Raw genomic sequence first — 70,431 nt, forward strand, 5'->3', positions numbered from 1 at the left:
TTTTGCAATATATATGTGCACCAAATCATCACGTTTATACCTTCCACTAACACAGTGCTACATTTCAATCACAGATGAAGCTGGAAAAGAAACCCAACTTCAGATGAGCCTTGAATATTATGAATCAGCCTATCACAAGATGCTGGGGAGCAAGGTTTCAGGCAAAGGGAACAGTAAATGTAATTGCGTACTAACATATGCTTATGTGCATTCAGGAAGGTCTGGAAGAGAGTTTACCTAAATAGAAAGTCTTATTTCTATGACAGTGGATTTAGGGTTGCACTGCTTACCTTTTCCTGGGCAGCAAAGCACAATGCTTATCGTTGGATAAGCATTTATTGAACTTAGGTTTCTGACGGTCAGCTGGGGGTTTGCCGGTCTGGGTTCAGCTTGGCTAGGTGGCTCCCCTCCCCATGGCCATCATCTTCCTCATGTCCAGTGGCCCAGCCCAGCCCTGTTCTCATGGTGATGGCAGAGGTGCAGGAGTGAAAATTCAACTGCACAAGTGCCTTTCCTGTCTTCAGTCACTCCACATCCATGACTCAAAGCAAGTCTCTGGGCCACACCCAAGGTCAAGGTGTGAAGACATACACTCTATCCATGGGGATGTAGAGAAGGAGTAGACGTTTCTGAAGGATAATTTACTCTGAGTTTTACTTTTTTCTTTATTCTTTTCTGTGTTGTTTAAATTATTTTAATAATCAGTGTGTATCGTTTTAACATCAGGGGAAAAGAAGTAATAAAGCCATTCAATTTAAAACACAAGAGAAAAAGGACGCCTGGGTGGCTCAGTCGGTTGAGCGACCAACTCTTGATTTCGGCTCAGATCTTGATCTCCGGGTTGTGGGATTGAGCCCTGCTGGGCCTGGAGCTTGCTTGGGGTCTTGCTCCCCCTACCCCTCCCCACCTTGTGCGTGTTCTCTCTCTCTCTCTCAAAAAAAAAAATTAACAAAAATTTTAAAGAATAAGTAAGTAAAACAAAAGAGAACAGAGCTGTCCAACTATTTACTTATATTTATTACTGCCTAGTTTTTAAACCGTTAATTTTTTGGTGAAATTTATTATATGATTTTCTTAAGGCTGCCATAATGCATTGCAAGCCTCTGTCCTAGTTTCTGCCAGCTGCCTGCAACCCCTGGCATTCCCTGGCTTGTTAGCCACATTACTCCAATCTCTGCCTCTGTTTTCTCATTGCCCTCTCCTCTGTGTGTCTGTCTTCAATTCTGTCTGTCTCATCCCTCTCTCTGTCTTTCTTTTATAAAGAAACTTGTCATTGGATTTATGGCCCATTCAAATAATCCACAACGTTCTCCTCATTTCAAGAGTCTTAAATTAATTACAGCTGCGAAGTCCTTCCTCCCAACAAGGTAACATTCACAAGATCTGGATATTAGAACACAGACATATCTTTTGAGGGTCACCATTCAACCCGCTATACCTATCATACATACTAATGACTATATAAAATATACAAGACCTGTTTCAAGAAAAGAAGATGAACACTCACCATTTCACCTAGGAACTAAAACATTAAAACTTTAGAAATCCACTCTGTCCCTTTCCAATCGTATCCCTTGCCTCCCCTGAGAAATTATTTCCATTCTGAATTTTCTATTTTCTATTTATCATTCTCTTGCCCTTCTTTAGAGATTTCGTAGCATCAGAAATTTAAGCTTTACATGAACAGATTTCACTCGAACTGGCCTGTTCTTAGTCCTCTTCATGTTTCCAACACCTGCCTGGTAGATTACAATATTGTGTAGTGGTTAAGAGATCTAGCTCTGTGCACAGACGCACCTTGATTCCAGTCTTGGCTCTGCAACTTCTGAGTTGGTGACTGCAGCTTCTTCACTTGAAAGCTGTAAATAATAACACAATCTATCTCACAGAGCTGTTGCTAGAATTAAGCAAGGGTCATGCATGCAGATCACTTAGCATATTCTTGGCACATGGCATTCAATGATCATTAGCTATAATAATAAATACAACCATTATTATTTGCTGGCTTGTTACAAGATGCTATTTTCTTCCCTTCTGCTTCCATGTCCCTTTCCCCAAGTGGGTTCCTGAGCAGAAGGCCTTTGACCTAAATTCCTGGACACACTCAGAATGTAAGTTGCATTGAGTCAGATGTTGGACTGTTTGGTTGACTGCTATATCCACAACACCTGACACTGTGCCCGGCACATAGTAGGTGTTCTATTAATATACGCTTAATAAGTAAACTGCTTGTCTAAATTTTCTGTCCATTTCCTAATCTCATTCAAAATAGGCTCTCCTCTCAAGAGCATAGCTTTCCCTAACACTTTCTCCAATCAAGGTGACATATTTGACCATCTCCATTAAGACTCAAAGTCAGAAGGTAGGTCAATACTTCTTGCATCTGAACCACTTGACCTCCTGGAGCATAGACATAATTAGTGCTTTTAAACTCTCTCAGCTAAATTCCAACATTATGGGCATGCCAAGGTCAATCTGCATCAATTGCTTTTTCTCTTGAGTATGATTATATATTTCTGTATCTTCATATGCCTAGTTATTTTGGATTTTATCCTGGATTACTTGTCATCAAGTAATACATTGTAAAGACTCTGGATTCTGTAATGTTCTACTGAAGAATCTTAATTTGTTTTGTTCTGTTTTGTTCCAGGGAGCAGCTAACTTGGATGATTTCAAATCCAGAGCTCTGAAATCTCCTTTCAGTCTTTTAGACTTACCTGGCACTACATGGAGTTTCCCAGCACACGAGTACTTCAACAACAGGTTAGAAATTTGGACAGAGTTTATACAGAGATTTGGGGCTCCCCATTCTGGCTCTCACCTTTTGGAGACCCTATCATGGCTACCACCAGGGACTATAATCACCCTTTTTCTGTCCTCTGGTTCTACAACTCAGAAAACATACAAAGTTTCTGCTTGGGTTTCATCCATCCTCAAGGCAACTCCCTTCTGACCCCCATCAGTATCTTCCTGCATTGATCCACTCTCCAGTGATATCAGGGAATCAAGGTTTTTTTTTTAAACATTTTATTCGGGGTTGATAGCTGTTATTTTCAAGATGCTTGATCCAGGAGGAGCTACTCAACCATCACCAGAGACAGAAACACCCCAGAGCACTTCTAGAGTATGACCCCCCACACCTTCTTAAGAAAACCCTTCCTTTTTGGAGTCTCTCCTTCATCCCTGTCTTCTGTCAAACTTTCTCCCTCTCTCTCCTCCAAGACCTGCCCTGCTCCCGCAAGAAGGCATGCCACTGGGCATGAGCATGAGCTGTCCCAACAACCAGACAAAGAACCTTGACTTCTGCTCCTTGGCTTTCCCCTGACTCCATCTCAGCCACACTCGTGCTGCTTACCCTGATCCCTGCTGCCATCTGAAACCTGAACACAAACACTTCACTCTCTGGCCAAACCCCTTGTTCTGCTCACTCTCCACTTCACCGAGGTGACACTGCTTGGCCAGGTCTTTGGTCAATGTTCCAAAGAACGCAAACCCAACAGAAAGTCAAATATCCCTCCTATCGAGAGGCATGTTTTATTTTTATTTCTCTTTTCATATTTGGAATCTGCTGTGTTAGGCTTACAGGGAAGTTTTTCAAGAACCACAGGATTATCAGGAACAATTTTCTGGTGGCTCATAAAGAGAACAGGTGGGGCTTGGCAGTCCAGCGTGGTGGTTAAGAGCATGAAATCTAGAATCAGTAACACAAGGCCATGCCCAGGTTCTGCCCCGATCATCCATGGAGCCCAAAACAACTCACTTCCACCTCTTTGGGCCTTGCTTAACTCATCTGCAACTGGAGGTGGTAAACCCAGCCTCACAGGCTTGCTGTGAGGACTTCAGTAAGATCATGCCCATAAAAAGCTTCACACAGTAAGATCATAAGCTCACTGAATGCTACCATTACCAGCAGTATTAGCATTTAAATTTGAACCAAGAAGGCTTACCTAAGATTGTCACTTGGGAATGTTCTGAAACTAGTTAGAGGTGGTTGGTTTCCCAACTCTGTGAATGTACTAAATGTCACTGAACTGTCTGCATAAAAAAGGGTAATTTTTTAATAAGTATTTCTTTTCTTTTCTTTTTTTTTTAAAGATTTTATTTTATTTATGTGACAGAGACAGCCAGCGAGAGAGGGAACACAAGTAGGGAGAGTGGGAGAGGAAGAAGCAGGCTCCCAGCGGAGAAGCCTGATGTGGGGCTAGATCCCAGAACGCCAGGATCACTCCCTGAGCCGAAGGCAGACGCTTAACGGCTGCGCCACCCAGGCGCCCCTAATAAGTATTTCTTGATTTATTTTTTAAATTTTTTATTAAGTTCTGTTAGTCACCATACAGTACATCCTTAGTTTTTGATGTAATGTTCCATGATTCATTGTTTGCATATAACACGAGTGCTCCATGCAATATGTGCCCTCCTTAATACTCATCACTGGCCTATCCCAATCCCCCACCCCCCTCCCCTCTGAAGCCCTCAGTTTCTAGATTTATTTCTTGAAATTTATGTATTTATTTATTTAAACTGTACGCTCAACGTGGGGCTTGAACTCACAACCCCAAGATCAAGAGTTGCATGCTCTACTGACTGAGCCAGCCAAGTGCCCCTTCACTTCAATTAAAAAAAAAATTCTCATTTGGGAGAGGGTCATAGATTTCAGCCACACTTGTGGGCATGAGCCAGGTTTTTTAGAGGGTTTTCGGTCAGGCTAGGGGGTAGAGGACAGCAAGTTGATTGATGAGGTTGCCAGAGGGAGCAGGGGGTGTAGCAGTCACATGTCTGCTGCGTCCCCTCATCTCACATGTCCAAAACTGGCTTGTGAGGCTCTCTCTGCCCTGCCCTCCTCTCCTCCCCCACCTGTGAGCTTATCCTGCAAGACCCAGTTCAAACGACAGTCTCTAGGAAGCCCTCCCAATCCTCAGCCTCAACTACCAAATTATTGCCCATAATTTTAATGAATACTAACGGGATCATTGAGGACTTTAGTTTATTTGGGTCTGCTCTCCCTCTAGTCTAAGAAATCCCTTAAGCAGGGATTGTGCCTGGTTCCCAACGTGTCCAAAGTGGAACTCATTTTCTCCTTCCTCAGACCTGCTCCTGATCAGTGTCCCCAAACCAATACATGACACTGCCATCTACCCCCACACTGGGCTCCTCCCTCACCTTACCCCACACAGCCAACACATACACAAGTATGAACTGGTTCTTCTTTCTATATCTTCCTCCAATCCATGCCTCCTCTCCATGCTCATAGTCCTCTGTCCCCTGGAGCCTACAGAAGGCACTTCCGTATCTCTGGACCTCTAGTCTCATCTTCCCCAAAAATCTGAATAATCTCTCTGAACACAAATTTGGCCATTTTGTTTCCCTGCTTAAGATCTTTCTGGGGCTCCCCATCATCTTAGGACAGAGTCCACACTCCCCACCCAGTCCCACCAGGTCCAGCAGGTCTGACTGCTGCTGATGGCTACAGCCTCATCAGTGCCCACGGCCCAGTTCCTTTCACTCTAACAGCACCCGACTATGCCCCACTGCCTTGGCACTGGGATTTCTCTGCCCAGATTTCTCCCTCCCTGCTGTCCCCATCCTGCCTTGGAAAAATCCCTCCTTAGCCCTCTAGTGGCTCAGCCTGAACTTACAGGGTTGAAGCAGGGCTTTCTCTGGGCCCCTACAGACATCTGTGCCTCCTATCCGCACCCCCCACCCCCGACCCCTCTGCCTGTGTCTTCTCACACCAGCCCTGTGCATTCTGAGCTTCACTGACATGTGGCTGCTCCGTCTGCCTGTGGAGTGAGAGCTTCATGAGGGCAGCGCCCAGGGTCACCGCTGTGTCCTCAGCATCCCTCAGCACAGGCTGGGAAGGACTGGCAGGTTGACTGAGCACTGGCTGGATGACTGTCTTAAAGGTGCTGAGTGGCTTAGGGGGCTGGGGGACACTATGGGAGAGAATTTTCTGAGTGGATGTTTGAGTTGATCCAGTAGGAGTTGACCCACCTCCGAATGCTCTCAGGACACACCTATCCCATGCGGGGTGTTTTGGCCTCGTGTGACCCTTGTAAACCGAGGGATGCAATTCCCTGAAAAATAAGGGAAATACTTGTGTTTTTAAGAAGGGAAGTGGAGCTGGGCCAGGGTTGTGTTTGAAAGCAAACAGACAGGCACAAGCAGATCTCAGCCACATGTACACAGCGTGACCCACATGCCTACACAATATGCCCGAATGCACACACACAGTGTCCATCCACACACCCATACATGGTCACATACACGTGTTAATGCACAGTCAGACGTCAGGGTGGACACACAGACACTCACGTAGACGTCCTCCAACAGGCATGCTCCAAAGCATGTACTCGGCTGCCCGCTGACACACAGAGGCTGGTGTGCATTTGGGCACACTGGCCTGCACACACACACCCTGTCATGTGCTCCCACAGACGTACATGTCTAGACACAAATAGGTACGGACACCCACTTCTGCACATACAGACACTCCACAGACAGGTGTGTTCATAAATACACGTACCAACATGGACACACTGATACATACATGAGCTCAGACGTGCAGAGACCCCATGCACCTGCCCGGAATGACACACATATACAGATGTATAAATAAGAGGATATGCAACAGAGGCATCTAGGAGAACCCACTGCACACACTGGCATGAACAGAAAGATCCAGAAACACACAAGAGGGTTGAAGGACAGGCTGACTTGCAGGGAAGACAAAAATAAGACAGACAGACACAAGGGGAGAAACAGATGTTGGGCAAGGTGCTGTGCGGGGGCCATGCCTCCCCATCCCCAAGCAACCTGAGGGTTTACCCCTGATGCACCCTCCTCACACACTGCCTACTCCACCATCCCTGCAGAAGGCCACCTCCAAGGTCAATGTTCCATTCGCAGCTCCAGGGGGAAGGCTCAGCTGTGCCAAAGAAGGAAGGGCAGGCACGTTCCCACAAGGCTTCTTCTCCCTTCCTCCTTTCCCAAAGAAAACGTATTTGGTACTTTAGATCATAGAATGTATAATCCGGAAGTGGGTGTGGAGAACCCTTTACTCGTGTCCTTCTTCCTAAGGATTAAATAGGAACAGCTAATATTTGTTGCCACTTCATACCCATGAGCCAATGACTCCTTCCATAATAGGCTAAGAGGACAATTCTGTCATTGGCCCCTGGAGGATCAGAGAGGTGAGGTGACCTGTTCAAGGTCCCACAACAAAGAAGCGACAAAGAATTCCAATCCGTGCCTTAGTCTTGCTCTTAACTGCTATGCAGGCTGGTGGCTGGGTTTAGGGGACTGATACCTGGCAAGCTTGTGCTAATATTCTGGCTCTCCTTTTCCCCCTTTAAAACCAACGAACATTCCCAGCCAATGTGCAAAAACAAAATAAAACAAAACAAAAACCAACTAACAACTTTTCTATATCTGCTCTGTTCTCTGCTCTTTGTCCCCTCCCCCACAGAATTCCAGCTTAGAGGTCTAGAACACTTTGAGCAACATGCCAGTCCTGAGAGTGCCAACCTCACCCACTTGCACTTGTCCAAAGTTAGAGCTGGCATCTGAGCAGATGGGGGGAGGTTTCCAACCGTCAGATGCTGCCTTGTGCCCATCAGGACCCCTATATCAGGACCACGGAAGACCAATCCAGCACCCACATGGTGCTCATGTCAGAGCTGGCTGGGACCACCTTAGAGCTACAGGGTGCCACCCTTATGACCCCCTGAAGCCAGCCCTAGTGGCCACCGCAGCCTACTCTCAGACCCTCCTGGCAGCAGAGATGGCTCTGTGAGTGTTCTCCTGGCATCAAGTTCGGTGTCAACTTGCTGTCAGCTCCAGTGTCGAGTGGGGGCGAGCTGATACCAATGGCAGAAGTTGCTAGCGTACCTCTGTGTCCAACGCCAATGCCAATCCCAGACCACTTGCTAAACTTGGTCTCCACTTGGCCCTCAGTGTGGGCTAGGCCAGTCAGTGGAGGAAGGAGAGGACAGGGTTCAAATCCCAGCTCCCTACCTGCTACCTGGGTGACCTCGAGCAGTAGGGAGGCTTGCTCTTCTGAACAGCAGATGGAGGATGCTATGAACGGAGCCCCCCGGCTAGAAGGATCCCATGAGATCACATGTCCACACACTGGCTCTTCACAATTAGTGCTCACCAAAGGCCAGCGCCCTATTGTTAAGGAAGAAGGTCACTAAGGGAAGGACAGCAGGAAGGACACTATCTTTCCTCATTCCCACTTTCAGCCTCCAGGGCCTGGCTCTCTCCCCACTTGGGACTTTTCCCAAACCTCTCCCACCGTCGCTCCCTCTGTGTGCTGCCAGCAGCCCCGCTGAACCCGGAATCACCCCAAAGGGACCTCTCGTACCCTCCCACTCCACCTCCTGCCCTCAAGTGCTCCCTTTCCACTGGCGGGGAAACCCAGCCCCAGAAAGGGGGAGTAAGCATGCAGAGCGGGAGACACGGGAGCCCCTGCCCTCCCTCTGTTGTCTGGCCTCAGTATTCTCACGTACCAAGTGGGGAACATTAGTAGCACTACTACTAACAGCAACAATGGGAATGCTGAGCCTAGTGAGCTCCTCCAGAGATCTGGGTGGGAACGGTGAGGCTTTCTGTCAACGACACCCCTTGAGACAGTTGGGACTATTTGGCACCATATGGATGCTTGTCATTACCATTTCCAAGTCCTGCCCAGGCCCTCTGCCACAGAGACCACAAGTTACTCTTCTTCACTAAGAAAGGTTCCACTTAAACGTACCTCTGGACTTCTACCCCTTTCCCAACCACAGAAGGGCAGTGACACTGATGCTGACCTTGCGTTGAGGTCCCACTGGGGATTCTGGGCACCAGAGGTGACTCTGTGTTCAAAGCAATGGCGGGTCAAAGCCTGGGGCAGGTGCTGACTCTTGGATCCTGCTAGACTCCCGTATACTTCTGGGAATCGCCCATGACAGGCAGGGGTCCTCCCTCCCCCCAAGACTCTCAAATCAACTCTCCCTCCAGAGAGCTTTAACTGTACATCTGTCCTTGGCAAAAAATTCGAAAGCTATGGCCATACATGTTGTCCCATTCCAACACTCTTAAACCCAGATCTTTGGATTCTTTTCTCCCAAGACTCCCTAATCCATAATTGTTGGGCCACTTCTCACTCTGACCTCAAATCCAAAGCTCAGGACTCTGAATCCATATATTCCAAAATCTTAAGGTTCAGAATTTGTCTACTGCTTCACCCAAGTCTACAGACTCTGGTGGCCCTTCCTGAGGGGCTACATATTCTGTCTTGGGGCCCACTCTCTGTTACTCTCCCTGAGGTCCCCTCTTCCTGACTTGCTGACTTGTCCCAAGCTCAGCTGTGAGTCCGGGGATGGGGGTGGGGAGACACTATAGCTGAGAAGTGAAATGGCACAATTAACAAACAGAACCAAAGTCCACCCTTCACTCCCAGGTGGTATAAAGGCAAACCACCCCAGCCAGCACCATCTGACTGTCTCTCCCGGTGCCACCATGCTGACCTCAGGGCTGCTTCTGGTGGCTTTGCTCACCTGCCTGACAGTAATGGCCTTGATGTCTGTCTGGAGGCAGAGGAAGCTCTGGGAGAAGCTCCCTCCAGGACCCACCCAGTTGCCCTTCATTGGGAACTACCTGCAGCTGAACACACAGCAGATGTCTGATTTCTTCATGAAGGTGTCAGGACGTGGGATGGATGGAATGGGGTGGGGCTAGGGGCTTGCCTAATTGAGCTGGGACTTAGTGGCAGGGGATGGGGCAGGGTTGGACCAGAGTCTTAAGAAAGTGGAAATTTGCAGGTTGGGCAGCAGGGTCCTAGACAAGAAAGAGCAGGTCTTGGGATGTCCAGCTCCTTGAGTGTCAGAACCTAGGGAAATACACGCATAGGTGAGGGCTGGGCACAGGGCCAGTTCCCAGTGGGGGCCACAGCCTCTAAGCACTTCCACCTCCACCAGATCAGGGAGTGCTATAGCCCGGTGTTCACAGTCCACCTGGGGCCCCGGCGCATCGTGGTGCTGTGTGGACATGAGGCGGTGAAGGAGGCTCTGGTGGACCAGGCTGAGGAATTCAGCGGGCAAGGCAAACAGGCCACCTTCGACTGGCTCTTCAAAGGCTATGGTGAGGAGCTCCGGGTGGTGGCTTGTGGCCAGGGACACTTGATGGCCTCAGTTTCCCCACTGTTCTTCTCCTGACTTGCCGGCCCAAGGCTGTGGCCGAGTTCTACCCTTGCTTCCCTCTGTCTTGTCCCTGGTTATTGTGACCTCTCCCTGGTCTTCTCTAGCTTGACTCAGGGTGTCTGCGTCTCTATTCCCCCTGCTTCTCAGTCCATCTCCCTGTTCTCTCTCATGGATGCCTCTTCTTCCTCTGGGTCTGGGAGGAGCTCTTGGGATTTCTGCCTGTTACCCCGGTCCTCCATCCCCGCTTCCTTGCCTCTCTCCTGATTCTTTTCTTCCAACCCAGTCACTTCCCTCTTTCAGTATTTCTCTGACCCTCAGTTGTATCTCTCTCTGTCTCCCCCACCCCCATCCCATTCTTCTCTTACTCCTGCTCTCTGCACACCTCTGTCCCCGCCCCTCCCCGCCCCATCAGGGGTGACGTTCAGCAACAGGGAGCACGCCAAGCAACTCCGAAGCTTCTCCATCATCACCCTGCGGGATTTCGGAATGGGCAAGCGCGGCATTGAGGAGCGCATCCAGGACGCTGGCTTCCTCATCGAGGCCATTCGGGGCACAGGCAGTGAGCAGGCCTGGGAGTGAGCAAGGAAGAGGGGTACACCCACAGGGACCCGTGTTTTCTCCTCTAGGAAGGGGACTGGACTGGGGGAAGGATTCGGGTCTCTAAGCTCAGGGGTCTTGTGCTGGAAGTTTGGCTCCTCACTCCAGTGCCCTCCTCCAATTCTCAGGCAGGCATAAGACTGCCCAGTTGACGCTCCCCAAAATCCCTGTCTCTCCCCAACCCCATCCTGTTCCCCAGGTGCCTTCATCGATCCCACCTTCTTCCTGAGCCGAACAGTGTCCAATGTCATCAGCTCCATTGTCTTTGGGGACCGCTTTGACTATGAGGACAAAGAGTTCCTGTCACTGCTGCGTATGATGCTGGGAAGCTTCCAGTTCACAGCTACCTCTATGGGGCAGGTAACCCGTCCCAGTCTGGCCCTACAACACCCCTACCACAACCCACCCACTGCTCTCCCACACAGAGACAGGTGCCCCGAACTCCTGTCCTCCTCTAGTCGGGTACCCTCAAAACCAGCCCCCACTCTTGAACAACTGAACAGTTGCACCAGAACCCAAGACAGGTGCCCAGTACCCAGCTCCCAAAGACACTCGGATATCACAAGAGTAGCTCCTCACCAGAAGGAGAAGGAGAAGAAAGAGGAGGAGGGCGGAGGGGTAAAAGAAGAAAGCGACCAGAGCCTGCAGACAAGAAACACATCCTCATACTAGCTCTCTCACCTAGGCTGGTGTTTCCATCCCGACTTACCTTAATACCTAACAGTTGCTCCCTGTTAAGATATTCCATCCTTCCATCTGAATATCTTAACACCTGGACAAGTAACCACCTCAGCCAACCTTCCAAACACCCGAACACCAGGTGCTATAAAATCCAGCCCATCAAAGTCATTTGATATCTACACAGGTGTCCCACACTGGCCCATTAGAATAGCTAGGAAGTGCCACCTACTAGCTCAGTTAAATATCTGAACGTCAGGACACGTTCCAATAATGATCCCCTAAATGTGCAAACATATCTGGACAGACTGCTCCCCAAGCAGTGAAATAAGTATCCCCCAACCCAGCTCACTCAAACACCTATAGATGTGCCCCCTATTGGCCCATGTGAAAACCGAAACACATGAAGAGGAGTCTCCCCTCATTTTAACACCTGCACACCAGCCCCACTTAATACCTGAACACCTGAACAAAAGCCCCCAATTCAGATCCCCTAAATATCTGCGCAACTGTCTCAAACTTATGAGACCAAATGAATACTTAAACACCTACACCTGTGTCTCCCAATCAAACCCTGCCTGAATATCTGAACACCTAGATGCGTTCTCCAATCCAGCCACACTCAAATACCTGAAACCTGGATATGTGTCCCATCTCACCTACATTCTGGAACAGGGGCCCTCACACTTAACTCACCCGAAAACTTAGCTATTTCCTCTCATCAAGCTCCATATAAATCCTAAACACCTGGACAGATGCCTTTAACCCAGTGCCTTCCTTGTTCCGAGAAAGGTCCGGCTCCCATCAGAATGTCCCTACTAATGGGGCGCCTGGGTGGCTCAGTCGTTAAGCATCTGCCTTTGGCTCAGGGTGTGATCCTGGCGTTCTGGGATCAGCCCCACATCAGGCTCCTCTGCTGGGAGCCTGCTTCTTCTCCCACTCCCCCTGCTGTGTTCCCTCTCTCGCTGGCTGTCTCTCTCTCTCTGTCAAATAAATAAATAAAATCTTTTTTTTAAAAAAAAAAAAGAACCTCCCTGCTAACAACTATCCTTCCTGCCTTTCTTCTCTCCCCATCCTCAGCTCTATGAGATGTTCCATTCAGTGATGAAACACCTGCCAGGACCATAGCAACAGGCATTTAAGGAGCTGCAGGGTCTGGAGGGGCCAAGAAGGTGGAGCAGAACCAACGCACCCTGGACCCCAACTCCCCGAGGGGCTTCATCGATTCCTTCCTCATCCGCATGCAGGATGTACAACCCAGCAGCTAGTGCGGAGAGCTGCAAAGCCAGGCAGCCCCTCATAACATCCTCACAATCTCAAGAACATTAACGGTGGCTGATCCATCTGCCAGCACTTGCCATGGGCAGGACCTGTGTGGGAACCATGAAGCCACACTGCCCACTTGCTGTCTGTACCCCTCTCCTCATATTTCTACTGTAAAAAGTGACCCAGGGCTGATGAATAAAGGACAGGTAGGCAGCCGGGTAAAGAGTGTGGGAAGGGCGTGTGGGCAGAGCCAGCCGCCTGAAAAAAGCCCTGGCAGAACTAGGGTCTCTCTCCCCACCTCTGGTCTGGACCTAAGAGAGGTGGGTCCAAATGGAAGACCCCGGAAGGTCTCTGAGAGCCCTGAGGGGAGTGGGCCCGGCCTGAGGCCCTGTCTCCCTGCAGGAGCAGAACAACCCCAACACGGAGTTCTACATGAAGAACCTGGTGCTGACCACACTGAACCTCTTCTTTGCGGGCACCGAGACGGTCAGCACAACCCTGCGGTACGGGTTCCTGCTGCTCATGAAGCACCCAGATGTGGAGGGTAAGGCTGTGGGGGTGGGGCAGTGAGGTGGGGGCCACAGACCCTCACACTTCCTCTGAGCCCACTGCAATGTCCCCACCTTTCCTAGATCCTTGGAACCTCAGCCATACCCTGTTATCCAGATGCTAGGTGATATTCTCTGATAAGCACCAGCTGAGTTTCACTGGCTGTTAAAATACTGAAAATATCTGGACTGATGGGTAAATAGCTCCTGTGCTGAGTCAAATATATGTGAGACCACATAGAGTTGAGACCAGGTGAATAGGACGCTGCACCAACATGTTTATGGCCAAGGTCTGTTTGGAATGGTCTATGTCCACATCACACGTGGATGTACATATTTGGACTATCATCCCCGCCCTGAGACCCCTAGATGTCTAAACACTTTCCCCCTCCTCCCACAGCCAAGGTCCATGAGGAGATTGACCGAGTGATTGGCAAGAACCGTCAGCCCAAGTTCGAGGATCGGGCCAAGATGCCCTACACAGAGGCAGTGATCCACGAGATCCAAAGATTTGGAGACATAATCCCCATGGGCGTGGCCCGCAGAGTCACCAAAGACACCGGGTTTCGAGAGTTCCTCCTCCCCAAGGTACTTTCCAATCCTGCCTAGGGGGACCTCCAACCTGTTCCCTGTGACCCAGCACCCCATTCCCCTTAGAAGCTTCCGAGCCCCTGTCCCACTGCCTCAATCAAACACTTCCTCAACCACCATGACCCTTTAACCTTCCCACTCAGATTCTTGAATCCTGTATCTCCCCAGAGCTCTTGCTTCAGGGATTATGAACCCTATGGCCCTAAATGTCCTCTCTCAAAAGACATGAACTTCATCTCTAGACCTCCTCCCTCAAGGACACAAGTCTCACTTTCCCCAAAATCCCGCCTAGAGAGACACAAACCCAATGTCTTTAAAACTTCCTGTCTCTGGAAACATGAACCCCCATGCCCTCTCAACCTCCTGCCTTGGGAGACATGAACTGCACATGCCCCACACCTTCTGTCCTAAGACACACAGAACCTGTGTTCTTCAAACTTCCCTTTTCAGGAGACATAAACCTCATGTCTGCATAATTTCCTGTCTCAGAGACGTGAATTTCCTGTCACCCAAAGCTCCTCCCTAAGAGGACCCACACTCCCACACCTCCCATATCTCATCACCTGGGGCTCCCCAACTGTCCCTCTATCCTCCATGCACTTTCAGCATATTCTACCCCGACTCTGGCTTATCAAATACCCCCTCTCCTCCTCACCAGGGCACCGAAGTGTTCCCTATGCTAGGCTCCGTGCTGAGAGACCCCAAGTTCTTCTCCAACCCCCGAGGCTTCCACCCCCAACACTTCCTGGATGAGAATGGGCAGTTTAAGAAGAGTGATGCTTTTGTGCCCTTCTCCATTGGTAAGAGACCAGTCTGTGCCAAGCCACTGCTCCCACCAGCAGGATCTCCTTCATCCCAGTTCTCCTCTTCAAGGTGTAGCCTGGTGTCTTTCTCCAGCTTGGAAGTCCCTCTCATGATCTACCTTGGGACCCATCAGCTGCAACCCCCATAACTACTTGAGCTTAAGCTAAAGGATCAGGATGATCACACCTGTTTCAGAGATGGGGCAAATCAGAGCCCTTAGTGAGAGATCTGTCCAAAGTCACTTAAATTCTTTAGATTCCTCGCTTGGAGATGAGAGCCCCGCAGGCATATCTGAGTGTGTACTTGGAGGGAAGGGGCATCAAAATTTCCCATTGCTGCAGCTACCTCACCCCCATCCCATGCACAAGGGAAAATGATGCTCAGAGAAGATTAGAGACGTCTCTGAAAATCTCTCAGGCCACCATATTCCAGCCTCTCCTCTCCGGGAGAATGCAGTTGGAGGTGGATAGTGGGGCAAGGGGGCAGTGAGAGCAGGCCTCACCTCCAGCCCTCCCATTCTGTGTCTTCAGGAAAGCGGTACTGTTTTGGAGAAGGCCTGGCTAGAATGGAGCTCTTTCTCTTCCTCACCAACATCTTGCAGAACTTCCGCTTCAAGTCCCCGCAGCTGCCCAAAGACATCGACGTGTCCCCCAAGCTCGTGGGCTTTGCTACCATCCCACGAAATTACACCATGAGCTTCCAGCCTCGCTGAACAAGGGGTGAGGGAAGGCACAGCTGGTTGGGGGACAAAGCAGAGGGAGGGGGAGGGGCGTGGCTATGGGCAGGGGTAGGGTTTTGGAGGGCAGGGCTAGCAGGAAGGAGGTGGCTTAGGGAAATAGGAAGGGCAAAGAGGGTGGAAGAGGAAAGAAATGGGCTCTGTTCACCTTGGTAGAGATAGATCCTTCAGAAGTGGAATGAGAGGAAGGGAAATTACTTATTGAGTAAATATTTTCTGTCAGGCCCATGCTAAAAGTTAACACGTTCACCTCACTTAATGATCAGAAGCCTATGCAACAGAGAACAGAATTTATATACATTTTACAGGTGACAAATCCTAACTGATTCCCAAGGAATCTACCACAATGACAAAAAACCTCCTAATAAATGAATTTATCAAGGTCACTAAACATACTACAATTTTTGTGTTGTTTTTTCTATACACTAGCAATGAACCCTAGGAAATAAAAATTAAGAGCACAATGCCATTTATAGTCCTCACGAAAGTGAAATAGGTAACTATAAATCTAACAACACAGGCACAGAACTTGTATGCTGAAAGCTACAAACACTGTAGAAAGAAATAATTTTTAGATAGACAATCTAAATATCCATTGACAGATGAATGGATAAAGGAAATGTGACATGTACATACAATGGAATATCACTCAGTCATAAAAAGAAAGGAAATCCTGCCATATGTGACAACATGGATGAACCTTGAGGATTTTATGTCAAGTGAAATAAGCCAATCAGAGAAGAACAAACAGGGTATGAATCCACTTGTAGGATGGATCTAAAACAGCCAGACTCATAGAAGCAGAAAGTAGAACTGTGATTGCTAGGGTCTAGAGGAAGGGGGAGAAGGGGGGGTTGCTAGTCAATGGGTACAGTTTCCATTTTGGAAGCTGAGTAAGTTCTAGAAATCTGCAGCACGACATTGTGTCTGTACTTGACAACTGTATCAGGCACTTAATTTGTTAAGAGGGTAATTATCACGTTAAACGTTCTTTCCACACACACACACAAAAAAGAAAATGTATGAACTAAAAGATGGAAGGATTTACTGACACCCTAAAAGAGAGGGTTAAAAGTCACTTCAAAGTGATGAATAACAAGGCCTCTGGGGACGCCTGGGTGGCACAGCGGTTAAGCGTCTGCCTTCGGCTCAGGGCGTGATCCCGGCGTTGTGGGATCGAGTCCCACATCAGGCTCCACCGCTATGAGCCTGCTTCTTCCTCTCCCACTCCCCCTGCTTGTGTTCCCTCTCTCGCTGGCTGTCTCTATCTCTGTCAAATAAATAAATAAAATCTTTTTAAAAAAAAAACTTAAAAAAAGAAAACAAGGCCTCTGTGATTGCTCCGGTCAACGTTATACATGGAGTAGAGTTTAGTAAGACCGTAATGACTTTTATTTTATATATACTGAATTTAGGTGACAGTGTGTATACCAATGAAAACGATTCAGTTGAAAATATAAGAATTATGGCATAAAAGGCACCTGGGTGGCTTAGTTGGTTAAGCATCTGCCTTCGGCTCAGGTCGTGATTTCAGTGTCCTGGGATTGAGTCCCGCTTCAGGCTCCCTGCTCAGTGAGGAGTCTGCTTCTCCCTCTCCCTCTGCTGCTCCCCCTGCTTGTGCTCTCTCTTGCTCTCTATCTCAAATGAATCAATAAAATCTTTTTTAAAAAAAGAATTATGGCATAAAAATTAGTCTGGAACTGAAAGTCACATGCAGGGGCGCCTGGGTGGCACAGCGGTTAAGCATCTGCCTTCGGCTCAGGGCGTGATCCCGGCGTTATGGGATCGAGCCCCACATCAGGCTCCTCTGCTATGAGCCTGCTTCTTCCTCTCCCACTCCCCCTGCTTGTGTTCCCTCTTTCACTGGCTGTCTCTATCTCTGTCGAATAAATAAAAAAAATAAAATCTAAAAAAAAAAAAAATAAAGAAAGTCACATGCAAATAAATATTCTATTATTGTCTGTAGAAAGTACCTCCTTAGACCTTACTCAGCTCAAACGCCTCAGAAAAGAATGCTGGCAAGTGAAGCAAAATGTAATGAAGGGGGGACAGCCATCACAAGGATCATTTCTAGATGTTTAGAAATTTTTATTGAAGGCGTGGGAAGATTTTGGAGATTAGATATGGTGTACTTTGAATTCCTGAGAATATTAATGAGTACCAGACAGTCAGATCTTTCCAACTGTGATGTAATATTGTATGAAAAGGTTACTGGACTTGGGTCCTTGGACCCAGTGACAGTAGAAACCAGGCTGGACTCAAAATTTAAAAGCACAGGCAAAGCTTTATCGGGGCTTATGCTCCAGCACGAGGGAGGCAGAACAAAGGGAAGGATCCTCAGGCTGACTTTCCGAGGACAGGTCAGGGAGAGTTTTTTTAAAGAAACTTAGGTGGGAAAAGCATGACATCTAAGCATGTAGAATGGGGATTTATTAGTACCTGTTCACTGAAAGGTTATGCTTCTTCCCGCGTTGTCTAATCACCATGTTCAATCTCCACCCTCGGGGGCACCTGGGCGGCTTAGTTGATTAAGCGTCTGCCTTCAGCTCAGGTCATTGAGATCGAGCCCCGCATTGGGCTCTCTGCTCAGCGGGGAGTCTGCTTCTCCCTCTGCCTGCCAGTCTGCCTGCTTGTGTTCTCTCTCTGTCAAATCAATCAATCAATCAATCAATCAATCAATCTTAAAAAAAAAATCTCCACCCTTGGGGGCACCTGGGTGGCTTAGTAGGTTAAGCGTCCGACTCTTAGTTTCAACTCAGGTCATGGTCTCAGGGTCATGAGCTCCAGCCCTGCCTGCGTCTCCGCACTCAGTAAGGAGTCTGCTTGAGATTCTCTCTCTCCCTCTGCCTTTCCCCCCACTCACACTCTCTCTCTCAAATAAATAAATAAATCTTCAAAAAAAAAAAAAAACCTCTCCACCCTTGGCATGATTTTTAGTATTATAACGAGGGAAAATGTTGGTGAAACTTCGGGACTGGGGGTCCCTGTTGGTGCAGACTGGTTTGGTCTGGTCTTAGTAGTCAGCATTCCCTTTTCAGTAAGCATCCTCCCTCCCCATTCCTGCAAGACATGATAGTCAAGAAGCATAGAGTTTCAACCTTTTTTTTTTTTCTTATGGAGGTAGCTGTAGGGGCACCTGGCCGGCTCAGTTGTTGGAGCGTGCGACTCTTGATTTCAGGGGTTGTGAGTTCAAGTCCCATGTTGGGCATAGAGATTACTTAAAAAATAAAATCTTAAAAAAAAATGCTGGATTTTCATGGTCAGGTTGAGGGGACCCAAGTCCAGTCTCTGCTCTGTCGACAAAAGACCATATGTTTCTGAGGAGACACACAGGTTTGTTTGTTACCCAAATAAATTTGTTACCCAAAATAAATCAAGCCAGAGTTCCAAAAGAAGAAAAAGCAACAAGTTAAAAGAAGTTAAATGTTCTCCAACGTAATTCTACTAACTAGTACGGTGCCGAGCACTTACTAGTTGCAGGGTGATATTTTAAGTATTAACCATACCAATGGCAAGGCACTGACTAATGAGAATGAATAACATTCTTGTCTTTTCCTTTCCTTTTATTTTTTTTAAGATTTTATGTATTTATTTGAAATAGAGAGTGAGCTAGAGAGACAGCGAGCACATGATCAAGGGCAGAGGCAGAAGGAGAAGCAGCCTCTCCGCTGAGCAGGGAGCCGGAGGCGGAACTCGATCCCAGGACGCTGGGGTCATGACCTGAGCCAAAGCAGCCGCTTAAAGGACTGAGCCCCCCAGATGCCCCCTTTCATTTTCCTTTTCTATTGAGAAGCAGTGATTAAGATCACGGACACGGGTGCCCGGACAAATTGGGTTTTTAACTCCAGCCCTATCTCTCCCTGGCTATGTGACCCTGGAAGTGATTCAGTCCCTCTGTGCCTCATTTCCCCAGTCTCCAAGGAGAGATGATATCTCAGGATCTAGTTCATGAGTCTCTTTTGGGACATAAATGAGTGAGTATATGTTTCAAGCATTTAAAGATTTATTTATGTATTAGACAGAGAGAGACAGCCAGAGAGAGAGGGAACACAAGCAGGGGGAGTGGGAGAGGAAGAAGCAGGCTCATAGCAGAGGAGCCTGATGTGGGGCTCGATCCCATAACGCCGGGATCCCGCCCTGAGCCCAAGGCAGACGCTTAATTACTGAGCCACTCAGGCGCCCCTGTTTCAAGCATTTAGAATCCTAGGGGCCAGGTGATTCGTTATGGGTAACAGGTTAGCTCTTATTCTCTTTCTCTTGTGTCCATTTTTCGCTTTCTGTCTCTCGCTTTCCACGTGCCTTTCTCTGTCCATCCCTCTATTAGCCTCCTGTTCTCTCTCTGTCCAGAGTATCTTGTAGGTTTTTCCACCTTGGTTCTTCTTTCTCTGTCCTTCCTCTTTAGTCCTTCACAGTCCTTACCCCCAAGCCTGCCTCCAGGGACTCAGAGTCTACACTGTGGCTTCCCCGATGTGAGAGCAGGAGTTCCAGCTCTGTGTTTATCCTCCTTGCAGCCAGAACCGGCAGAGGTGACCTCACTCTCTTTCGCCACGAACCATCGAGCCATCCACCTCCCTTAAACTCGGGCCGACTGTGTCGTGTTCATTTCCAAGATAACATTACTAGGAAACGAAACAAAAGCTCCAGAGAAAGTGGAGACACACAGGCAAGTTTCAGGGTCTGTAAGTGGCTAAAACATAAGGCTTCTCCTCCTTGAGGTCTTTTGTTGACTCCGGGTTGGTAGATAAGCGTGGGAGAGCGCCAGAGCATGCAGAAGACTGATGGTAGGGAGAGTGGGAGGGTTTGATGGCAAGGATGATCCAGCCAAAGAGTGTGACAACGAGGAGAAAGAGCAGCCCACGTGGGCGGGTGGGGGGAAAAACAAAACAAAACTCAACGCTTGCGCAGGCGCATTGGGACTAGCCTAGGCGGCCTTTTGCAGTGGGAATCAACTAGGGCCGAGTCGATGTCCTCGGGCGCCCCCAGCGGCCGCAGCGAGCAGCTCTGCAGGATGACGGTGAGATAGAGGAGGAGCTCCAGGTGCGCCTGCGACTCGCCCAGGGGACTTCCCGGAGTTAGGACAAGGTGTGAGCTGAAATGATAGATGAGAAGAGAGGTTATGACTTGCTCAAGGCCACACAGCTAACAGTGACAGAGCCGAGCCGCAGAAGGGGAGGCCTGGCTTCTGTGTCTTCTTCACCGTCCCTGTAGTCTTTCTCGCAAGTGCAGGGTGCACACGGTTGGCAATATCGTAAGTGTTACCTCTTACAATTCTTGCATTTTTCTGCTACTATGTAAACATTAATATTTCCCCCCATTTTAGTGGTAGACTAAATATGAAAAACTAGAACCTCTTCTGTTCCACCAGATGACAATGTCCGTGTAAGCTCCACCTCAAAGGGTTTCATCACTCTCTGCCTGTAACTCCAGAACTGGATAGTCAGAGCTGGGGGTGTCTCTGAGCCCAGGAAGCAGACACTGTTCGAAGCAGCTTGTGTTTCCATAACTGGAAAGGAGGCAGTGAGTGTGGGGAGTGGGATCAGTGCTGGGGTGGACGTAGGAGAATGGGAATCTGGACATTCCAAGGCTGTGATTCCCACCCTGTCCATAGTCAACAGCTGAGAAGGGCATGAAGGTAGGGATCTTCTTGAAGGACTGACCGGCCTCCAGAAAGGGCTCACAGTTGAACTCCCAGGGCATCAAGAATTGGCTGGGGTTGTGGCAAACAGGGCTAAGGAGGGTGATGACATCTGTGCCCTGTTATAGGGGAAGAGGAAATCAGTGGTATGTCCTAGAGACACGGATGGAAAGTTCAGGGAATGACATTGGCAAGCCCTGCACATCATAGATCTTGGGGCCCGTGTAAGGCAAGGCCTGATGGTCCTCCAGCACCCGTAGCCCGGCATGCCCCACCATGAGGTAGATCTCCTGCTGCACGTGGACTGTGAGTGGGGGCCTTAGAAGGGACAGGCGCTGTCATTGAGTCTGGGCCTCTCTGTGGGGACATGTGGGATGTCTAGGGGGAATCTGTTCTTGTTTTCAGAACTGGGAGGTGGGCCCATAGGAACTTGTTGGGGTTTGCCACAGACTGGGAGGAAAGGGATGGTGCTAACTGGGTTAATGGATTCACAAATGGTATGGCGCTAAATGGTTGCATTGGGTCACAGTGCTGAGAGGCTGGGTTGTTTTTAGGGAAAGTGGGTGGGCAGGTCATGAAGTCCTGGAGATATGGGTGAATTTGGGGAGATTAGAACTGGGTATGTGGGAAGGGCTTCTGGGCAAGGAGGTTTGAGTCAGGTACCCCACTGGGGTGTGGGCAGGATTCGAAGAAGTCCTGGGAAGTATGGAGAGTGATAAAGGGGGTGTTAGAAGGGAGAAACAGGAGCCTTTGAAATTGTAGGTGTGTGATGGGGGCAGGGGCTGGGAAGAGTCTCTGGGTGGGAGGCTCGGAATGGGCTCTGAGCTGTGTGGGCGGGGCTTTTGCACATCCGGGGCTTCAGCTGAGGAAGGAAGGCATGGAGCAGCCTGATGCCCAAGGGCTCCACGCCAGAAAGCAGATTACGCATAGTGATCAGCAAGGTGCCCAAGCTGGTGTGCATCGGCAGGTGCTGATGCTACTGGGATCGGGTGTATGAAGCCATGGCCTGGGGCTCGGGCCTCTGACGTTAACCCACCAGATGTGCACTCCAGTCCCTGGGTGTCCATTTCTCCTTGGTCTAAACCCTCCTCTGGGGGAGTCGGGGGTTGTGGGTGCCTTAATGACTTCTTAATAAGCTGTGAATTGGCAAGCCAGGACCTGGGTGAGTTTGGCTGATGTTTCCAGACCAAAATGGCTTGGTGTTTGTGCTCTGCTTGAGGGGGGGGGGAGGATCTCAGAACACCGGATCCTGTCCTCTGAGCTTGCTTAACCCAAGGTTGGGCTCCCAGTCTCCCCTTGTGGCAGGGCCTGCAGTCAGAGATGGGACTTCCAAGCAGTTAATACCTGTGCTATCTTGATGAGGAAGCAATTGATGAAGTCCTGGGGAGAGCTGGGGTGGAAGGAGGCTTAGGGTTCAAGAACACTGAGTGATGAGGTCCTATAGGCCCTCCAAGTTCTGGAAAAGGTGATGATGTGGCCAGGGAAGCCTGTCTAGGAACCTGGGGAAGAGGTTGTACATCTGGGGGTGGGTCAGCGGCAGGAGAGGCAGGTGGGAACACACGGGGTCAGAAAAGGTGGGATTCCCTCGTGTAGAAGGGGGTGGGGGCAGGGAGAGACTAGAGAGGTGAGACATGGAAGGAGGGGAATTTCAGGTGGGGAATGGTGAGGTTAGTCAGGAGGTTAGAGGTGAGGTGCATGAAGTGATCATTGAGGCGTCTCCAACACCTGCCCTGTGGGGTAATCTTCACTCTGCTTCAGACTTTGGTGTCTCCCTACCTCAGTATCCCCTGATCCTTGGTGCTTTCTCCCCCCACCCTAAACTCTCTTCTCCCCATTCTCGATTGCCCTACCCCCCAGTCTCATAATTTTTGTCCCCAAGTTCTCAACGGTCTCCAACCCCTCCTGGATGGAAGATCAGAAGATGGCCGACCTTGCCCTAGAGATTATTGATGATCTGGAAGTTGTCGTGGAAGAGCCAGGTGATTGACACCAGATGCTTATCCTCATGGTCAAAGCAGCTACTGAAGAGCATGGAGCAGATGGTGTTGCACAAAGAGCGACTCAGCACTGAAGTGTAGTCGAAGGGTTGGCCTATGGGTGGGAGATAAAGAAGGTGGAAGACGGTTTGGTTGCCCCACCACTCAGGAAGCCCAATGTACAACACAACAGAGTTTGTGCAGCCACAAAACTGGTTCACACAATATAGGACTAATCTGCAGAAATCATTGGCAGCGCAGAACATGCACATGGCTATGCAAGATATGGCCTAACAAAGCCTCATACATATGTAGTAGCTCAGCAGGCCCCACAGAACACCTAAGACCACATGGCAACCAAACACATAGCAAATATGACAACCGTGTACTGTGGCACACAACAAAACCCGATAATAGGAGTAATTCCAGGGAAGCCCAGAACACTTTGCAAGACCCAGTGGCACAGTACAAAATACACCGCTGAATATTAACAGGATGCAGCTAGAATATTCCGGAACACAGTGCAAAACAAAATGACACATTGTAATGTAATGACATCAAAATTTCAAGCAACAACAAAACATCATTTAACTAAAACCTCTAGAGTCACCTGATACATTTGTTTACCCACAAGTTACGAAGGATCAAAGATCAAGGAATAGAGCTTTAAATATCTTTATCTCATTTTCTTCTTCAAAATGAGGCTAGAGGGGTGGCTCAGTCCGTTGAGTGGCTGACTCTTGATTTCGGCTCAAGTCATGATCTCAAGGTCATAGGATCAGGTCCTCACCGGGCTTGCACTCAGTTCAGAGTTTGCTTGTCCCTCTCCCTCTGCTCCTCCCCCTGCTCACATTCTCTCTCTCCCCTCTCTAATAAATAAATAAATAAATAAATAAATAAATAAATAAATAAATAAAATCTTAAAAATAAATAAATAAAATGAGGCTAGGGGTGCCTGGCTGGTTCAGTTGGTAGAGCATGCGACTCTTGATCTCAGGGTCATGAGTTTGAGGCCACATTGGATGTGGAACCTCCTTTAAAAATAAAATAAAATAAAATTAGGTTAAAGTAGAATTTACCTCACACACTATGGTGAGGATATATTTTATACATGTAAAACACTAAGGGTAATTCATTATACACTGTAGCGCTATTTCCTAGCTGCGAATCTGGTTTTCTGAGTGTTTGCTGTAGGTTTATATTGGGCACCTTGAATATATCACAACGTACCTTCAAGTAATATGTACCACCGCACACAATCTGTAAGAACCTAGTAAGGGTAGCATTGTGCATTTTTCTTCCTCCTGGCCTTTGTGCTATTGTCAAGACTTTTGCATGTGTTAGAAATCCTACCATGTATCATCATTATTTTTGCCTTTAACACCCAAATACTTTTTTTTAAAGATTTTATTTATTTATTGGACAGAGAGAAAGACAGCCAGCGAGAGAGAGAACACAAGCAGGGGGAGTGGGAGAGGAAGAAGCAGGCTCATAGTGGAGGAGCCTGATACGGGGCTCGATCCCATAACACCGGGATCACGCCCTGAGCCGAAGGCAGACGCCCAACCGCTGTGCCACCCAGGCGCCCCCCCCCAATACTTTTTAAAGAGTTTTTAAAAATAAGAAAGAAGTCGGGACATCTGGGTGGCTCAATCGGTTGAGTGTCTGACTCTTGATCTCAGCTCAGGTCTTGATCTCAGTGTTGTGAGTTCAAGCTCCCAGGCTGGGTTCCATGCTGGGCATGGAGCCTACTTAAGAAAAAAAGTCCTTTATATTTACATACATATTTATCATTCTGCAGTTCTTAGGACCTTTGTAGACACATATCTCTATTGGTACCATTTTCCTTCTGCCTGAAGAGTTCCTTTGAAATCTTTTGTAGTGCAGATCTGCTGGTGATGATTTCATTCCAATTTCGTAGACTTTACAAAGTCTACTTTCTTTCATTTGTTGACATTTTTCATTGGGCATTAAATTCAGATAGATAGCCTTTTGTTTTTCTGTTACATAATGTGTGGGATTTGGTGACTGGATTTGTAGAATTTAGATGGAGAATCAGTATTGGAGACCAGTCAAATTGGACAGTATTTGGGATCAAAGATGGAGCTAGAAGTTGGGAGAAAACCATGAATTCATTTTGACCAATAGGATTGGGATGGGATTGATTATAGAAATTTATAATGGGGATTTAGGTAGGTTTAGGTAGAACATCAGAACTGGTTCTGGATAATTTGACTTGTCACTTGAGATGGAAGTTGATAATGAGATTGATGTCAAAATAAAGATTGGGTTGAGAATGGTTGGGATGAGCTTGAAATGGAAAGGGGGATTGGAATAAAATACAAGTTAAGATAGTTATTGTATCTGGGGAAGGTGAAGTTTGGACAACTTTATCCCTGGTCCTGGACTCTGCAGTTTCCATGTCTTCTCATGTCACTAGCAAGATCAATGACCCTGAAGGACACCAAGATGGAAGAACTATCTCCCTCTTTCATGCTGCCATAATGAGGAAAGTGTTTTTTGGGATGGAGGAGAGCAGGAACAGGCTTACCATTTTCTTTGTTGAACTTGGAAAATAAGAGGAAGTCATTCTGGTCAATGAAGTCCTTATCATGGCCCACAAGGGCCTCCTTCACTGCCTGGTATCCCCTGAGGACAACCAGTAGCCTGGATCCCAGATACAAGGTGTATACAGAGCCATACTCCTTACTCAGCTATGGGCAGCAAGACCAAGCTTACATTTGGCTCCCTTGTTTCCCCTCCCCAAGCTGAGGGGCCCGCACCTCTCTGAGGGACATCAGCACATTTGGGAAGCCAAGCTGCAGTATTTTTCCAGGAGTGGGAGGGATCTGGGCCCTGGGGGAAGCTGGTCCTTGCATCTTGAGTTGAGGGCCAGGAATAGACAGGTAAGAATCAGGGACAGGAGATGACTGTACTCAAAATGTCCATGGTGAAGGCGTTTACAGGCAATACCTGAAAGGAAAAGTGGGAGAGGTTATGGCTGGGCAGGGGATCTTTGCCCCCCTCATCTCCATTTGGAACATGCCTTCCCTAGATCCCAGATACAGGGGAAGAGGAGGAGAGGAAAAGAAGCAGAGAGGAATAGAGACAGGGAATCTGTCTGGAGAGTGAAAGGGTGGGAAGGTGAACAGGAAGGAGAGAGAAAAAGAGTAGCAGAGGCATAAAGAGGCAGTGACAGAGAGAGAAACATGAAGAAAGATGTAGTCAGAGAGACAAAGAGGAAACCAGACAGACATCAAGGAAGACAGAAAAACAGGGAAAAGGACAGAAATAGCTTGACAGTGAGTGACTTACACAGGGATAGAGAGACAGAGGCAGGGATAGAGCAAGAAAGAGACAGACCTTAGACCCAGAGAAACATTGGAGAGAGGGGACACTGAGAGAGAGAGAGAGAGAGAGAGAGAGGTCACCTCTCTCCCTTCTCCCCCTCTTTTTCCCTCCATCTCTTTGTCTCCTCTTCCTTATGTCTGTCTCCATCTTTCCACATTTCTACATCTTTTTCATAGTTCCCAGTTGACATGGTTCCCATTTGACGTTGTTCAACAGGTGCCTCAGGGGTTTTGTGCAGGGAAGAGGGTAGGGCAGTGGGAGAAAGTTCCAGAGCAGTTCTGACCATCCCCCTGGTTCATTGTCTGGGCAACAGGGAATTCCCCATGGTGCCCAAATGGCTGAGCTGGGAGATGTAGGATCAGGAGACCCAGGGGTTGTCCCTCTCTTCCTCATGGTCCCTGGAATCCTATGTGGTAGACATTTGAGTGAGAAAGTTGGCAACCCTCAGAATAGTACATTGTGACTGTTTTTTTGGGTAACAGACAAAATCCTGGAAACATTTATCCTTAGATCCAATCAGTCTTAGAACCTTGAAACTTTAGAATCAGACACCCCTCAGTCCTCTGGAATGTAAGCTCTATGAAGGCAGGGATTTTGCCTATTTTGGGGGCTGTGAATTTCCACACAAAGCTTCAGTGGCAGAGGTGGGCTAAGATCCACATCTCTAAAACATACCCATTGTACCTTCACGCTCTCATCTCCTACCTGAAACCAGAACTCCCATTCCTGAGTTCCTCACCCACTCCCACCCCGCCCCCGCCCTGCTCTCCTGACTGTCAGCTTGGAGAAAGAGGGAGAAGAGCAGGTGCCCACATTCTCCTCCCTCATCCCTGGCTTCCCCATCACCTCCTTCAGATATTTCAACAGGTTCTCCACATGCACACCCAGGGTATTTCTTACAAAGTGTTTGGCTACAGAACTGATGAACTATGGCCCCAAGCTACTGAGGAGGAAGCCTGAGAACCACACAGCACTGACCAGTTCCTTTATGTTCTTGAATCACCACTGTCAGCAGCTCCCAGATATTATCAGGGCCTTTTGCATCAAGCCCAAAGGAGATGATGGGGAGGGAGGTCCTGGGTGCCTCCCACTGAGTCATTGTTCCTGGCCCTGCTAGACATATTAGCTTGCCAGGGCTGCAGGAACTAAGTACCGCACCCTAGTGGCATAAATGTTGGAAATCCATTGGCTGAGTTCTAGTATCTTTCTCTCAGCACCCCTCAGGCTCTGTGTTGTTGGACTCTGCCTTTCTTCCTTCTTAGCTACTCCTTTCCCCAAATTCTCCTGTTACTTATTTCTCTCTCCATCACATCCCGTTCAGCTGCCACATCTCGATAATTGGGGTGTGTTGTCTCCTCCATGGATTTGCATGGATACATGGGGGAATCCCCACTCCAGGTGCTGTGCGGGGGGTGGGGGCGGGGGGGCCTCCACACCTCCAGCATTTTCTGAGTCACTCTCTTTCAAATCCACTGCTCTCTTAACCAGCTCCATTCCCAGATTCAGCTGTTCAGAAAACAAACCACACACTGGATGTGGTCATGACCCTTTGACAGAATGCTATAGGAACAGGAGGTGTGAAATCGCACAGCCTTCAGGAGAAGACTCTGGAGGAGTGGGAGTGGATTTTCTTTCCCCCAGAACACACTCTGTGCCTAGAAATAGAGGGGAAAGTTCTAGTAGTATGTGGGAGAGAAGTTGGACTCAGAAAAGGAGTTGGTGGATATGGTGCCTTTTCCTCTCCAGTCTTCTGCAGTCATCCAGGTACTTTTGGGTGTGAGTTAATTGAGGGTTGCAAGTTTGTAGAAGGGAATTCTGCTTCTTTCTCGTACTTGCCAAGGTGGGATTGGATATTCTAGGAGCTGGACCTGTTGGGGGCCGACTGAAGTTCTGCTTTCCTCCCTCTCCTTGCCCTTCTATCTTGCCAATCACTAAATCAGAAGACAGGCTAAGGACTTGCACACAAACTAGCTTCCCCAACTAGGTAAGGGGATGGTGAGCAGAGCTGTGCTGCCTTATGCTGCACTGTTGAGTACTGTTGAACCTCTGATTTAGCCCACCTTAAGTTGAAAGTTCCACTAACGAGTAGGCATTTCGGGACAGGACTATGGTAACAGGGACTCCTTAATGTGGCCATGGACCATGTGTCTTTGTCTGGGCTTATTTGTGTGTCTCAGAATGAAGCTGTGACTCATGCTAGACTCAGGGGAAAGATTATACCTTGTAGATGATTAGTCATCTGTCCCAACCAGGCTTTGGCCCCAGATACAGAGCACTCAGAGGAAGGACTATACCCTGCGATGCATGAATCCATTGGGTGGCCACTCATGAAAGAGCCATCTCTAGGGAGCTGAAAAAGAGAGGAAGAGAAGAGGAAATAAGCCACTGTAGGTGGCATGCTGAGGTCCACACCCTACGAGTGGACTGCTCACCAGAACCCTCCCATTCCTATGCTGCTGCTGCCTGAGCCTCTGTTACAGCAAGGGTCCTGATCCTTAGGGGTATAGGGAAAAACATCCAGTGCACCCCTTGGCACATTAAAGAGATTAATTCAAACCTGACTAAAGCATTATAGAGTAACCGCTGCCATGGTTCTTGACCTTTTCATCCGTCAACGGACATTTAGGTTGTTTCCATATTTTGGCTACTATGAATTATGCTGCCACGGACTTAAGAATTCAGCTATCTCTTGGAGATAGTGTTTTCACTTCCTTTTTACATATACCCAGAAGTGGATTTCTGGATTGCGTGGTAGTTCTATTTTTAATATTTTGATGAACAACCTTTCCGATTTCCATCATGGTAGTAAATTGGTAGTCTACCAAATTGCATTCACACCAGTGCTGCACAAAGGTTCCAATCCACTAAATCACCAGTATTTGTTATCTCTTATCTCATGATAGCCATAAGATGCGAAGTAATATCTCATTGTGGTTTTGGTTTGCATTTCTCTTATGAATAGTGATATTGAGCTCCTTTTCATATATCTGTTGGCCATTTGTATGTCATTTTTTTTAAGGTAGGCTCCACGCCAGCATGGAGTCCAACACAGGACTTGAACTCACAACCTGAGATCAAGACCTAAGCTGAGATCAAGAGTCAGATGCTTAACCGACTGAGCCACCCAGGTGCCCTCGTATGTCTTTTTTTGAATAATGTCTTTTCATGTCCTCTGTCCAATTTTTAATCTGGTGGGTTTTTTTTTTCATTTTGGGGTTCTTTTTTTATTTTGAGGCATTTTTTTGCTACTGAGGTATGAGAGAGGCTGAATGACATTCCATGGTGTGTGTGTGTGTGTGTGTGTGTGTGTATCACATTTTCTTTATCCAGTCACTGAATTGTAAAGCAAAAATAAGCAAGTGGGAGCACGTCACTGAGAAGTTTCTGCACTGCAAATGAATAATCAACAAAATGAAAAGGCAACCTCCAGAATGGGAGAAAATATGTGCAGAACACTTACCTGATAAGTGTAAATAATTCCCCCACTTCAGGATCTGTGACCACGCGTTATATTTAGTTGTAATGTCTTTGGTCTTTAATCTGGAATAGATTCTCAGCTTTTGTCTTTCTTGACCTTGATATTTTGAATAGCAGAGAATAATTGTTTGGGAAACTGTCCAGACTTCAAATTGGAGTTGCTCGATGTTTTCTTATGCGTTTCTTCCAGCACAGTTTTTAATCCTTTGGAAGGCAAAGCCTTTTTCAATAGACACTTAACATGGCATCGCACCAAAGCCTAACTTTGGGCTTCCATAAACTCCACAGAAGTGAACTTTGAAGAAAGTCCTTTCAGTTTCTAGTGTCTGTTGTCTCACAGTTTCATGAGGCTCTATAGTCAAGCCTTTACAAATAGGATTATTAAATGCCACATGATGGGGCACCTGGGGGGCGGGGGGCACAGTCAGTTAAGGGTCTGATTCTTGGTTTCAGGGTCGTGATCCCAGGGTCGTGAGATCAAGCCCCGTATTGGGCTCTATGCTCAGCAGTCTGCTTAAGGTTCTCTCCCTCTGCCCCTCCCCCTGTGAGCTCTCTCTCCTTCTCTCTCAAATAAATATATAAATAAATCTTTTTTAAAAAGCCGCATGACTGTTCACAGTGACCTCAAGCTAACAGGACGTTTTAGATCATCTGCAGATAAGATTTTTGCCCCGTAATCTGCCTACAGATTTGGCTCACCTTAAAAAAAAAATCCTAGTTACTCTTTTTAAAAAACCTATTTTTACATATAATAAAATTTGCTTTTTACCAGGAGATTTTACAAAGGCATAGATTCTTATTGCCACCACTGCAGATAGGCTACTGAATAATTTCAACAGCCCAAAGAGTTATCTTGTGCTATACTTTGTATTCATATCCTAACCCCACCTCTACCTTCTGGCAACCATGGATGTGTTCTCTGTTTCAAGATTTTTGCCTCTTCCAGAATTTCACATAAATGAAATAAGATAGTATACAACTTTCTGAGACTGGCTTCTTTGACCTAGCACAATGCCTTTGCAGGTCATCCAAGTTGTATGTATCCACGGTTGTTAGCTCTATTGCCGAGTAGTATTGTTGGATGAATCTGACAGTGTGTTCATCCATTCAACTCTGAGAAACATTTGAGCTGTTTGTAGCTTGTGGAGATTATCAATAAAGCTCCTGTAAGTATTCATGTGCAGGTTTTGTGTGAACTTGAATTTTCATTTCTTGAGAATAAATACCTGGAAATGGGATTTTGGGTCATCTGATTAAATGTATATTTAGCTTTTAAGGAAACCATCAAATTGTTATCTAGAGTAACTGCACTATTTTGCATTTCCATCAGCAATATAGAAGAATTCCAGTTGCTCCACATCTTTGCCAATGCTAGGTACTGTTATTATTTTTTATTTTAGTCATTCTAATAGGTGTGTGGGGTATCTCATTAGGTTTTAATTTGCATTTCCCTAATGACTATGATGTTAACATTGATTCATGAGCTTGCTTGTCATTCATATATCTTTTTTAGTGAAGTGCATCTCCAAAAATTTAGCCCATTTTTAAATTGGGTTGTTTGTTTTCTTATGCTGAGGTTTGAAAGTTTTTTTACATACTCTGTATATAAGTCCTTTGTTTTATATATGAGTGGTGGTTACCTGAATCTACAGGTGTGATAAAATTGCGCTGAAACATACATCCACACGTGGATGTAAAACTTGTAAAATCTGAACAAATTCTGTAGATTGTACTAACACCAATTTCCTGGCTTTTAATATTGTACTATAATTATGCAGAATGTTACCATTGGGGGAAAGTGGAGGAAGAATACACAGAACTTCTCTGTACTTTCTTTTTTTTTTTTTTACAACTTCTTGTGAATCTATAACTATATCAAAATTAAAAAAAAGAGGACATGTAGCCAAGTTGACAATAGATATTGAATCCGTAGTCTTCAAAACAACTTAAAAGTTTTTTTCCATTAATTTCTGCATTAATATTTGTCTCCTTCCTTACGCTATCTTTGGATTTTCTTTTTTTTTTCTTTTTTTAAGATTTTATTTATTTATGTGACAGGAAGAGAGCACAAGCAGGGGGAGGGGCAGGCAGGGGGAGACGGAAAAGCAGGGTCCCCGCCTAGCCGGAAGCCCAACGCAGGGCTCTATCCCACGTTTTTTTTTTTTTCTTATAATAATATTTTTTATTATATTATGTTAGTCACCATACAGTACATCCCTGGTTTTTGATGTAAAGTTTGATGGTTCATTAGTTGCGTATAACACCCAGTACACCATACAATACGTGCCCTCCTTACTACCCATCACCAGCCTATCCCATTTCCCCACCCGCCTCCCCTCTCTATCCCACGGCCCTGGGATCATGACCTGAGCTGAAGGCTTAACTAAATGAGCCACCCAGGCACCTCTATCTATGAATTTTCTATGTTGTTCTTTTTCTAGCTTTTAAAGATGGACACTTAATTTTTATGTTAATTTTTAGATTTCCTTCCTCTCCATTATGAAAATGTAAGGCTACAAACTCATCTCTAAAAAGAGCTTTTGCTGAATCCCAAGGGAACAAATTGGAAGGTGTGATTCTTCATTCTTTATCCTTCTTCAAAATTGTTTTAGCTCTTCCTTTGCCTTTCCATAATTTTTCAAATAAATGTCTAAATCCATACCAAAAAAATCTTGTTGTCATTTCTATAATAATTGTGTTAGACCTATATATCAATTTGGGGAGAGTTGGCTTTTTTACTGTACTGATCTTCCAATCTATGAACATGGTATGTTTCTCTATTTAAAAAATATGTAATTTCAGGGGATGCCTGAGTGGTTCAGCCAGTTAAGCGTCTGCCTCCGGCTCAGGTCCTGATCCCAGGGTCCTGATATCAAGCCCCTCATAGGCCTCCCTGCTCAGTGGGGAGTCTGCTTCTTCCTCTCCCTCTGCCGCTTCCCCCTGCTTGTGCTCATTCTTTCTCTCTCTCTCAAATAAATAAACAAAATATTTTAAAAATACATGTTCTTTCTTTCATCTTTCATCCCCTTGCTTGTGCTCATTCTTTCTCTGTCTCTCAAATAAATAAAAAGATATTTAAAAAATACATGTTCTTTCTTTCATCAAACTATTTTGTAGTTTTCACCCTACAGGCTCTGTACATGTGTTGTCAGATTTATACTTAAGTATTTTGTTTTTTTCAGTGACTAAAGTGTTATTGTGTTTTTAATTTTGATTTCCTAAAATATATAGAAAAAAAAGAAAAAAGGCTTTTGTATGTTTAGTGACCTTACTAAACTCATTTTTTAAGAGGATTTTTTTTGTTCTTCTTGTAGATTCCTTGGGAATCAGTTAATCTTTGTCACCTGTAAAATGGGCATGAACACCGTTCCCTGACACATAGGTTTGTGAGCAGTAAGTGATGTAAGTGTGTAATGCTTTTAGCACAGAACCGACGCAGAGTTTGATACAATAAATAATAGGCATTATTATTATTATTAACAGTGTAGTGAGAGGTTCTCCCTCTTACCCCACCTCTTAAAGATCTATCTCTAGCAAGGTCAACAGACAGGGTCCATTCCTTTCATCTTCCTCTCCTATTCACCTTGCACCTTCCTTCCTCCTAAGCCACCTCCCTCCTTCTAGCCCCGCCCCTCCCTTAATCCCACCCTTATCAGTAGTCCCACCCCTAATCCCTCCCTCCACCATGCTCTTCCCCCCAGCCCTGCCCTCGCATAGCCCCTCCTTCAGCGAGGCTGGAAGCTCATGGTGTAATTTCGTGGGATGGTAGCAAAGCCCACGAGCTTGGGGGACACGTCGATGTCTTTGGGCAGCTGCGGGGACTTGAAGCGGAAGTTCTGCAAGATGTTGGTGAGGAAGAGAAAGAGCTCCATTCTAGCCAGGCCTTCTCCAAAACAGTACCGCTTTCCTGAAGACACAGAATGGGAGGGCTGGAGGTGAGGCCTGCTCTCACTGCCCCCTTGCCCCACTATCCACCTCCAACTGCATTCTCCCGGAGAGGAGAGGCTGGAATATGGTGGCCTGAGAGATTTTCAGAGACGTCTCTAATCTTCTCTGAGCATCATTTTCCCTTGTGCATGGGATGGGGGTGAGGTAGCTGCAGCAATGGGAAATTTTGATGCCCCTTCCCTCCAAGTACACACTCAGATATGCCTGCGGGGCTCTCATCTCCAAGCGAGGAATCTAAAGAATTTAAGTGACTTTGGACAGATCTCTCACTAAGGGCTCTGATTTGCCCCATCTCTGAAACAGGTGTGATCATCCTGATCCTTTAGCTTAAGCTCAAGTAGTTATGGGGGTTGCAGCTGATGGGTCCCAAGGTAGATCATGAGAGGGACTTCCAAGCTGGAGAAAGACACCAGGCTACACCTTGAGGAGAAGAGCTGGGATGAAGGAGACCCTGTTGGTGGGAGCAGTGGCTTGGCACAGACTGGTCTCTTACCAATGGAGAAGGGCACAAAAGCATCACTCTTCTTAAACTGCCCATTCTCATCCAGGAAGTGTTGGGGGTGGAAGCCTCGGGGGTTGGAGAAGAACTTGGGGTCTCTCAGCACGGAGCCCAGCATAGGGAACACTTCGGTCCCCTGGTGAGGAGGAGAGGGGGTATTTGATAAGCCAGAGTCAGGATAATGAATATGCTGAAAGTGCATGGCGGTTGGAGGAACAATTGGGGTGCACCCCAGGTGATGAGATATGGGAGGTGTGGGAGTGTGGGTCCTCTTAGGGAGGAGCTTTGGGTGACAGGAAATTCACGTCTCTGAGACAGGAAGTTATTCAGACATGGGGTTTATGTCTCCTGAAAAGAGAAGTTTGAAGAACACAGGTTCTGTGTGTCTTAGGACAGAAGGTGTGGGGCATGTGCAGTTCATGTCTCCCAAGGCAGGAGGTTGAGAGGGCATGGGGGTTCATGTTTCCAGAGACAGGAAGTTTTAAAGTCATTGGGTTTGTGTCTCTCTAGGCAGGATGTTTGGGGGACGTGAGACTCGTGTCCTTGAGGGAGGAGGTCTAGAGATGAAGTTCATGTCTTTTGAGAGAGGACATTTAGGGCCATAGGGTTCATAATCCCTGAAGCAAGAGCTCTGGGGAGATACAGGATTCAAGAATCTGAGTGGGAAGGTTAAAGGGTCATGGTGGTTGAGGAAGTGTTTGATTGAGGCAGTGGGACAGGGGCTCGGAAGCTTCTAAGGGGAATGGGGTGCTGGGTCACAGGGAACAGGTTGGAGGTCCCCCTAGGCAGGATTGGAAAGTACCTTGGGGAGGAGGAACTCTCGAAACCCGGTGTCTTTGGTGACTCTGCGGGCCACGCCCATGGGGATTATGTCTCCAAATCTTTGGATCTCGTGGATCACTGCCTCTGTGTAGGGCATCTTGGCCCGATCCTCGAACTTGGGCTGACGGTTCTTGCCAATCACTCGGTCAATCTCCTCATGGACCTTGGCTGTGGGAGGAGGGGGAAAGTGTTTAGACATCTAGGGGTCTCAGGGCGGGGATGATAGTCCAAATATGTACATCCACGTGTGATGTGGACATAGACCATTCCAAACAGACCTTGGCCATAAACATGTTGGTGCAGCGTCCTATTCACCTGGTCTCAACTCTATGTGGTCTCACATATATTTGACTCAGCACAGGAGCTATTTACCCATCAGTCCAGATATTTTCAGTATTTTAACAGCCAGTGAAACTCAGCTGGTGCTTATCAGAGAATATCACCTAGCATCTGGATAACAGGGTATGGCTGAGGTTCCAAGGATCTAGGAAAGGTGGGGACATTACAGTGGGCTCAGAGGAAGTGTGAGGGTCTGTGGCCCCCACCTCACTGCCCCACCCCCACAGCCTTACCCTCCACATCTGGGTGCTTCATGAGCAGCAGGAACCCGTACCGCAGGGTTGTGCTGACCGTCTCGGTGCCCGCAAAGAAGAGGTTCAGTGTGGTCAGCACCAGGTTCTTCATGTAGAACTCCGTGTTGGGGTTGTTCTGCTCCTGCAGGGAGACAGGGCCTCAGGCCGGGCCCACTCCCCTCAGGGCTCTCAGAGGCCTTCCGGGTCTTCCATTTGGACCCACCTCTCTTAGGTACAGACCAGAGGTGGGAAGAGAGACCCTAGTTCTGCCAGGGTTTTGTTCAGGCAGCTGGCTCTGCCCTCATGCCCTTCCCACACTCTTTACCCGGCTGCCTACCTGTCCTTTATTCATCAGCCCTGGGTCACTTTTTACAGTAGAAATATGAGGAGAGGGGTACAGACAGCAAGTGGGCAGTGTGGAAGTGTTGCTTCATGGTTCCCACACAGGTCCTGCCCATGGCAAGTGCTGGCAGATGGATCAGCCACCGTTAATGTTCTTGAGATTGTGAGGATGTTATGAGGGGCTGCCTGGCTTTGCAGCTCTCCGCACTAGCTGCTGGGCTGTACCTCCTGCATGCGGATGAGGAAGGAGTCGATGAAGTCCCTCGGTGAGTTGGGGTCCAGGGTGCGTTGGTTCTGCTCCACCTTCTTGGCTATGAAATCCTCCAGACCCTGCAGCTCCTTAAATGCCTGTTGCTGTGGTCCTGGCAGGTGTTTCATCACTGAATAGAACATCTCATAGAGCTGAGGATGGGGAGAGAAGAAAGGCAGGAAGGATAGTTGTTAGCGGGCAGGTTCTGATGGGAGCCGGACCTTTCTTNGTAGAATATGCTGAAAGTGCATGGAGGATAGAGGGACAGTTGGGGAGCCCCAGGTGATGAGATATGGGAGGTGTGGGAGTGTGGGTCCTCTTAGGGAGGAGCTTTGGGTGACAGGAAATTCACGTCTCTGAGACAGGAAATTATGCAGACATGAGGTTTATGTCTCCTGAAAAGGGAAGTTTGAAGAACACAGGTTCTGTGTGTCTTAGGACAGAAGGTGTGGGGCATGTGCAGTTCATGTCTCCCAAGGCAGGAGGTTGAGAGGGCATGGGGGTTCATGTTTCCAGAAACCGGAAGTTTTAAAGTCATTGGGTTTGTGTCTCTCTAGGCAGGATGTTTGGGGGACGTGAGACTCGTGTCCTTGAGGGAGGAGGTCTAGAGATGAAGTTCATGTCTTTTGAGAGAGGACATTTAGGGCCATAGGGTTCATAATCCCTGAAGCAAGAGCTCTGGGGAGATACAGGATTCAAGAATCTGAGTGGGAAGGTTAAAGGGTCATGGTGGTTGAGGAAGTGTTTGATTGAGGCAGTGGGACAGGGGCTCGGAAGCTTCTAAGGGGAATGGGGTGCTGGGTCACAGGGAACAGGTTGGAGGTCCCCCTAGGCAGGATTGGAAAGTACCTTGGGGAGGAGGAACTCTCGAAACCCGGTGTCTTTGGTGACTCTGCGGGCCACGCCCATGGGGATTATGTCTCCAAATCTTTGGATCTCGTGGATCACTGCCTCTGTGTAGGGCATCTTGGCCCGATCCTCGAACTTGGGCTGACGGTTCTTGCCAATCACTCGGTCAATCTCCTCATGGACCTTGGCTGTGGGAGGAGGGGGAAAGTGTTTAGACATCTAGGGGTCTCAGGGCGGGGATGATAGTCCAAATATGTACATCCACGTGTGATGTGGACATAGACCATTCCAAACAGACCTTGGCCATAAACATGTTGGTGCAGCGTCCTATTCACCTGGTCTCAACTCTATGTGGTCTCACATATATTTGACTCAGCACAGGAGCTATTTACCCATCAGTCCAGATATTTTCAGTATTTTAACAGCCAGTGAAACTCAGCTGGTGCTTATCAGAGAATATCACCTAGCATCTGGATAACAGGGTATGGCTGAGGTTCCAAGGATCTAGGAAAGGTGGGGACATTGCAGTGGGCTCAGAGGAAGTGTGAGGGTCTGTGGCCCCCACCTCACTGCCCCACCCCCACAGCCTTACCCTCCACATCTGGGTGCTTCATGAGCAGCAGGAACCCGTACCGCAGGGTTGTGCTGACCGTCTCGGTGCCCGCAAAGAAGAGGTTCAGTGTGGTCAGCACCAGGTTCTTCATGTAGAACTCCGTGTTGGGGTTGTTCTGCTCCTGCAGGGAGACAGGGCCTCAGGCCAGGCCCACTCCCCTCAGGGCTCTCAGAGGCCTTCCGGGTCTTCCATTTGGACCCACCTCTCTTAGGTACAGACCAGAGGTGGGAAGAGAGACCCTAGTTCTGCCAGGGTTTTGTTCAGGCAGCTGGCTCTGCCCTCATGCCCTTCCCACACTCTTTACCCGGCTGCCTACCTGTCCTTTATTCATCAGCCCTGGGTCACTTTTTACAGTAGAAATATGAGGAGAGGGGTACAGACAGCAAGTGGGCAGTGTGGAAGTGTTGCTTCATGGTTCCCACACAGGTCCTGCCCATGGCAAGTGCTGGCAGATGGATCAGCCACCGTTAATGTTCTTGAGATTGTGAGGATGTTATGAGGGGCTGCCTGGCTTTGCAGCTCTCCGCACTAGCTGCTGGGCTGTACCTCCTGCATGCGGATGAGGAAGGAGTCGATGAAGTCCCTCGGTGAGTTGGGGTCCAGGGTGCGTTGGTTCTGCTCCACCTTCTTGGCTATGAAATCCTCCAGACCCTGCAGCTCCTTAAATGCCTGTTGCTGTGGTCCTGGCAGGTGTTTCATCACTGAATAGAACATCTCATAGAGCTGAGGATGGGGAGAGAAGAAAGGCAGGAAGGATAGTTGTTAGCGGGCAGGTTCTGATGGGAGCCGGACCTTTCTTGGAACAAGGAAGGCACTGGGTTAAAGGCATCTGTCCAGGTGTTTAGGATTTATATGGAGCTTGATGAGAGGAGATAGCTAAGTTTTCAGGTGAGTTAAGTGTGAGGGCCCCTGTCCCAGAATGTAGGTGAGATGGATTGGGACACATATCCAGGTTTCAGGTATTTGAGTGTGGCTGGATTGGAGAACACATCTAGGTGTTCAGATATTCAGTTCATGTTGAATTGGGAGACTCTTGTTCAGGTGTTTACCTATTTTTTTCTGACTGATATGGTGAGTCACCTGTTTAGATCTCTAGGTATGGAGTAGGCTAGTTGGAGACAACTATCCAGATATTTAGAGGATATAGAATGGTGGCTTCTGTGTAGGGGTTGAGGTATTAGAGGGGGGCAGGTATCAATTGTTGAGGTGGGGGAGATACCTGTTCATGTGTTTCAGATATTCACAGAGGTGATGGGGGACACTTCTGTAAGAGAGTCAGCTGGGTTGGGGGACACTATTTGGGTGTTTGGGGAAACATCTATCCAAGTGTTTACATGTGTAGGGGTCTTCTCATTTGGAGCACCTGTTCTGATGATCAGGTGTTTCAGTGGGCTCTGTAGGGGCACTTACCTAAGTGCAGTAGGGTGGTTTGGCACACCTGTGTACATACCAAATGATTTTGGTGGGCTGTATTTTATAGCACCAGGTGTTCATGTATTCAGGAGGTGGGCTGAGGTGGTCACTTGTGAAGGGGTTAAGATATTAAGAGATGGACTATCTTAATAGGGACCAGCAGGTGAGTTGGGTTGAGGACACATGCCCCAGGCAGCAAGGCTGGGCGGATAACATGCCTCTTGCCTGCAGGCTCTGTTCTTTGTTTGTTTGGTTTGGTTTTCTTTTTTTTTTTTTTGGTGGGGGGAGCATCTGTTGAGATATCCAGGTGTCCTTGGAAAGTGGGTATTCTGGTGTAGCCAGACTGGGACGGGTTACCTGCCCCATAGAGGTAGCTGTGAACTGGAAGCTTCCCAGCATCATACGCAGCAGTGACAGGAACTCTTTGTCCTCATAGTCAAAGCGGTCCCCAAAGACAATGGAGCTGATGACATTGGACACTGTTCGGCTCAGGAAGAAGGTGGGATCGATGAAGGCACCTGGGGAACGGGATGGGGTTGGGGAGAGACAGGGATTTGGGGGAGCGTCAACTGGGCAGTCGTATGCCTGCCTGAGAATTGGAGGAGGGCACTGTAGTGAGGACCCAAACTTCCAGCACAAGACCCCTGAGCCTAGAGCCCGGATGCCTTCCCCCAATCCAGTCCCCTTCCCAGAGGAGAAAGCTCGCGTTTGCGTGCGTCCGTGTGGATGTACTCCTCCTCGCTCACTCCCGGCCCGCTCACCACGCGTGTCCCGGAGGGCCTCGATGAGGAAGCCCGCCTCCTCCTGGATGCGCTCCTCAATGCCGCGCTTGCCCACTCCAAAGTCCCGCAGCGTAGTGATGGAGAAGCGCCGGAGCTGCTTGGCGCGCTCCCCATTGCTGAACGCCACGCCTGGGGAGGGAGCATAGGGGTGTGGTGAGGCAGGGAGGGGCGGGGACAGAGGTGGGCAGAGGTGAGCCCAGAGTAGGAGAGGGAGGATGGGTTGGGGGCGGGGAGACAGGGAGAAACACAATTCAGGGTCAGAGAAATACTAAAAGAGATAGAGACCGGCTTGGAAGAAAAGAATCAGGGAAAAGGCAAGTCAGATGCCCAGAGAAACCGAGATACATAAACACAGAGAAAGAGGGGCTCCTGGGTGGCTCAGTCGTTGGGCGTCTGCCTTAGGCTCAGGGCGTGATCCAGGCGTTCTGGGATAGAGCTGGGCATCGGGGCTCTTCTGCTGGGAGCCTGCTTCTTCCTGTCCCACTCCCCCTGCTTGTGTTCCCTCTCTCTCGCTGGCTATCTCTATCACTGTCAGGTAAATAAATAAAATCTTAGGGAAAAAAAAAAAAAAACGAGAAAGAGGGAGGGAAGGGGAGGAGGAGTCTGACCTTTGTGGAGACCTGGAAAGTGACAATAAAAATCATGAAGGATCCTAACGCTGAGCTGGAGAAAGACGAAAATGTGGAGAGAACAGAGAGGGTCTGGAGAGAGGAGAAGATGTTTCCAGAGATGGAGGCATGGGTGTGAAACAGAAACAGGGTGAGATTCTCACACAGGGGAGGAAGAGGCAGACAGAGGGAGGCAGAGGCATGGGGAAGCTCAGAAGCTGAGAGGGAGGAAGAGGCAAGGACACCGGGATGGAGGACCGGGGTTCCAAGACAGAAATCCCAAGAGCTCCTCCCAGACCCAGAGGAAGAAGAGGCATCCCTGAGAGAGAACAAGGAGATGGGCCAAGAAGCAGGGGGAATAGAGACGCAGACACCCTGAGTCAAACTAGAGAAGACCAGGGAGAGGCCACAATAACCAGGGACAAGACAGAGGGAAGCAGGGGTAGAACTCGGCCACAGCCTTGGGCCGGCAAGTCAGGAGAAGAACAGTGGGGAAACTGAGGCCATCAAGTGTGCCTGGCCACACGCCCCCACCGGGAACTCCTCACCATAGCCTTTGAAGAGCCAGTCGAAGGTGGCCTGTTCACCTCGCCCGCTGAATTCCTCAGCCTGGTCCACCAGAGCCTCCTTCACCACCTCGTGTCCACACAGCACCACGATGCGCCGGGGTCCCACGTGGACCGTGAACACCGGGCCATAGCGCTCCCTGAGCTGATGGAGGTGGGAATGCTTAGAGGCTGTGGTCCCCACTGGGAACTGGCCCTGTGCCCAGCCCTCACCTATGCGTGTATTTCCCTGGGTTCTGACACTCAAGGAGCTGGACATCCCAAGACCTGCTCTTTCTTGTCAGGACCCTGCTGCCCAACCCGCAAATTTCCACCTTCTTAAGACTCTGGTCCAACCCTGCCCCATCACCTGCCACCAAGTCCCAGCTCAGTGAGGCAGGCTCCCAGCCCCACCCCATTCCACCCGTCCTGTCCCCGTGTCCTGACACCTTCATGAGAGAGTTGTACATCTGCTGTGTGTTCAGCTGCAGGTAGTTCCCGAGGAAAGGCAACGGGGTGGGTCCTGGAGGGAGCTTCCCCCCGAGTTTCTTCTGCCTCCAGACAGACATCAAGGCCATTACTGTCAGGCAGGTGAGCAAAGCCACCAGAAGCAGCCCTGAGGCCAGCATGGTGGCACCGGGAGACAGGGTCAGATGGTGCTGGCTGGGGTGGTTTGCCTTTATACCACCCGGGGGAGAAAGGCGGGGTTTGGTGCTGATTATATAATTGTAGCATTTCACTTCCCAGCTACCCCCCCCCACCCTGGACTCACCAGTGAGCTTGGCACACAGCCCGATGGCAGGAGGATTAACAGGGAGCAGGCCCCGAGACAGAGTGTGCTGCCCCTTCAGGAGGGACGACCCCAGGGCTATAGAATTGAGTGAAGCAGCAGACAAATTCCTGAACTGAAGAGTTTAGAATGCTTGTATGTGGAGCCCCTGAGCTTTGGATTTTCAGAGTGAGAAGGGACCCTAACATTGTAGATGTTGAGGTCTCCAGAGAAAAGAATCCAGAGGTCCGAGTTTAAGAGTGTTGGAATGGGGGGCGCCTGGGTGGCACAGCGGTTAAGCGTCTGCCGTCGGCTCAGGGCGTGATCCCGGCGTTATGGGATCGAGTCCCACGTCAGGCTCCTCCACTGGGAGCCTGCTTCTTCCTCTCCCTCTCCCCCTGCTGTGTTCTCTCTCTCCCTGGCTGTCTCTCTCTGTCAAATAAATAAATAAATAAAATCTTTAAAGAAAAAAAAAGAGTGTTGGAATGGGGAGCACTCGGGTGGCTCAGTCTATTAAGCCGCTGACTCTGGATTTTGGCTCGGTTGTGAGATAAGCTCTGTCTCTCCCTCCCCTCCCTCTGCCCCTCCCTCTCCTTCTGCCCCTCCCCCTCACTTTGCCATCTGCCCCTCCTTGTCTTCTCCCTTGCCCCCCTGCCAAGCATTCCTTCACTCTCTCTCAAAGGAAAGAAAGGAAGAAAGAAAGAAAGAAAGAAAGAAAGAAAGAAAGAAAGAAAGGAAGGAAGGAAGGGAGGGAGGGAGGGAGGGAGGAAGGAAGGAAGGAAAAGAGAGTGTTGAAATGGGACAGCATGGGTGGCTGTGGATTTGGATTTGGGGTTTTTGATGAGGAGGGATGTACGTTTAAAGTTCTCAGGAGGGGAGCAGGCGCCTGGGTGCCTCAGTCAGTTAAACATTGGACTCTTGATCTCCACACAGGTCTTGATCTCATGATTGTGAATTCAAACTCAGCATTGGGCTCCAGACTGGGTGTGGAGCATACTTTAATAATAAAAAAGGTCTTGGGAGGGGAGATCCCAGGGAGTGGATTTGAGGGTCTTGGGGGGAGGGAGAACCCCTGCCTGTCATGGGCAATTCCCAGAAGTATACGGGAGTCCAGCAGGATCAAAGAGTCCGCACCTGCCCCAGGCTTTGACCCGCCATTGCTTTGAATACAGAGTCACCTCTGGTGCCCAGAATCCCCAGTAGGACCTCAACGCAAGGTCAGCATCAGTGTCACTGCCCTTCTGTGGTTGGGAAAGGGGTAGAAGTCCAGAGGTACGTTTAAGTGGAACCTTTCTTAGTGAAGAAGAGTAACTTGTGGTCTCTGTGGCAGAGGGCCTGGGCAGGACTTGGAAATGGTAATGACAAGCATCCATATGGTGCCAAATAGTCCCAACTGTCTCAAGGGGTGTCGTTGACAGAAAGCCTCACCGTTCCCACCCAGATCCCTGGGGGAGCTCACTAGGCTCAGCATTCCCATTGTTGCTGTTAGTAGTAGTGCTACTAATGTTCCCCACTTGGTACGTGAGAATACTGAGGCCAGACAACAGAGGGAGGGCAGGGGCTCCCGTGTCTCCCGCTCTGCATGCTTACTCCCCCTTTCTGGGGCTGGGTTTCCCCGCCAGTGGAAAGGGAGCACTTGAGGGCAGGAGGTGGAGTGGGAGGGTACGAGAGGTCCCTTTGGGGTGATTCCGGGTTCAGCGGGGCTGCTGGCAGCACACAGAGGGAGCGACGGTGGGAGAGGTTTGGGAAAAGTCCCAAGTGGGGAGAGAGCCAGGCCCTGGAGGCTGAAAGTGGGAATGAGGAAAGATAGTGTCCTTCCTGCTGTCCTTCCCTTAGTGACCTTCTTCCTTAACAATAGGGCGCTGGCCTTTGGTGAGCACTAATTGTGAAGAGCCAGTGTGTGGACATGTGATCTCATGGGATCCTTCTAGCNAGAACAGTGGGGAAACTGAGGCCATCAAGTGTGCCTGGCCACACGCCCCCACCGGGAACTCCTCACCATAGCCTTTGAAGAGCCAGTCGAAGGTGGCCTGTTCACCTCGCCCGCTGAATTCCTCAGCCTGGTCCACCAGAGCCTCCTTCACCACCTCGTGTCCACACAGCACCACGATGCGCCGGGGTCCCACGTGGACCGTGAACACCGGGCCATAGCGCTCCCTGAGCTGATGGAGGTGGGAATGCTTAGAGGCTGTGGTCCCCACTGGGAACTGGCCCTGTGCCCAGCCCTCACCTATGCGTGTATTTCCCTGGGTTCTGACACTCAAGGAGCTGGACATCCCAAGACCTGCTCTTTCTTGTCAGGACCCTGCTGCCCAACCCGCAAATTTCCACCTTCTTAAGACTCTGGTCCAACCCTGCCCCATCACCTGCCACCAAGTCCCAGCTCAGTGAGGCAGGCTCCCAGCCCCACCCCATTCCACCCGTCCTGTCCCCGTGTCCTGACACCTTCATGAGAGAGTTGTACATCTGCTGTGTGTTCAGCTGCAGGTAGTTCCCGAGGAAAGGCAACGGGGTGGGTCCTGGAGGGAGCTTCCCCCCGAGTTTCTTCTGCCTCCAGACAGACATCAAGGCCATTACTGTCAGGCAGGTGAGCAAAGCCACCAGAAGCAGCCCTGAGGCCAGCATGGTGGCACCGGGAGACAGGGTCAGATGGTGCTGGCTGGGGTGGTTTGCCTTTATACCACCCGGGGGAGAAAGGCGGGGTTTGGTGCTGATTATATAATTGTAGCATTTCACTTCCCAGCTACCCCCCCCCACCCTGGACTCACCAGTGAGCTTGGCACACAGCCCGATGGCAGGAGGATTAACAGGGAGCAGGCCCCGAGACAGAGTGTGCTGCCCCTTCAGGAGGGACGACCCCAGGGCTATAGAATTGAGTGAAGCAGCAGACAAATTCCTGAACTGAAGAGTTTAGAATGCTTGTATGTGGAGCCCCTGAGCTTTGGATTTTCAGAGTGAGAAGGGACCCTAACATTGTAGATGTTGAGGTCTCCAGAGAAAAGAATCCAGAGGTCCGAGTTTAAGAGTGTTGGAATGGGGGGCGCCTGGGTGGCACAGCGGTTAAGCGTCTGCCGTCGGCTCAGGGCGTGATCCCGGCGTTATGGGATCGAGTCCCACGTCAGGCTCCTCCACTGGGAGCCTGCTTCTTCCTCTCCCTCTCCCCCTGCTGTGTTCTCTCTCTCCCTGGCTGTCTCTCTCTGTCAAATAAATAAATAAATAAAATCTTTAAAGAAAAAAAAAGAGTGTTGGAATGGGGAGCACTCGGGTGGCTCAGTCTATTAAGCCGCTGACTCTGGATTTTGGCTCGGTTGTGAGATAAGCTCTGTCTCTCCCTCCCCTCCCTCTGCCCCTCCCTCTCCTTCTGCCCCTCCCCCTCACTTTGCCATCTGCCCCTCCTTGTCTTCTCCCTTGCCCCCCTGCCAAGCATTCCTTCACTCTCTCTCAAAGGAAAGAAAGGAAGAAAGAAAGAAAGAAAGAAAGAAAGAAAGAAAGAAAGAAAGGAAGGAAGGAAGGGAGGGAGGGAGGGAGGGAGGAAGGAAGGAAGGAAAAGAGAGTGTTGAAATGGGACAGCATGGGTGGCTGTGGATTTGGATTTGGGGTTTTTGATGAGGAGGGATGTACGTTTAAAGTTCTCAGGAGGGGAGCAGGCGCCTGGGTGCCTCAGTCAGTTAAACATTGGACTCTTGATCTCCACACAGGTCTTGATCTCATGATTGTGAATTCAAACTCAGCATTGGGCTCCAGACTGGGTGTGGAGCATACTTTAATAATAAAAAAGGTCTTGGGAGGGGAGATCCCAGGGAGTGGATTTGAGGGTCTTGGGGGGAGGGAGAACCCCTGCCTGTCATGGGCAATTCCCAGAAGTATACGGGAGTCCAGCAGGATCAAAGAGTCCGCACCTGCCCCAGGCTTTGACCCGCCATTGCTTTGAACACAGAGTCACCTCTGGTGCCCAGAATCCCCAGTGGGACCTCAACGCAAGGTCAGCATCAGTGTCACTGCCCTTCTGTGGTTGGGAAAGGGGTAGAAGTCCAGAGGTACGTTTAAGTGGAACCTTTCTTAGTGAAGAAGAGTAACTTGTGGTCTCTGTGGCAGAGGGCCTGGGCAGGACTTGGAAATGGTAATGACAAGCATCCATATGGTGCCAAATAGTCCCAACTGTCTCAAGGGGTGTCGTTGACAGAAAGCCTCACCGTTCCCACCCAGATCCCTGGGGGAGCTCACTAGGCTCATCATTCCCATTGTTGCTGTTAGTAGTAGTGCTACTAATGTTCCCCACTTGGTACGTGAGAATACTGAGGCCAGACAACAGAGGGAGGGCAGGGGCTCCCGTGTCTCCCGCTCTGCATGCTTACTCCCCCTTTCTGGGGCTGGGTTTCCCCGCCAGTGGAAAGGGAGCACTTGAGGGCAGGAGGTGGAGTGGGAGGGTACGAGAGGTCCCTTTGGGGTGATTCCGGGTTCAGCGGGGCTGCTGGCAGCACACAGAGGGAGCGACGGTGGGAGAGGTTTGGGAAAAGTCCCAAGTGGGGAGAGAGCCAGGCCCTGGAGGCTGAAAGTGGGAATGAGGAAAGATAGTGTCCTTCCTGCTGTCCTTCCCTTAGTGACCTTCTTCCTTAACAATAGGGCGCTGGCCTTTGGTGAGCACTAATTGTGAAGAGCCAGTGTGTGGACATGTGATCTCATGGGATCCTTCTAGCCGGGGGGCTCCGTTCATAGCATCCTCCATCTGCTGTTCAGAAGAGCAAGCCTCCCTACTGCTCGAGGTCACCCAGGTAGCAGGTAGGGAGCTGGGATTTGAACCCTGTCCTCTCCTTCCTCCACTGACTGGCCTAGCCCACACTGAGGGCCAAGTGGAGACCAAGTTTAGCAAGTGGTCTGGGATTGGCATTGGCGTTGGACACAGAGGTACGCTAGCAACTTCTGCCATTGGTATCAGCTCGCCCCCGCTCGACACTGGAGCTGACAGCAAGTTGACACCGAACTTGATGCCAGGAGAACACTCACAGAGCCATCTCTGCTGCCAGGAGGGTCTGAGAGTAGGCTGCGGTGGCCACTAGGGCTGGCTTCAGGGGGTCATCAGTGTGGCACCCTGTAGCTCTAAGGTGGTCCCAGCCAGCTCTGACATGAGCACCATGTGGGTGCTGGATTGGTCTTCCGTGGTCCTGATATAGGGGTCCTGATGGGCACAAGGCAGCATCTGACGGTTGGAAACCTCCCCCCATCTGCTCAGATGCCAGCTCTAACTTTGGACAAGTGCAAGTGGGTGAGGTTGGCACTCTCAGGACTGGCATGTTGCTCAAAGTGTTCTAGACCTCTAAGCTGGAATTCTGTGGGGAGGGAACAAAGAGCAGAGAACAAAGCGGAGAGGAAAGTTGTTTATTGGTTTTTAAAGGGAGCAGAGGAGGGAAGGATTAGCACAGGCTTGGCTGGTATCAGTCCCCTTAATCCCAAACACCAGTCTACACCTGGGCTGGCTGCAAGCCTGGGCCCCCCCTTCCCCTTGCTGTTCCTTGGCAAGGAGGGAGGTAGAATTTCAAGAGTTTGTTTGTCAGCGAACTTGGCACCAGCCAGGGCACTGAGTGTTCAGACAGCCTGCGGTGACCTGGGGAGGAGCAGGGAATATGGCCAACAAAAGTGCTTGGCAACAGAGAGGTCAAGTGTGCTTGGCCTCGTTGGTAACCCTGGAACGTGGAGTGAGGCCAACATCTGTCATCACATGCCTTCTCCCACAAAGGCTGGAGTGTGCAAGGCCAGTGTGCGAGCCTGGGCAACAGCTTCCAGGGTGAGTTAGGGGAGTGCCCAGGAAAATCTCTTTCCCGCCCTGGGACTCAGTTTCCCTTTCCGGACAATGGTACAGCAGTTAAGAGCACAGTTAAGGCATGGATTGGAATACCTTATTGCTTCTTTGTTGTGGGACCTTGAACAGGTCACCTCGCTTCTCTGATCCTCCTGGGGCCAATGACAGGATGTATCTCTTAGCCTATTATGGGAGGAGTCATCGATTAATGGGTTTGAAGTGCACGGCAGTAAGTGCCAAAAAAATAGTAGCTGTTCCTACTAATCTGCAGGATGCAGGACATCAGTAAGGGATTCTCTAAATTCCCCTTTCAGATATTATATTCTCTGGTCTAAAGTTCTGAATACGTTTTCTTTGGGAAAGGAGGAAGGGAGAGGAAGCCTTGTGGGAACCTGACTGCCCTTCCTTCTGTGGCACAGCTGAGCCTTCCCCCTGGAGCTGCGAATGGAACATTGACCTTGGAGGTGGCCTTCTGAAGGGATGGTGGAGTAGGCAGTGTGTGAGGAGGGTGCATCAGGGGTAAACCCTCAGGTTGTTTGGGGGTGGGGAGGCATGGCCCCCGCACAGCACCTTGCCCAACATCTGTTTCTCCCCTTGTGTCTGTCTGTCTTATTTTTGTCTTCCTTGCAAGTCAGCCTGTCCTTCAACCCTCTTGTGTGTTTCTGGATCTTTCTGTTCATGCCAGTGTGTGCAGTGGGTTCTCCTAGATGCCTCTGTTGCATATCCTCTTATTTATACATCTGTATATGTGTGTCATTCCGGGCAGGTGCATGGGGTCTCTGCACGTCTGAGCTCATGTATGTATCAGTGTGTCCATGTTGGTACGTGTATTTATGAACACACCTGTCTGTGGAGTGTCTGTATGTGCAGAAGTGGGTGTCCGTACCTGTTTGTGTCTAGACATGTACGTCTGTGGGAGCACATGACAGGGTGTGTGTATGCAGGCCAGTGTGCCCAAATGCACACCAGCCTCTGTGTGTCGGCGGGCAGCCGAGTACATGCTTTGGAGCATGCCTGTTGGAGGACGTCTACGTGAGTGTCTGTGTGTCCACCCTGACGTCTGACTGTGCATTAACACGTGTATGTGACCATGTATGGGTGTGTGGATGGACACTGTGTGTGTGCATTCGGGCATATTGTGTAGGCATGTGGGTCACGCTGTGTACATGTGGCTGAGATCTGCTTGTGCCTGTCTGTTTGCTTTCAAACACAACCCTGGCCCAGCTCCACTTCCCTTCTTAAAAACACAAGTATTTCCCTTATTTTTCAGGGAATTGCATCCCTCGGTTTACAAGGGTCACACGAGGCCAAAACACCCCGCATGGGATAGGTGTGTCCTGAGAGCATTCGGAGGTGGGTCAACTCCTACTGGATCAACTCAAACATCCACTCAGAAAATTCTCTCCCATAGTATCCCCCAGCCCCCTAAGCCACTCAGCACCTTTAAGACAGTCATCCAGCCAGTGCTCAGTCAACCTGCCAGTCCTTCCCAGCCTGTGCTGAGGGATGCTGAGGACACAGCGGTGACCCTGGGCGCTGCCCTCATGAAGCTCTCACTCCACAGGCAGATGGAGCAGCCACATGTCAGTGAAGCTCAGAATGCACAGGGCTGGTGTGAGAAGACACAGGAAGAGGGGTCGGGGGTGGGGGGTGCGGATAGGAGGCACAGATGTCTGTAGGGGCCCAGAGAAAGCCCTGCTTCAACCCTGTAAGTTCAGGCTGAGCCACTAGAGGGCTAAGGAGGGATTTTTCCAAGGCAGGATGGGGACAGCAGGGAGGGAGAAATCTGGGCAGAGAAATCCAGTGCCAAGGCAGTGGGGCATAGTCGGGTGCTGTTAGAGTGAAAGGAACTGGGCCGTGGGCACTGATGAGGCTGTAGCCATCAGCAGCAGTCAGACCTGCTGGACCTGGTGGGACTGGGTGGGGAGTGTGGACTCTGTCCTAAGATGATGGGGAGCCCCAGAAAGATCTTAAGCAGGGAAACAAAATGGCCAAATTTGTGTTCAGAGAGATTATTCAGATTTTNCATTCAGATTTTTGGAGAAGATGAGACTAGAGGTCCAGAGACACGGAAGTGGCTCCTGTAGGCTCCAGGGGACAGAGGACAGGGCCATGAGCATGGAGAGGGGGCGTGGGTTGGAGGAAGATATAGAAAGAAGAACCAGTTCTTACTTGTCTATGTGTTGGCTGTGTGGGGTAAGGTGAGGGAGGAGCCCAGTGTGGGGGTAGATGGCAGTGTCATGTATTGGGTTGGGGACACTGATCAGGAGCAGGTCTGAGGAAGGAGAAAATGAGTTCCACTTTGGACACGTTGGGAACCAGGCACAATCCCTGCTTAAGGGATTTCTTAGACTAGAGGGAGAGCAGACCCAAATAAACTAAAGTCCTCAATGATCCCGTTAGTATTCATTAAAATTATGGGCAATAATTTGGTAGTTGAGGCTGAGGATTGGGAGGGCTTCCTAGAGACTGTCGTTTGAACTGGGTCTTGCAGGATAAGCTCACAGGTGGGGGAGGAGAGGAGGGCAGGGCAGAGAGAGCCTCACAAGCCAGTTTTGGACATGTGAGATGAGGGGACGCAGCAGACATATGTGACTGCCACACCCCCTGCTCCCTCTGCTAGCCTCGTCAATCAACTTGCTGTCCTCCATCTCTTAGCCTGATCAAAACTCTCTAAAAAAAAACTGGCTCTTGCCCACAAGTGTGGCTGAAATCTATGACCTTCTCCCAAATGAGAATTTTTTTTTAATTGAAGTGAAGGGGCACCTGGCTGGCTCAGTCAGTAGAGCATGTAACACTTGATCTTGGGGTTGTGAGTTCAAGCCCCACATTGGGCCTACAGCTTAAATAAATAAATACATAAATTTAAAAAAATAAATCAAGAAACTGAGGGCTTCAGAGGGGAGGGGGGTGGGGGATCGGGATAGGCCAGTGATGGGTATTAAGGAGGGCACATATTGCATGGAGCCCTGGGTGTTATTTGCAAACAATGAATCATGGAACATTACATCAAAAACTAAGGATGTACTGTATGGTGACTAACATAACTTAATAAAAAATTTTTAAAAAAATTAAGAAATACTTATTAAAAAACTACCCTTTTTTATGCCAACAGTTCAGTGGCATTTAGTACATTCACAGAGTTGGGAAACCAACCACCTCTAACTAGTTTCAGAACATTCCCAAGTGACAATCTTAGGTAAGCCTTCTTGGCTCAAATTTAAATGCTAATACTGCTGGTAATGGTAGCATTCAGTGAGCTTATGATCTTACTGTGTGAAGCTTTTTATGGGCATGATCTTACTGAAGTCCTCACAGCAAGCCTGTGAGGCTGGGTTTACCACCTCCAGTTGCAGATGAGTTAAGCAAGGCCCAAAGAGGTGGAAGTGAGTTGTTTTGGGCTCCATGGATGATCGGGGCAGAACCTGGACATGGCCTTGTGTTATTGATTCTAGATTTCATGCTCTTAACCACCATGCTGGACTGCCAAGCCCCACCTGTTCTCTTTATGAGCCACCAGAAAATTGTTCCTGATAATCCTGTGGTTCTTGAAAAACTTCCCTGTAAGCCTAACACAGCAGATTCCAAATATGAAAAGAGAAATAAAAATAAAACATGCCTCTCGATAGGAGGGATATTTGACTTTCTGTTGGGTTTGCGTTCTTTGGAACATTGACCAAAGACCTGGCCAAGCAGTGTCACCTCGGTGAAGTGGAGAGTGAGCAGAACAAGGGGTTTGGCCAGAGAGTGAAGTGTTTGTGTTCAGGTTTCAGATGGCAGCAGGGATCAGGGTGAGCAGCACGAGTGTGGCTGAGATGGAGTCAGGGGAAAGCCAAGGAGCAGAAGAAAGTCAAGGTTCTTTCCTGTCTGGTTGTTGGGACAGCTCATGCTCATGCCCAGTGGCATGCCTTCTTGCGGGAGCAGGGCAGGTCTTGGAGGAGAGAGAGGGAGAAAGTTTGAGAGAAACAGGGACAAAGGAGAGAGACTCCAAAAAAGAAGGGTTTTCTTAAGAAGGTGTGGGGGGTCATACTCTAGAAGTGCTCTGGGGCGTTTCTGTCTCTGGTGATGGTTGAGTAGCTCCTCCTGGATCAAGCATCCTGAAAATAACAGCTCTCAACTCAGAATAAAATCTTTTAAAGAAAGGGGTGCCTGGGTGGCAAAGTCGGTTAAGTGTCTGCCTGAGGTTCAGTTCATGATCCCAGGGTCCTTGGCTCGAGCCCTGTGTCCATCTCCTTGCTCAGCAGGGAGCCTGATTCTCCCTTTCCGCCTGCTTCCGCCCTGCTTCTGCCCTGCTCTTCCCTCTCCACCCTCTCCTCCCTCTCCTCTCTGCTCGTGCTCTCTCTCTCTCTCTCTCTCATGTAAATAAATAAAATATTTAAAAAAAAAAGAAGTTTCATACTTTGCTGTTGGGGTTGCATAGTCATACAATCCCTTCAGGAAACTGGCAGTTTACTAAAACTGAACATATGCTTAACCAATGAGGAAGCAAAATCTTGGTATATATGCAGGAGTGATGAGTGCACACGTCCCACGAAAGGTTAAGTACTAGAATGTTCACAACAGAGTTGGTCAAAATAGCCAAACACTGGAAACAACCCAAATGTCCATCAGCTGTAGAGTAGGTAAGTAAATAATAGCTTATTCATACAATGACAGTCTGCATAGCAATTTAAAAAGGAACAAGTTACAGGTACCTGCAAGGTGAGTGATTATCATGGATGTGAAAAAAAGCCAAACACAGAAGAAAACATACTCACTCTGTGACTCCATTTATGTGAATTTCAAAAATGGGCAAAACGCATTTGTGAAGGTCAGGACAGTCGTTGAGTGCGGAGTGAAAACGACTGGATGGGACCCAGAAGAGCCTTCCAAAGTATCAGAAACATTCTGAGTAGTATCTACATGGTCTCATACAAATGTAGAAATTCTTCAAGTCCACTCATTCAATATCCGTGCTCATTACTGCATGTAACTTATAGTAGCCAAAGGAAGAAAAAAGCAAAAAATTGAACAGGAAACAGCAAAATATATACAAGAATGATAGTTTGCTTAAAGTAGATTCCTTTGGGGGCACCTGGCTGGCTCACTCAGTAGAACATGGGACTTTTGATCTCAGGGTGGTGGGTCAGGCATGAAGCCTACTTAAAATAAATAAATTTAAAAATTTTAAAGCGGTTTCCTTTGGCTGAGGGGTGTTAAAGATCAGAGGATAGATTGGAGCAAGCCGATTTCACTTTATATCGATTTATAGCTTTTGGAATTTGGAACCAAGTGTGTTACTTGTTCAAACAGAGTAAGTTAACAAACCTGAGCAGAGGGTGTGTCTGTTTCCAAATGAAGGAAGGAGAAATGATTGGGCCAGCACCCCAAGAAAAACTGGGTGGGGCTTAGCAGGGTTGCTATAATCACCAGTAATGGTCATGGGGTTCTAATAGTCTTTAGGTTCTATTTGAAGGACTTCACATTTAGTGACTCACTTAATCCTCTCAACAATCCTTTGAAGCAGATACAATTATTACATCCATCTTACAGATAATCAAACTACATCCCAGCTAAGCTGAGTCATTTGCCCAAGAGAGAGCAGAGAGCAAGAGGCAGACCTGGGATTTGAGGCCAGACAGCTTGATCTCAGAGCTGTGCACTTAACTATGGTGTTACACTGCCTCTCTTGACAAGCACCATATATATATGTCATATATACATGTCATACATAGACCAGTAGATCCAAAAGATGCAGTTATGAGAAGACTCATCTGAGCACCTGAATCCAAACTCAGGGTGAGTTAACAAATTACCATTTTTGCTAAAGTTGGGCTCAACTGAGTCTCTACCACTTGCAACAGAAGAGTCCTGACCCAAGGCTCTTGGAGAGGCTTTTGTTTATCCCAGTCCTACACCTCTTCCAGGGATTTGAGGGATAATGCAACTCAAACTGGAATCTGTTCTAACATGAACAGGTATGACCACGAAGACACCTAGAAGCAAACAATTTCTCTTCTTCATTCTCCCTAACGAGCCACACCTTGATACACGGATCCAAAGCTGTAGACTAAGAACTTGAGAATCACTCACTCTCTAAATCTTAGCATCACTCATATTGAGAGACTACATCTGAAGATCCCCTAGAATGGCAGATCTCTATTTGAAGAAGGTGATATTTCTTCCCAACACCCATCAAAAATCCCTCCCACCATTGCTTATAACGAAGAAGGTGGCTATATTTGGCTTGATTCTGTAAACGGAGGGCTCATCCCAGAGAAGGACATGGGACTGGCTGATTAGTAGGCAAGTGAGGATGGATGGGAAGAGGGAAGAATAATTAATCCTATAATCACAGAGCTAACAGAGAAGGTAGGTGTGACCATATGTCAGCAGAGGTGCTGAGCTGAATCATCTTCGAGCCAACAATTCCCCCTGCTCTCCCTTGACCAAACTGTTGCCGTGCCCAGCTCAAGAATTTCGAAAGGTGACTCCCCATTTAGTGAAAATCTCAATTCATGACATTAGTTGGAAGGTTAAACAGCTCTGAGGTGGGGGAAGCGGAAGAGATGGCTTCTAGCCCAGGTCCCGTCACCTCACCCTATACTATCCTAGCTCCCACAGTTGGCCACTGTTTTCCCCTTCTATGAAATGGGGATGGTGATGACCTCTGCCTCCTCACTTAAAAGTCTCACTTTTAGGTCAAAATGGAAACCAGACAGTAAAGGGCTTGGAAAACTGCCAGTGGCTGCAGGGATAGGAGCAATTAACATGTGCTGAGAGCCTTCCGTCAAGCACTGCCTTTTCTATGTGTTTAATCCTTACAGCCCCCAAAGGGAGATATGGTGATTACTCTCATTTTACAATAACATGAATAACATGAAGCAGGAGGTGCCTGGGTGACTCAGTCCGTTAAGCATCTGCTTCAGCTCAGGCCATGATCCCAGTGTCCTGGGATTGAGTCCGCAACGGTCTCCCTGCTCAGGGGGAGTCTGCTTTTGCCCCTCCCCCCACTCATACTCTCTCTCTCTCTCTCTCTGTCTTAAATAAATAAATCTTAAAAAAAAAGAAAAGAAAATCTTAAAAACATTAAAAAAACAAAACAATAACATGTAGCGAAGAGAGATTAAGTAACTTGCCCGCGTCATACAAGACAGTCTGGCTTCAGGGTGCTTGCTCTTGTACACCATACTATCTTAGGGATTCAGACTCAACACCGGTTATCTGTTGGGTCATATATGTCTCAGCAACCCAGCTTCCTTCATTCAGAGCCCTTTGACCTGATAATCAAATATCGTCTACACCTGTCCTAAAAAATAGCAATCAGATAATAATAATAAACAACAATTGTTGAGTGACTGTTTTGTTTAGCCATATAATAATAATGATAAGGGTTAACATTTATTGAGCCTGTCTACTGACAGTAGACATGATAACCATTTCTCTTGGGTGGTGTCACCGTGTTTTCACAACAAATTCGAGAGGTAGGGATGGTATCAGTGGTATACTGGGAAGTGTCTAACAGCTGGCTTTCTGCAGTTGGGGTGGGGGGATGCTCTGAACTCTAGCTGATTTCAAGCTATCAACTCAACATAAAGTCACTAAGCAGCAGAATTGTGAAGAGATGCACAATGGCTCTCGTGAGTTGGTATTGGCCTATTCCAGCACACCACTAGTTTATGTTCATTTCACAAAAAGAAAAAGTAAGTCTTCAGTAGGTGAAATGATTTGCTTAAACTCACAGAACAAGTAAATGGTGAATTGGGTATTTGAACCAAAGCAGTTTAGATGCAAAGCCAAGACTCTTAATCACTGTCCTGTACTGTCTTTCTGGGCTGGGTTCCTCCTTGGACCAGAGAAAATTCATAAAGATTATCCACTAGGAGGAATTAGCAGATTTATTCCCTGGAGAAACAGTTCCTCACTTGCTAGTGTCCCCTAGCAGAGACTGAAGTCCTGATTATAGAATATTAAATGCATGCACATAATCTGTACTAATCTGAGCTGATTAAAGATTTATTTATTTATTTTAGAGAGAGAGCATGCACGCGAGCAGGGGGAGGGGCAGAGGGAGAGGGAGACAAGCAGACTCCCCGCTGAGTGGGTAGCCTAATGTGGGGCTCAATCCTAGGACCATGAGATCACGCCCTGAGCCGAAATCAAGAGTCGGACACTTAACCAACTGTGCCACCCAGGTGCCCCGAGCAGAGTATTTTATCTTACCTACCAAGCTACAAAGTTGGATGCATACAGCAATCATCTGTTGTCAAGCGGAAACGGTCTATGGATACATGAACAAGGTAGTTGTATGAGCAGCTGGCTCAGATTTGGTTGACACCAACTCCTGGTGCATTGTCCTCTCTTTCCATCTACAACTTTGGCTTCATGGGGAGGTTTCTTATGATCAGTTGATCAAAGATAAAACAAAAACAAAAAACCCTCGGGCTTGGTTTACATATGTTTCTAAATGATATGCTAACACCAACTGGAAATGGACTGCTTGCTGAAGCATTAAAATTCAGTTAGGGATGTTCCTGAAAGGAAGTGAAGAAGTGAGAACTTCCAGCAGTATATTTGACAATACTGGGAGATAGCCAGGAGTAGGAATATGTAGTAACTTGTGAGAAGCTATGGATCCTTTAGCCAAGTGCTCAGGGACTTTGAACAAAAAAGATTGATGAAAAGCAGATCTGGGGAAGAGGTATTTAGACAGACCTCTCAGAATGGCCTTAGAAGTTTTGGGCGGTTGTTTTTTTTTTCTGATATGAATACTCAGTAAGGCACATCCAATGTGGAGTTTGTGCTCAGTAATGTACAGGGTGATCCATACGGTGGATTTCACTCAGTCTCTGCCTCCTGTCACCTAAGTGCTTCCTCAGTTGGCCCATATATAAAACAGACAGTGTCAAGAGTGAGGACTGTGCATGAGCTGAACAACACAGACTTAAGTTCAGCAAGGCTAACTTCCTTACCCCCAATGCTAAGAGCCTAGCCTGCCACCAGCAGAGACCAAAGTAGCTACTTTGAGTAAGTGACTGATACATGATCCTGTTTCTCCTACAGGATCAAGAATTCAAGAATCAGTGGTGGAATGGGGCATGGCACCTTTCATTAATAACTCACTTGCAGGATTTTTTTCCCCCTGCAATTTTAAGCTCTGCAATTTGGGAGGTCTTACTTCCCAAAAGAAGAAAGCTTTCAACAGAGCACCCGGCACTGATTCAATTGAAAGGGAAGTTGAGATTGCATCTCAACATTTTGGGCTTCTTATCCTACTGTACCAATGGGCAAAGAAACACTATTAGATGGGATGGGTGATCTTGATTAGGAAGGAAAGATTGGGTTGCTAATACACAAGTGGGGCATAAAGAAACATATCTGGCACTTAGATGAGTCTCTGGGTACTTCTCAGGCCTTCTATGTCCAATAAGCAAGGTTTGTGGAAAATTACAACAACTGCAAAAAAATCAAGCTATTGAAGATTTAGATAATTCAGATACAACGTTTTGGTTCACATCACCCGTAAATGACCCAAACCGGCTAAGGTCCTCATTGAGAGGAAAAGAACATGCAATTTGGTAATGGTAGAAGAAAATATAAATATCAGGGCCAGGAGGATATGGTGGTGAGGATAATGTGCCAAGGCACCATGGTTTCCATGCATGGGGAAAAGGTTGAATTTTACCAAACTTGGGTGGGACATTTCTGAGATGGCAGGAGTTCCATGCTGGGGAGACCTAGTTGGGATAGCAAAATAGATCATGGTGGGACAGTCAAATTGATGACTTTGGGGCCCTTGATTCCTTATGACTATTATTCTCATTTTGCTGGTGAGGAAATGGAGTCTCAGAGCCTTTGAATGACATAGACACAATTACACAGCTAAAAGGTAGCCATACCCAGACTTGAATCAGATCTTTTTGGCTCTTTCTTGCCCTTTCTTGTTCTACACACAGGCTAAAGAAAAGTCAAGTATGAAGTAACTTAACCTTCTGAGCCCTGTGTGTTTCATAATACCATAGTTATCCAGTTCCGAATGTTTTCAGATTTGTGTGAACAGCTCAGGTTCCAGTTTGGGATGCTTTCCATGGGGGAGGGATGGGAGGATATGAGGAAACCCCAGATCCACGTGTCTTGTTTCATAACGAGTACATTAATAACAAGTAACCATCCACGTGCACTGTCTCTTGGGAAGAAGCTGAAAACTTTTGACTCACGCAGTCTTCAATGTACGGCATAAAGATTCATGAAATCTGGGAACAACACTCTCAGGACCAAAGACTTGAAATATTATAATCGTCGTACACAGAATCATAGTCTGTTAAAAATTAAAATGTTCTAATATGAACCTTCAAAAATTTCTCTTAACTACTGTGATCAGAGATTCCAAGATGAAAAACAAACACATTCGCACACCTCATTTATTCAATTTATTATTCCAGATACCTGCCTATTATTAACCAGAAATCTGGTATCCCTCTCTTGGGAATTCTTAGTAGCCTCCAGCACAGTTCTCCAAACATTTCGGATTATGGATTTAGTCTAAACCAGCAACTGTGGAGCTGTGGATTGGTACAACCCCTGAGCACGGTTTAACTATATCAGCCAAAATTATAAAGATATATGTATTATTTGACTCAGCAATTCCTCATCTAATAGTTACCCTACAGATTTACCCAAATGTCTGCAAAGTGACCTATGTGCAGTTTATGTGTTGCAGCTTTGTGTCATAGTGAAAGATTGGAAATAACTGTAGTCCGATGACCAACCACACAAAACAGCCATACAGTGGAATGCTGTGTCAGGATCCCAGCAGGAAAGGTGAGTCACACACAAATGGGATCATTCGGAGTTTAATGAAAGGACTATTTACAAAACTGAGGGAAATCCAGCAAGGGGCACTGGAATACCTGTAAACTAGCCACCGTGAGGCTGCACTGCATCCTTGAAGGTGCAAAGGGAGGGAGGAGTTGCTGGAACCCGACGAGACCTATAGGTACAAAGAAAGCCAACAGGAGGCATGGCCAAAGCAAGTTACATGACCAAGCGTGTCAGCGGGGACAGGAAAGTGTAATCTTCTCCTAAGGAAAGGACCAGTGGGAGGGAGGAAGACATTTTGAAAATAAAACAATCCACCACTGACGAGGTAAGCCTTAGACTTCCAGCAGCTCTCCTCCCATTGCAGGGATAATGCCTGTCAGATGGTAAAGTCAGAAAGAAGTGGGGCACCTGGGTGGCTTAGTCAGGTAACCATCTGACTATTGATCTCGGCTCAGGTCTCTGTCTCAGGGTTGTGAGTTCAAGCCCCACATTGGGCTCCATGCTGGGTGTGGAGCCCACTTAATAAAAGTAGATGGATAGATATAAAGATGATAGATAAGGCAAGCAAGGAGTGCAAAGTGATTAAGCCTCCAGGGCAAGTTTTGCACATCATTTCCAGAAGCATAAGCAAGAAATGACCCAGGTCAAGTTAATCTTCCAAAATAAGCTACATGAAGCTTAGTTTTTAATGACTGCACTGGTTTTGTCTGGTCAGGGTGTTTTCAAGGCCAGTCTCTGTTTGGTTTTTATTTTAACAGAATTATTAGGAACAACAGGAACATTGTGATAAAAGGAACAGTGCACCAAGAAAATATACAAATCCTGACATATGACGATATAGCTCTAAATTACAAGATTTAACTTAACCCAGCAGTAAGTTTGTTAAAACAAACAAATAAAAAATTAATAGAGGTGCAGAATATTTGAAAAAGATAATTAGGTTGATCCAATTAACAACTGTAGACCCCTAAACTCTTCATTTGTGAATCCTCATTCCTTTCAATCACATGTGAGATTTTATAAATATTAGTGACAAACCAGGCCAAGATATAAATGTTTATAAGTGTTGAGGAAATAATATCACAGACAATACAGTCTGGTTGCAATGGAATGGAATGGAATGGAATGGAAAGGAAAGGAAAGGAAAGGAAAGGAAAGGAAAGGAAAGGAAAGGAAGGAAGAAAGAAAAAGAAAGAAAGAAAGAAATAAAGAAAGAAAGAAAGAAAGAAGAAAAAAAGAAAGGAAAAAGAAAAGAGGGAAAGAAAGGAAGGAAGAGAGAGAGAGAGAGAGAAATCAACAGTAAAGATGAGATCAAATACCAAAATGCTTAGAAATGTTAAAGCATACTGCTCTATAACAGATGAACAAAGCAGAAATCATATTGGAAATTAAAAATATTTACAGCTGAATCTACATCTCAACACTTAGAGGAGGCAGGTAAAGCAGACTTTCAAGAGGAGTGCTTATATGTGAAAACAGGAAAACTGCAAATTAAGGAGTTTAGCATCCAATATAGGGAAATAAAAAAAAAAATAACAGAGCAATCCGTTCTAAAAGGAAAAGGGAAAGAAATAATAAACATGATACCAGCAATGAGTGAAGCACAAAACAACAGAAACAGTAGAGAGAATCTATGAAATCAAACACTACTCCTTTAAGAAGAAAAAAGTTGCTTAACTTCTTGTAATAAGTGTGGTAAACAGAATTCTAAAAATGATCCCCCAAGGACCAACACCTTCATATAATCTCCTTCCCTTGGGTGTGGGTGGGACATGTGAATAGGATAGGATGTCACTCCCATGACTATGTTACATTATATGACAAAAGGGATTTTGCAGATGTAATTAGAGCACCAAATCCACTGATCTTGAGATTAATCATAAAGTAAGATCATTCCAGGAGGGCCTGACCCAGCCAAGGGCTGAGCCCTCCAAAGGGGCTGGGGCCTTCCAACCAAGAGCTAGCAAGAAGACTAAATAGTAAATTCCTATAAACCAATCAGAAAAAAGAAAGAAAAGAAAATAGAAAAAGAAAGGAAAAGAAAAGAAAGGAAAGGAAAGGAAAAGAAAAGGAAAGAAAAAAGAAAAAAGAAAAAAAGAAAAGAAAAAAGAAAAGAAAGGAAAGGAAAGGAAAAGAGAAAAGAAGAAAAGAAAAAAGAAAAGAAAAGAAAAAAGAAAAGGATACTCAGAGGCAGTCCGCAGTGCAGGAAATTGAACGGCCAACACACGTGCTCAACTCAGCAGCCAGCCAATTGGAGAAAAGTAAATGAAAGCAAGATAGAATTTCACCCTCATTGGATTAGCAAAATTTTATAACTGACAGGATGGAGGATTGAATGACAACACAGGAATCTTTTTTTACATACTGTTGGTGGGAGTATAAATTAGCTCAGCTGCTTTGCAGAGCAATTTGGCAATGCCAAGTTCAAGCCAGCAACCCCAGCTCTAGCGATCGACCCTAGAGAAACACTCACAGCTGTGCACAGGAGGTAACCCAGATAAAATGTCACCTCCGTGAGAGCAGGGCAGTTTTGTCTGTTTTATTCTTCGCTCTATCTCCACTGCTTATACTTGGTTGGTGTTCGATTAATATTTGGTGACTCGATTAATGAATGAACTAACGATGTGGTGATATTGGGAAAGATTGTTCTGACTCCATTGAGGAGGTGAGGACTGACAAGAGGCAGGAAGAGGGATGTACAATGATACAGCTGGAAAGAGACAGTGTCTCCTCCAAGAGGACTCTCATGAAGGCCAGTTCAAACGGAGTGACTGTCCCAGTTGCACCACTCAGTTATTCCCTGGTAAACTCATCTCCTTCCTCCTCTGATCACGGACAGCCTGAGGGTCTCTGCCTCAGCTCTCACCCAAGAGGTCCTTACGCTCCTCTTTAGTAAACTGAGAGTCAAGCACTGTGTGCAATGGGACTCATCACTCAGCAACCGTGTTCCAAAACCTAGAAAATGAAGTCTGAGCTCCTGAGCTTGGCATTCCATGCCTTTTAATACGTACCGTCCCCGGGGCGCCTGGGTGGCTCAGCTGTTCAGCATCTGCCTTCAGCTCAGGTCATGATCCCAGGGTTCTGGGATCGAGCCCCGCATCGGGCTCCCTGCTCCGCGGGAAGCCTGCTTCTCCCTCTCACACTCCCCTTGCTTGTGTTCCCTCTCTTGCCGCCTCTCTCTGTCAAATAAATAAATAAAACCTTAAAAAAAAAAAGTACCGTCCCCTACACTCAAATGCCCCCAGGCCACCAGCAAGAGATTTGGACTGGGAGGGGACTGGGGACTGAGAGCAGGTGCCCCATCTAAAGTGGGCAGCCACCATCAGCCCAGCAGGCAATAGGACAGTCCTCCTGTCTGTTACTCTCACCTCTGGGATCTTCCACCCCTGGGAGTATGTCTTTGCCTGCCCCCCACACCCATCCCATGTGAGAACTCCCTCCCAGTGTCTTCTAGCTGTGCTTCTCTGATTCTTGCCCCTTCGTCCCAGGCAGCTCTTCTCCAGAGCTCCCATGCTTGCAGTTTTCCCGTGTTTTCTCCTTATAAAGCCAGCCCCTCCTCGAAGTCCTTCAAGTGTTCTCCCCCGAATGTTATCTGTCCCACTGATACGGAATAGCTGTGGTCGTGTGATTCTCCTGCAACTTTCTTCCACGTGTTTCTCCTTGGCTTATCCTCCAATCTCTTACTTACTCTCCACAAATTGCTCTATCTAGGGGAACTGGTTATAATGCTGTGTTCTCACCTGCAGTGATGTGTCTGCGGGAGGAGAGAGGGTTCATCCCCTTCTGCTCCACTCAAATCCCCAGTTCCTGTCTTTACTTCCTCAGTTCCCCCATCTTTGCTTCGAACCTGAGGTCAAGTCTTCATGTCTATGACTGAATAAGGAAGCCACATTCCCACTGCCCTTGACCCTTTGCATGCCAAAGGGAGACTGAAGGGATAGAGGGGGAGTGTCTGTGAGTCCCCAGGGTTGAAATGGAGAAGGCTCTGGAGGGATGTGACTGCTCTTTTCTGCAGGGATCTCCTTGTGCTCAGGAGCAGAGGAGGAGGAGAGAGTACCACCAAGCACTCCACCAGGCAGACGGATAGGAAGCAGTCTCAGCAAAGGGTGTGGCAGAAGTGGGAGCAATTTCTTCTTTTTCTGCAGGAATCCAGGTATTCATGTTAATAGAGTACGTTTGGGATTCTCAGGTTCTAGAATGCGACCGTTCAAACCCCTTCTTTACCTTTCCTGGGACGACAAGGGGCTCTCAGGGCTGGATTGGCCCTTGGTGGAACAGGAGCATTCATTTTGCTCCCCTGCTGCCCCTGTCCTCCCCTGCCGCTACCTCAGGAAAGGGTCACGGCTGGGGCACAGCCCAGCTGTAAGCCGACACTGCCACAAACCACCTCAGCCTCTTGTTTGAGATTCTCCCCTCCCCCTTTTCATCAGCGCACCACCTGGGAAGAAGATCTGGGCGCCTTTACCTGGGCTTTGGGAGCTCCAGGAAGGACATTAAGAACAGTTAGTTCTCAGATACCAGGTTTTTACACTGTCAGGGGCTCTGCCAAGCATGTGACCGGCTCGAGTTCCCAGAGGTCTCTCAACAGCCAGATGGTGCAGAGACCAATACCCCCATTTGTCAGAGGAGGTCACTATGGCTCACTTATCCAGGACACACGGAAAGGACCAGGTAGAGCTGGGATTCATGCCACAGTCCACGCCTCTATAATACCTGCTGGTTCACTAAACATTCCTTGAGCACCTACTATGAGTCAAGCACTGTGGACACTTCCAGAAGGGCAAAGGCTGTAAACAGATAAACACTTATATTCTAACATCCGGGAGCAGTGAGCGCCTCCAGAAGATACAGCAATTCATGGCTGCAGAGGGATGGAGGTGCCTGTTTCCCATAAGGTGATCAGAAAGGCTTCTGTGAGGAGAATTTGATTAGAGATCTGAATGAAGGAGTGAGCCATGCAGATGAGTTTGAAGAACAAGAGAAGGCAGCCTGTAGAGCTACACCCAGAATGCAGATTATTTTTTTAATTGAAGTATAGTTGGCACGCGATGGGACATTGGTTCAGGGGTACCACGTGATGATTGGACAACTTTATAGGTTATGCTATGTTCCTGGTAAGTGGAGCTCCCATCTGTCACCAAACAATGCTATTATGCGATTGCAATACCATTGACTATATTCCTTATGCTGTACCTTTCATCCCCGTGACTTATAACTGGAAGGCTGTACCTCCCACTCCCGTTCACCCATTTAGCCCTTCCCCCTCCTGATCTAGAAACCATCAGTTCTCTGTGCTTATGGGTCGGGGTTTTTTTTAAAGTTTTATTTTTTTTTAAATATTTTATTTATTGGACATAGATAGAGACAGCCAGCGAGAGAGGGAACACAAGCAGGGGGAGTGGGAGAGGAAGAAGCAGGCTCATAGCGGAAGCCTGATGTGGGGCTCGATCCCATAGCGCCGGGATCATGCCCTGAGCCGAAGGCAGACGCTTAACCGCTGTGCCACCCAGGTGCCCCTAAAGTTTTATTTATGTAAGTAATCACTACACCCAACATGGGGCTTGAACTCACAACCCTGAGATGAAGAGTCACACGTTCTTCCAACTGAGCCAGTCAGGCCCCCCTCACTGTGGTTTTGATTGGTATTTCCCTGACGATGAGTGATGTTGAGCATCCTATCATGTGTCTGTTGGCCATCTGGATGTCTTCTTTGGAGAAATGTCTGTTTGGGTCATCTGCCCATTTTTTATCAGATTGTTTGCTTTTTTGGTGTTCAGTTGTATATGTACTTTACATATTTTGGATGTTAACCCTTTATCAGATATATCACTTGCAAGTACCTTTTCGTACACAGTAGGTTGCCTTTTTGTTCTGTTGATTTTCTTCGCTGTTTTGTTGGTTTTCTTCGCTGTGCAAAAGCTTTTTATTTTGGTATAGTCTCAATAGTTTATTTTTGCTTTTATTTCCCTTGTCTTAGGAGATACATCTAGAAAATATTGCTAAGGCAGATATCAAAGAAATTATTACCTATGCTTTCTTCTAGGAGTTTTCTGATTTGGGGTCTTAAGTTGGGTCTTGATCCATTTTGAGTTTATTTTTGTGTATGATGCAAGAAAGTGGTCCAGTTTCATTATTTTGCCTGTAGCAGTCCAGCTGTCCACCATTTATTAAAGAGACTGTCTTTCACCATTTTATATTCTTAGAATGTAGATTTTTAAAAATCTTGTTTCACGTGGTATTAGATGAAGCTTATCTCATAACCAAATCCTCCCAACTTCTGATCCCTTTGAAAATCCAGAGCTGTGTCCTTTGGTGTCCTCCATCCTCACTCCCCAACACACAGCATCCATAGCTCCTCACTCCCCAACACACCCACCCACAGCTTCTGCGCAGAGCAGCCCACTGGGTTTCCAACACTGAATGGTGCTGTCCAGGTGAGAGGTTCTGAAAAATTCTCCTCCACCGTGCAGAGGAGCTTGGGACCTGTAAGGAGTTCCTTCCACCACAGGATAATGGAGCCTGTGCCAGGACATATCTCCCCAAACTCTCCGTATTCCTTGACGTTCAAGCTAGAGGTACTTAGAAAACATATGACAGGAAACTCATTTCATTCATTTAATCAATCAGCAGCTCTAAGGATGCCTAGGTGGCTCAGTCGCTTAAGTGCCTGCCTTCAGCTCAGGGTGTGATCCTAGAGTCCTGGGATCAAGCACCACATCGGGCTCCCTGCTCTGCTGGGAGCCTGCTTCTTCCTCTCCTACTCCCCCTGCTTGTGTCCCCTCTCTCGCTGGCTGTCTGTCTCTCTGTCAAATAAATAAATAAAATCTTTAAAATAAATAAATAAGCAAAAATAAAAATGTGCATTCTAAGGTGCGCCTGTCTGGCTCAGTCGGGGGAGGGGAGGTGTAGCGTGTGACTCTTGATCTCGGGGTCATGAGTTCAAGAGCCCCACATTGGGTATAGAGATTACTTAAATAAATAAACTTCAAAAAAATCTGCATTCTAAGAATATACAATGGGGAGTTTATAAATATTCATAAATTGGAGGAGCCTCAGAAGACACAATGTGAGATTCTAGATGAGATCTTGGAATAGAAAAAGGACATTCACGGAAGAACTGATAAATCTAAATAAAGTCTGTAGTCAGTAGCGTTGTATCAATGTTAATTTCCTAGTTTTGCTCATTGTACCATGATTTGCAAGGTGTCCTCATGAGAGAAAGCTAGGTGAAGGGTAAGCAAAACCTCTCTGCACTCTGCAACTTCTCCGCACTTCTGAAAGGATTTCAAAATTTATAATTTTTTAAAAGACTCTTCAAATACCTGCCATTTTTAATCTTCCTTGGTATCTTTCCACTGCATGAAAGCTTTTAATCAGATAATAAAAGGGACTCCTGAAACTCTTAACATCATTTCCCTCATTAATCACCCTAAACCACAGCTCTTTGGTGTTGTATCTATTGACCACTCCTGTGTGACATTCCCCCCAGCCCCCTTCACTGTAGAATGGCTTATAGGCAAAATGCAAGGTCACTTCTGGAACATCTTAGAACCACTTAGCTTGTATCTAGGTCAACTTCTAATTTCAGTTTCAGCATCAGAGAGATGGGTAGAGACCAGACATATGGCTAAACATCCTACCATGCACAGGATAGCCCCCATACACACACAAAGAATTATCCAGCCCAAATGTCAATAGTATCAAGGTTGAGAAACCCTACAACACAGCCCTCCCTACCCCACATTTTCTCTGTAGCAGGAGAGCAAGTCAGACGACAAGAAGAACTCAAAGCCCTTCAAAACCCCTTCTCATGAATGCTAGGTTTCCCAGTGAGGCAGTCCCATTAGGACCCTCTCAACCCAGTTCTAGGGTCAGGGAAAAGTAACTTAAGGCTTCAGGTGGGTCCACTCCTGTCCCCTCCCCCAGAAGTAGGAGTAGATGCCAAAGGAAACTGGAGATATGTAATCCCATAATCAAGCCTTCACCCCCCTTCCAGGACCTGCCCTAACCAGCCTCTCTGGGACTTAAACAAGAGCATGGGCCCCACCTCCATCTTGCCACGTGCCTGGGACCTGGGGTGTCAAGTTCCCCAGGACCTTCAAGCACTTCCTCCCTCACCTCCATGGGAAAGGCAAACATGGTGTCTGTCCACGGAACGGTGGGGGCACCCGCACTTCCACCTAGCCTCCCAGACCCTTGACCTCAGGGGCTCTCTCCCCTACCCTAACTCCTAGGACTGGAGTCCTAGCCTAGATCCATGCTTTCACAACCTGCCCTTCTGACCTGGCCAGTTTCTGGGGCAGGAATCTGAAGCAGACACAGCTGGTTGGGGCTAAGGAGAGCAGGGGGAAGACTGTGTAGGCAGAAGGCGGCAGGGGAGTCATTCAAATCTGAGGTCCAGGGGTGCTGGCTGGCTTGATCAGGAAAGCATGAGACTCTTGATTTCGGGGTTATGAGTTCGAGCCCCACATTGAGTATAGAGATTACTTAAAAATAAAATCTTTAGGGGTGTCCAGGTGGCTCAGTCAGTTAAGCGTCTGATTCTTGATTTGGGCTCAGGTCATGATCTCAGGGTCATGAGATCGAGCCCCACATTAGGCTCCATGCTGAGCGTGGAGCTTGCTTGGGATTCTTTTTCTCCCTCTCCCTCTGCCCCTCCCTGCCCCACTCACACTCTCTCTGCTCTCTCTCTAAAACAAAAATAAAATCTTAAAAAAACAGAAAACAAATCCAAATCTGAAGTCCATTCTCCTCCACTTCCCCCAAATCCTCCCTCAACCTCAGCCCACCTCAGTCCTGCCCACTGCAGTCTGACTCATGGAGGCATGAGAGACAGAAAGAGAGAGACTCCCAGAGAGTCAGGAAGAGATGGTGACTGAGAAGGACTTACAGGAAGAGGGAAGCAGAGAGAAAGAGAAAAAGCACAGAGAGAATTAGAGACAGAACAGAGATGAGAGACCCAGAGACACAGAGGGTGAGAGAACGAGAGAGACAGAGACATAAAGAGAGACCAAAAGATTCAGAGGCAGAAGCAAAGTGAGACACAGGGAATTTCAGAGACAAACCGCGAAGGACAGAGAATGGGAGAACTCTAGCCCAGAGCAGAAAGGAACTTGCCTGGGGTCACGTGACCAGTCAGAGGCAGAAATGAACGTGAACCCAGAGAAATAGAGCCAAGTGCCCAGAACACCAAAAAGACCTTGCCCCAATCCGTGGCTGGTTTTGCCAAGCCCCTAAACCCCAGATCAGACATAAAACCACCAGACCCAGGTCCCCAAATGGCCAAAAAAAAAAAAAAAGGAAAATTTTGGGACACGTGGGTGGCTCAGTTGGTTAAGCCTGACTCTGATTTCAGCTCAGGTCATGATCTCAGGGTCGTGATCTCAGGGTCATGAGTTGGAGCCCAGCGTCAGGCTTACACTGGGCATGGAACCTGCTTCAGATACTCCATTCCCCCCCCCCACTTCTCCCCGCTCACGCCCTCTCTCTCAAATAACTTTTTTTTAAAAAATGGAAAAAATCTTGCCCTCCTCCAGGACAAATGGCCGCTATTGACCACAGTAAGGAGAGCTCAGGTCAGCCTCAAAGAGGCCACTGGAGGGCTCCCAAGGGGTGGTACCCAACGGAGGCATCACTCCAGCTGGCGGCCAGCCCTGAGCCGCTCCCAAGGTAAGTCAAGAAAATGGAAGGGATTATAAATCATTGGGAAAACTAGGGGCGGGGGGCGGGGGGTGTGGACAGAGGTGACTTAAGAGCAGCCCCCACCCCCAAGGCACACCCAGAGCTGCAGGGCACAGAACTGGAGCCGATCACACCTCCGCTGCCCGAAAGCTCGCAGGTAAAGGACCAGGTGCAGGTCACAGAGGAGGACGGCTCTCCAGAGAGGGGTCAGCAGCTTCACCACCCTGTCGCTAAGACTGGCTGGGATCTCCCTTGTCACCTCCTCCAAGGGTTCTCTAGGTCTCTGGGCTTGTCTTTCTGGGGCTTTCTCTGGCTCTCTGTTGGTTCCTTGGACACGTTTTAGAGCCCGCAGCAGGGCTCGGCACCAGCACCTCAGTCTGTGTGTCTATCTTGGTGCATCTCTCCTTTCTGTGTCACTCTCTCTCTCCCTCAGTCTCTGTTTAGTTCTGTCTCTCTTTCCTGCCCTTTCTCTTTCAGTGTCTGTCTGTATGTCTCTCAGGAAGTATGTGTCTCTGTCTCTCCATCTCTCTCTTCTGTCTTTCTCTAGCTCTATGTCTTCATTTGTCTGTCTCTGGCCCTGTGTATCTCTGTCTCTTACCACTGTCTCTGTGTGAGATTCGGTCTCATGATAGATGTTGATAGACAGACAGGCAGACAGACAGATAGATGATAGGTGGACATCTATAGATACTCAGATACCTCGCTTGGTTTTTCCGTATCCGTCATTATCTCCATGTGCCTCTCTGTCTCTCCGTCTGTCTCTGTTCTGTTGCTGTCTCTCTTACTGTCAGTCTCTCTGTATTTTGACTGTCTCTGTCTCTACTGTCCACCTGTCCCTGTGTCCTCTCTCTCTTCCTGCCCTCCTCTCCACTTCTCTTCCCTTATCCCCAGGACTTTCCCCGTCCCTGCCTCTCTCTACCTCTTTTCTTCTCTTTGCCTGCCCTCACTCACTTCTAGGGCCTGGGGAAGTCAAGTCTCAGGAGATGAGGAGTGAAGGGATCCCACTCCCTTCCCAGTCCTGCCCTTTCCCACTCTCCCCCCCAGATGCCTGCAGCTGCTTTCACCATGGACAGTCTGAGCGTAGCCATCTTGCTCGGCCTCCTGGCTCTCACCTGTCTGTTCCTGATCCTCAGTTCAAGGGGCAAAGGTCAGCTGCCCCCAGGCCCCAGGCCCCTCCCATTCCTGGGAAACCTGCTGCAGCTTCGCTCCCAAGACATGCTGACCTCTCTCACCAAGGTGCAGGGACCTAGGCTTGGAGGAGGGGGCAGGAACGGGGGAGGGGCCTCAGGGCTCCAGAACCCCTGTGACGTCTGTCTTCCTACTCCCAGCTGAGCAAGAAGTATGGCTCAATGTACACAGTGCACCTGGGACCCAGGCGCGTGGTGGTCCTCAGCGGGTACCAAGCTGTGAAGGAGGCCCTTGTGGACCAAGGGGAGGATTTTAGTGGCCGTGGCGATTACCCTGTCTTTTTCAACTTCACTAAGGGCAATGGTAAGCCTGCCCCCTGTTTTCTCCACCCCAAATCATTCCACATTGAAGGAGGGGATAAGGGTAGGAGACTGTCCTCCCAATTTTGTGATACTCAGGGCCACTGATCTCACCGACGACACCAGCTAGGATGCCAGACAGTGCTAGTCTAGGTAGAGTCTGTTCCACCTTCCCCATTCCCACATCCCACCGCCACCTTGAAATGCACTTCCACACCAATCCCCACCTCCATCCAACTCCAACCCCATTCTCACCCCAATCCCTACCTCTAGCCTAACCACATCAATAAATTTCCATCTCAGTCAAGTGGCCAAATTATCTGGCCCAGCCCACGTTGCCCACCTCCACCCTGTCCTCATCAACCTTACCTCCATGTTCCCCATTCCAACCTCAACTTCATCTTTATCTGCAACACTGAGTCATCTCCCTCCCTCCATTCCCATTATGAACCTTTTCCCAGTCCCCGTGTTAAAATTTGTTATCAATCCCATCCTAACCCTTCATTCAAACTGAACTTCACCATATTTTTCTCCCCAGCCCTATCTTCTATCTCAATCACCTATTGAAGTTTTTGGTCCCCAGTTCCATTTCCAACCCTAAACAAACTACCATCACCAAAAGCAACCCTGGCACATATCTACCCAAGCCCAAGCTCAATCTCAACCCCAGTCTACCAACCCTTCCATTCTTCACAACTCCATTCCCATAAACAACCTCGAACCCAATTGTATCATGAGTCCCATAACCCTCCCTTACCCCGCCTTGTTTTCCCATCACAATCCCAACCCAGATCCACCCATCCAGCCACTCGCA

General features: G+C 48.0%; 3 protein-coding genes across 4 annotated transcripts in view; 2 read left to right on the plus strand and 1 right to left on the minus strand.

The window, feature by feature from the left end:
• Positions 1-9,501: 9,501 nt before the first annotated feature.
• On the plus strand, positions 9,502-15,378 carry LOC100464844 (cytochrome P450 2A13-like). The gene is given in 10 exon segments (XM_019804318.2): positions 9,502-9,681; positions 9,960-10,122; positions 10,594-10,740; positions 10,978-11,138; positions 12,537-12,615; positions 12,618-12,706; positions 13,125-13,266; positions 13,671-13,858; positions 14,520-14,661; positions 15,196-15,378. Coding segments are annotated over 10 exon segments (1,473 nt in total). The 3' UTR covers position 15,378.
• A 17,943-nt stretch (positions 15,379-33,321) lies between these two features.
• On the minus strand, positions 33,322-44,642 carry LOC100465091 (cytochrome P450 2A13). 2 transcript variants are annotated; one of them, XM_034638787.1, is made up of 10 exons: positions 44,621-44,642; positions 44,298-44,525; positions 43,852-44,014; positions 39,910-40,059; positions 39,506-39,666; positions 38,282-38,458; positions 37,715-37,856; positions 37,123-37,310; positions 34,282-34,423; positions 33,322-33,747 (listed from the first exon to the last, which is right to left on the minus strand). In XM_034638787.1, exons 2-10 carry the CDS (start codon positions 44,475-44,477, stop codon positions 33,566-33,568), a joined length of 1,485 nt encoding a protein of 494 aa, XP_034494678.1. In that variant the 5' UTR covers positions 44,478-44,525; positions 44,621-44,642; the 3' UTR covers positions 33,322-33,565. The 2 variants fall into 2 exon arrangements, with proteins under 2 accessions (XP_034494678.1, XP_002923735.2); XM_002923689.4 differs by lacking the exons at positions 43,852-44,014; positions 44,298-44,525; positions 44,621-44,642 and adding exons at positions 41,087-41,249; positions 41,533-41,781.
• A 23,530-nt stretch (positions 44,643-68,172) lies between these two features.
• LOC100465345 (cytochrome P450 2F5) overlaps positions 68,173-70,431 on the plus strand; it is an 11,700-nt gene continuing 9,441 nt past the window's right edge. The window contains exons 1-3 of the mRNA XM_002923690.4: positions 68,173-68,287; positions 69,175-69,366; positions 69,459-69,621. Of these exons, the coding sequence (XP_002923736.3) occupies positions 69,175-69,366; positions 69,459-69,621 (355 nt within the window). The 5' untranslated portion in view covers positions 68,173-68,287. The remainder of the gene's footprint in view (positions 68,288-69,174; positions 69,367-69,458; positions 69,622-70,431) is intronic.

The sequence above is a fragment of the Ailuropoda melanoleuca genome, chromosome 12 (assembly GCF_002007445.2).
Source record: "Ailuropoda melanoleuca isolate Jingjing chromosome 12, ASM200744v2, whole genome shotgun sequence".
Lineage (NCBI taxonomy): Eukaryota > Metazoa > Chordata > Mammalia > Carnivora > Ursidae > Ailuropoda > Ailuropoda melanoleuca.

Bases quoted from the DNA above. Each gene is read 5' to 3' on its own strand.
- LOC100465091 (XM_034638787.1), bottom strand. From the start codon at position 44,477: ATGCTGGCCTCAGGGCTGCTTCTGGTGGCTTTGCTCACCTGCCTGACA. The intron at 39,667-39,909 runs GTGAGCGGGCCG...CCCGTTCCCCAG, and splicing joins GGCCCTCCGGGACACGCGTG to GTGCCTTCATCGATCCCACC. The intron at 33,748-34,281 runs GTAAGAGACCAG...CTGTGTCTTCAG, and splicing joins TTTTGTGCCCTTCTCCATTG to GAAAGCGGTACTGTTTTGGA.